Source organism: Pocillopora damicornis, chromosome 8, assembly GCF_964200805.1.
Source record: "Pocillopora damicornis chromosome 8, jaPocDami1.2, whole genome shotgun sequence".
Classification (NCBI taxonomy): Eukaryota; Metazoa; Cnidaria; class Anthozoa; order Scleractinia; family Pocilloporidae; genus Pocillopora; species Pocillopora damicornis.
This window is the reverse complement of record NC_142677.1, coordinates 23407095-23477553: the sequence shown is the minus strand read 5'-3', so window position 1 is coordinate 23477553 and position 70459 is coordinate 23407095. Positions and strand designations below refer to the sequence as shown.

Below are 70459 nucleotides of genomic sequence, written 5' to 3'. Positions count from 1 at the left end.
ACAGGGCAAAGTTCTATTCAATCTCGGATAATTTTTAAGGGAACGATAACGGGAGTCACGTTCCGTGAGGCAAATTTAACTTTTTGAACGTTTTTGTTAGTAAAAGATGAAACTTATCTGATCGGTCAGAACTCGCAAAACCTCATGCTTTATTGGGGCCTCGTGTCTCCTCTAACGAACCATTCTAACGCGCAAATTTTAATAGAAACCATTCGCACGCAGATATAAGCAATTATTGGATGAGGATAAACATGATATCATGAAGTATCAAAACCGAGGTTTGAGTTATCTGCCAAAGTCGAAGGTAAATTTTAAACTCGAAAACTTTATCTGGTAATATGTTTTTCTATTTTCTGTGTACTGAGCGTCTTAACATGTTGTCCTCGGTGAAAATATCACAAATAGACCCCCTTTAAACGAAACTTCCAAGTTCACTAAAGGAATAAAACCCATAACAAGATTAATTGGGCCATAATCTAAAGTATTAGTAATGCAGTTTTACTTCAGTTGTCTTATTTTGATTCAACTTTTCTTGTTAGTAGTTGTAATCTTAAAGTTCGGGAGCAGGTTAAACTTAATCCCGTTAATTTTTGTTTGGTTCTTTTATGTTATGTCACATGTGGCCAAACGAAAAGAAATAAGCTGTTCAGGGTTAACAGTGTGGTTTGGTCGGTGTACTACTTGCCCCCGATCCAAACTGAGTCGTGTCACCCGGATTTGAGGTACAACGGAATTTGGGATTTGTAGTGTAGGAACTTCGTCAGGTATAGCCGGATCCAGCTACTTCCATCAAAGTCGAAAGGTATAGCGGTGTGAGAAGAGTCGATATGCAAAGGATCAACCCTTTTCATGTACCACTTTGCTTCAGAACAATTCACACACTCATTTCCCCAGATATCGACATGTTCGTATGGCCGGGTGGCTATAGCCGGAGGCACGTCTACGATGATGTCAAAGTCTTCAAGGGATGCTCTCAGGCAATCTGTTTACACGGTACCACCTGTCTTGTATCGGCAAGAAGCTCTCCAGTGAGTCGAATGATCTCTGAGCCTAAGGAGGTGTGTTCGTTTGATAAAGTAGGCCTGCCAATTGGGGCATCACCGCTGATCGCTGGCTAGTCAACGTAGAACACGATTGTATGAAAACAGAGAAAGTTGATTTTAGTTGATTAAAACCATACCAAAATCAATTTAGGAAGATCATAATGACAAGAGTGATTTAGGAGCGATAATGAAGAGATAATATTCCTTTTAAGACAAACCCACCGTGAGTCCAGTTTAACAATTTAATTAAGTGGTGAGCTCTAAGGTAAGGTAAAGTCAAATATCCGAGAAAGATTTTTGTTCGAGAAATTAAATGACTTAATCAGGTTTGATTGCCGCCATCATCAACTGTATAAAATCCAGATGAATTGGACAAAGCAGGTTCTTCTGTTGAGCCTCACAGTGTTTGCCAACAATTGGTACAGGAGAGGAACAGTTGTACCGAATGCTTGTGGGCTCATAGATTTCAGTTCCCCCATTGAGACATGGATTGCTTCATCAGTACATGACATCAGTACATGACTTCTCTTGCTGCGAAAACCAAAAAAGGGGAAAGTTTATTGATTCTATCTCCGTAAATAGTAACAGATATTCCACCCGTATTAAGCTTGAGTAGCGAACAAATTCATCGTTACGTAAGAGCCTTCGACAGCTTCTCGGAATTTCCTCAAATGAAGAACGAAGAATTGGATCCGGCTGCTTTGTGGTCCTGACAGTTTTTTAGCGAATTCTGGCAGTGCCTCCCGCCATAGGCAACGCCACAGGAACAGCTGTACCGAATGCCTGTAGGATCACAGACCTCAGAGCAGGTTCCTCCATTGAGACACGGATTGTTTTTGCAGCAGCCGTTGGCAATGTGACGTCATCAGTACATGATTTCTCTTGCTGTAAAAACCAAAACAGATAAAGTGATGCGCAAGTATTTTGCTTATCGCTGTTTGGGCTACGTAACTAATTTTTTTAACGAATAGATATTTACGTAAAATAGAATAAGTCCTAGGAAATTTCTACGTTTCAGTAAAGAAAGATCATGACATACTAGTGTAATTATTCACCTTTCGCTGATATATCCTCCTAAGATTGTAGTAACGGGATCCTGACGAACGTTCAAGGGAACTGTTGTGGGTAAAATTGCTGGCATCGTTCAACTTGCAGTATCTGGCGTCTTTCTTTTCCTTGTAGTTAAAAGATAAACATCGAAAGTCGTGTATACACCACAAGTAGCACTGAACTGGGTTTGGAGTCACAGAATTGTAGAAAACATGAGCAACGAGCTCCTTTTCTTGCAAGGCATCCCCATAAATGTCGAAGGGACATGTTTGACAAAAACCTGTATCGCAGTTGCCTTTTGCTTCTGTAAATGTATAAGACATAAGAAGATTGGTAAGAAAATGAATCAAATGCTTAGCCATGATCATTCTAAATTGTATTTTTAGCATGTTATGTTGGGACGATGTCGAGCTTCATCGCACCTAAGCTGTTACGCAATGGAGACAGCGTGGAACTCACATTTGAAGTCCTCTTATTTTTCTTTTTTCACCTGTCTACGCTCCATGATTTAGCATACGTCTTGCTGGCTTCAGGTCAGAACTTTTAGTAAAAGAAAACAGACAGCACAATGAGTTAGTTAACTGGAATTTTCAATTTGTTATTTCGCGAATTTGGTAAAACAAGAAAGCTAGAGTGGAGTGTACTGCCTAAGAATTCTTTATTTGTTCAAAATGCTATTTACACTTGGTTGACCAAGTAAAAGCGTCAAAAAATTAATCATAACAGTCGCCATATGTTGGCATGCAATTACCATGGCCTTTGAAAATAAAATGTTAATGACAAATTCTCTTAATAACAGTCGCCATATGTTGGCATGCAATTACCATGGCCTTTACTGAAAATAAAATGTTAATGACAAATTCTCTTAAAAAATTTATGGTTTTCATAACTTGCATGAGCTCCATGAACAAAACCATTTAACCAAATTCTCTACAAGACAATTAACCATATGGTTCCTAATTAGCATCGGAGCATCAGGTATTGAGTTCAGTTAATTTTTAAATCAGCGGGAGTCACCTTCCTTGAGACAAATTAAAACGGTTGAGGGGTAATCAGCTTACTTCGACATTCAACTTTTTGAATGTTTGGCTGGGAAATTAATTAATTCCCTTTGATAGTAAGCTTGGGCGACCATAATCTTTTAGCCTAGATGTTATTTGCTGCATGTGTGTGACTTGTTAGAGGAACAATAAACACGCAAATTTGGATGTTTTCAGGTTTAAGAAATTAAGTTGAGTTTGATTTTATTCTCACAAACAATAAAATTTCTCGGTAGCAAAAGCCGGAGAGTAGTAAAGGAATATAAAGATTCGGGAGATAAAGATTTTCCAAGACAGCTTTCGCTGAAGAAAGTTGGCGGCGTAACATCCACGAATAATTGATAACCTTGAAAGCCTGTGCTATGAGCAATATTCATGCTGTATCGTGCAGTGGAGAAGAATTAGTTCTCAAGCACGAGTAACAGGAATTTAGATGGAGTACTTCTTATCTAAAGCCGTCAGGTGCTGTTCCATGTAAGACTTCAGCAGAGAGCTTACAAGGTGACAAATAAATAAGGACTGACTTAGCTAAATGCAGTCGATGTTTGGTTCTCTATGCCAACCGTTTACTGAGAAGAATAAAATTGGCAATGATTGGATGATCCATGGTTTCTTTTTTTAACTTTTTGATTAGTGTTTCTTTAATGTGATCACCGACTCCATTGACATTTCGTCGGGTAAAAGTGAAGGATGTCTTATTGAACTTAGGAACAGTTAAGACCCGGTTACCGTAAGATTACTCAAATCGTCCCGATCGGTAACATTCCTGAGAAGATTGGTTTGATTCGCGTGCTGTTTGTAAAGCAGGTGCAACTTGTTATACAAACATCATCTTCCTAAAATGTCTTATTTGCTCCCCAATCTTGACCAATGTTTTATTGATTCCATCCTTTATCAATGTCACTGACAATAAAGACCGCTGCTGGACGGATATTTTTAATCATTGGTTCTTCTCATAACTGCTCGAATTTAATTAAAATTTAGGAATTAAATTCATAATGTAACTGAGGTAAACTTGACTAGTATGTTAAAAACCTTACTCGTTAGCCTTTGCTTTTAAGAGATATCTCGCTGAAAGTTCAACATGCACTGACGGTTTGTTAAATTTTTCTGCCAGTGTTCACATACATAGTTGACCTTTCAATTTTAACAACATTACGTGAATAGCACTTTCTTTCTAAAAAAAATAAACATTGCTAGAGAGAGATAGATGGAGAGAAAGGAAGAGTAAAAGAAAGTGCTTGACATGATATCCCGAGCAAGCTAAGGAGATGATACCCGGAGTTAGCCAGTGTTTTACTATGTAGATGCTGTGAAGCCCCCTTTTAGTATCCATTTTTGAAATAAGTTTACTCTGGTAAATGTGAAATATTAGAGAGTTTGTTTATATTCTAAAGTGAAATAATCAAACATCTTATGAAGACGACAGCTGAAAATTCCAAGACAAACAAAAGATCGAATTTAATTTCCCATACAATTTATAAAATTTCGCAGCATGTGGAACAAACTCGCTTAAACTGTCTATAAAAGCACGCTCGACACTAGTTGAACGAAACAAACAGTAAAGTCAGTTCTAAACACAAGAAGGAACGTAACTATGTCTTTGATTCATTTCCTTATCCTTTTACAGATTTTTTGCACATTTACAGAAGCAAAAAGTAACTGCAATACGGGATTTTGTCAAACATATCCCTTCGATGTTTATGGAGATGCAGTGCAAGAAAAAGAGCTTGTTGGCCATGTTTTCCACAACTCTGTTACTTCAAGCCCAGTTCAGTGCTACTTGTTGTGTAAAGACGACTGTAGATGTTTGTCGTTCAACTACAAGGAAATGAACGACGCCAAATACTGCGAGTTGAACGATGCAAGCCATTTCACCCACGACAGCTTTCTTAAACGTTCTGCAGGATCCCGTTATTACAACATGCGAAGGTTTTTTCACCAAAAGGTAAGTGAAAATACACGTATTGTTGTAGCATTTCCAAATACATTCCTAAAATGTAATTTAAAGAATGTTAGTTGATGAATAAAATCGATTTCTTAAAAAATACCTCTCCGCGAACAAACAAAATATTACTTGCATTATTATCAATTTGTTGCGTAGTGTGCCAACCAATTCGAAGCTTCATCATCCCCTCGGGAAACCCTGGGCAACCTCTGGACTGGTTGAACCTTCCCTCGGTGGAGTGGGGGATTTGAACTGAAAGTGTCAAGTCTTTCCAGCGGAATACAAGTGTTATATTTTAGGTTATTACTTGGACGTGGATGTTTTACCAAGAAACAGAAACTATCGTAGAATCAACTAACAGCTGCACTGGCGGTGTAACTGATATAAACCTTTTATTTATGTGGGCACTGGGTAGTCTGTTTCTATTGGTATTCAGTGTATTCATTGTCTAGAAAATAAAAATAAAATTACACGTTCGCTCAAAGATATATAAATTTCGTGTTTTCGTAGCACGAATAACATCTCACTCCTTCGTTCCACTCACTCGTGAGATATTTTCCTTGCTACTCGAACATATAATTCATATCCTCTCGTCACCGTGTAATATCCCCTATGTTTATCCAACGTAACATCTTTTGAAAAGGGTTATCATGTGCTGTGGGAATGGAGTGTGTATGTGGTGCGATTCTTCTGATTTGGTTTCTACAGAGAGAAACGTCTTGCGTTGGTGACGTCACATGTACTAATGGCTGCTGCAGAAGCAGTCCGTGCCTCAATGGAGGAACCTGCACTGAGATCTGTGAGCCCACAAGTGTTCGGTACAACTGTTCCTGTCCAGTAGCGTTTTCTGGAAAACACTGTGAGACTCAGCTGAAGAGCTGTCAGGACCACAAAGCAGCCGGGTCCAACTCTTCTGGATTGTACACAGTCAGTGTTAACAACATACAAACCTTCCAAGTGTTCTGTGATTTCAATTCAGAGCCTGGGTTCGCTTGGAACCTGATTGAATCATTCAGTCTGTCAAACAAAGGTCAATTCCAGGTAATTTGGTATCTCTTTGTATTTTCACCGTTATTGCCACTCAGATTAAAATGATCGACATCGTTCTGTTAATTGATTCGCGGCAGGTTCATCGTGAAGCAGCATTCGTTCCCCCCTGAATAATTTATTGAAATAAGCAGATGAGATTGTAAATAGGTTGCGATTAAAAAGATAAGGAAGGATACTTTTGACTTTAATATGGTGGAAGATGCTGTAAGAATCCACAAAAAACTGTCAAGATTACATAGCAATGAGTCTAACTTGTTTGGATAGTACACAGTTATCAATGACAACAGTCGAAATTTCCAAGTGTTCCGTGATTCTGATTCAGAGCACGAGTTTGCTTTGAACCTGATCCCATCATGTAGTTTGTCTCAAAACCTCTCCGGGTAATTTTCCCAAAACATCCTTGTCAGAAGGCGTATCCCTTCGATTAATTCTTATTAAAGAAACGTAAAGGGGGTGGAGAATTTTCCTCGTAATGTGCACCGAGATTGGACATATTGTTGTTGCTTTTTTAATTAGTTTCCGTGATTTTCCCGCTAAATGTTCTCAAATGAAATTTCTTTTTGGCCTGTCTACCACCATGACACGACCTTCACTTTCTACTCTCTGTCTTCAGAAAGACATCGTGTTTTACGAGGACTACCCAGCCATCAGCGGTGATGCCCCAAATTGGCAGGCCTACCTCATCAAACGACCGTACCTCCTTTGGCTTAGAAATCACTCGACTCACTGGAGAGCTACCTGCCGATACAACACAGATGGCATCGTATATACAGATTACGCGAGAGCCTCGCTTGAAAATTTTGATTTCATCAGAGACGTACCCACGGTGAAAGATGTCTGTCGACCCTACGAATATGTGAACATCAGAGGAAATGAGTGTGTGAATTGCACAACGAAGACATGGTACAAAAAAGGAGATTATCCTCTCCATATTGATAGTTATTACCAGGATGGCTGTGATTTCGATGGAAGCAGAACAGACGCGGCTGTGAATAGCGAGGATAACTTTGGTCTTTATAATGATGATCATATAAATCCTAAATTCCGTTGTACTTCAAGCGAGAATGACACCACCCAGATTTGGATTGGAGGCAAGTAATTTCCTCATATAAGAATACACCTGTAGTTTTCGTTGAAAGAAGTTGGACATCTTAAAAATCATTTAGACATGGTTACCTTTAAAATGTGATCAGTTTTACTACACGCCTGATCACCAGCTGAGTAGTTTTGCAAGTAAGCAGTTTACAGGCTCGAAAAAACCTGAGTAATAATCCTCGTCTGATTTCTGATGCACGTAAATATAACAGTCCCTTTTCACTTTAAATATGAAAATTACATGGTTTCTGTATCTCCTTAAAGTATTATTACTTTACATCACAGCTAAATGAGCAGTTTGTAGGTTTGAAACATGTTTGCGAGATTTTTTAGCTCTGTTAATACATATGCAACTTTGTTTTGATCTAAATAAGAGCGAGGGGGTCTGTTGAGACGATGTCAATTTCCGTAACTGAACTGTTTACTAACGAATAACTACAATCAATTGTTGTATCATGAGAAACTGGTCACTATTTATCACCTGAGCGGGGGAGGGGAGGGGGGGGGAGTGTTGAGAGATCTAAATATTTCACAATAAAAGTTACCTGATCCTCCAAAGGCTCTGTAATATTCAAATGATCCCGCCTCATTGGCAATCAATTTTCTGTAGTCCCCACTCAATACTCTGTTAGCGACGACTGACCCCCTCCTCTGTAATACCCCCAAATAAATTCCTTCTGCCCTTCCACCCAGGCAATAAATAATGACTGATCTCTAATATATTCATTAATTCAGCCTTTAAAATTGAGTGCTTCGAGCGCACTTGAACATTTTCTTGAATTACGAATTTGTCTTACAATTGTTTTAATAAAAATAGCTTTTGGCTTTTAAGGGTGAGAAGAGGCCGTCTTTCTACGCTGCTTTACAAAAACAAACGTAAACCAGAAGGTAACTCGTTGAAACAAAAAAGGGAAGTATAGTATCATTGACTTTTTCGCGTTTTTGTAAATGAGATTTACAATAGATGATCTGAGAAATGCAAATGTTATACCTGAAAGGTTTGTCATTTCTTGATTATAATCAGTTGTCAATGTTGGCTTATTTAATAATGTTTAGTTGAAAATAATGTATCAAGGTATTACAGAAGTTGAATTCTGACAAAGAGTTCCATTATAATCTTCTTCCCTGCTGTAACTGTGAAGACTAACCTTAAAAGCTGCCAAAAAAGAATGAGAATAAAAATTCTTTTTTCGTTTTACGTAAAAGAAAGTTTTATGTTAGAATATCATTTAGTCTATCTTTGAGTGTCGACAAGTTACCGTTATTGATTCAACGCCAGTAAACACGTAATTCTCATCGCAGAGTATGGATGTGTTTAAAGCCTCTCCTTTACATAAACTATGTGCAAGATGTAGAGCTAGTTTATAGCTATACATCAACTGGTTTCAATCAAATAATCTTCTAAGTTGACCCAATACCTTACGCTTTATCTTTATCTTACACAATCCTTTTTTTTTTCTTACTTTTATGCCATAAATAAGAATCCTTTTTGAAGTTGTTATAAGAATTATTATAAATAGATTAAGAGAGATGGTAATCTTTGAGCTCGGTAAAGAAATAGAGAAACATGTTTTCCGTCTTGGCACGAGTGTGGAACAAAAAAATAATTCAACTGAATCGAACCTCAGACCTTTCGGATCCCTCGCTCCGATGCTTTACCAACTTAGCTACAGATACTCTATGATGAGCGAGGCCCATTACGGAGTTCATCTAAGAATTATCAACTTTTAGTTAAATAGCTTTTGCAATTGAAAAAGATGTTAGACACATCCAAGCATGTATGATAAATCAAAACTCTCCGTGATCTTTTCAAAGCGTGATTTATTTTACTACTTTCTTGAACATAAGCTTCCTTCTTCAAATTAATGATATAAAAATAGACTGCCCAGTTTCGGGTGGACACCAATTTTACCCTCCAATTAATATGCATCGCTTATTCATCCTTTATTGACTTAATATTCAATATTCTGTATAGTAAAACCAATTTCACATGTTAAGCACATTGTCTCATAAATGTTTCTTACTCTGCTGTTGTTTTTTTAATTCAAACATGATAACGTAAAATGTATAGTTATGATAATGTTATCATTGTAAATGCTTAGTTCCATTAAACTTCATTTGAAAAAGTAAAATGAGTTTGTTGAAAAAAGCATTTCAGCTCTTTAAGATGAAATAAAAAGAATTTCCTGCCGTTAATTATCACCCATCTGCAGGATCATTTCATCTCCTTTTTTTTTTATTTTAGCTTCAGTGGATATAACCACCTAAACAAGATATTTTTTTGCGCCATCCTTTGTGTATGATGAATAATTAACAAACAATAATTAATTATTTTATTACGTTTTCGAGCTCTACATGTCTGTTTGGCTCAGACATCTGGAATGAACTGATTGATTTAATTCTCGCACCTGAATTGGCGGCTTATAAAAGGAAAGCAACTTAAAGAAATAATTTGGTGGAGAGATACCTTTAAAAAAATGATCTGCTTAGGTGAGGTGTGAAAAACATAACAGTGTTCTCCAAAAAGTGTCTTTCTTTTGTCATGACATTTCTGAATGTAAAGGGTGATCTGAAATGTGGGGCAAGCCTAAGTTTTTAAATATCGGACCGTGACGACACGTTTTATGCCGACGTCATGGTATAGACAAAACTATCTACGGCTCGGACAGCTAATATCATTCGATTATGAATTAAAGTAATATGGATGACCAAATACTTTACACAAAGTATCTTAGAAAAGGAAATAATAATCAACGAAAAAGCATTTCTTATCTTGCTGCTAAACCGACAACAAGTCTCAAAACCGGGTGATATCACTGACCCAGTTCTTGATCGAAAGCAAATCACTGTGTTGACTGTAAACCTGATACAAAACGTCGGCTGAGCTAATTTTGATCCTGTACGTACAATTTCATTTTTCAATTGACCCAGAAGTTTCAGGGCTAAGATTTTAAGCCGCTTACGTCTGATCTGTAGAAGTATCTTCATGGCCGGGCTGCTGTAAACTAAAATTCAACTGCTGTGGATCTGTTTTGCGTTGTTAGGAAGGTTGGTCGGTGATTTATACAATCGCTGAAAATCCCCGGCAATAACATTATGATATCTACATAATCCTTCGCTATGACACTATCACACAGTACCCATCCGCCATCGACCATAAGATGCTGTATGTAATCCTGATAGGTAATTATTGTAAGTTGTGTTGCATTGTAAACTGCAGCTAACCAGCAAGCTAGCTCAGTTGGTAGAGCGTTGTACCGGTACCGTAGAGGTCATGGGGTCAAATCCCGTTCGGGCCTGAATTTTTTTCTCGTTTCAGTAGTGTTCTTAGCTGCGAGGATCTCTTAATTTCGCATGTATTATCACGTTTCACAGATTTATATTTTTTCCAACACCTGTCCTGGAAGGATTCATAATTTAAGGGTCTTTCAGGGAGGCTATGAAAAGGGTGACTAACTAAATTCTGATTAAAAACTTATTTACTACGCTAGAAGTCACTTTTCTTTCGATTGTTGACTTGCTAGAATAAATACCACGAAAGGGTACTTTGGCAATCAAAGTTTAATTGAAAACCGACGACGACGAAACAAAGAACAGGAGCGTGTACGGTATTGTGCCTTCTCCCATACAAGTCTCCGGTACAAAGCATCCAATACTACTCTTGCAAACCGTTTTGAAAAGACGCTGGCCAAACAAAGTAGCGTTGAAACTGCACCCGTCAATTCTTCCCCATTTCAATCTTAAATCGTCAGCACAACTGCAAATGCACATAAATTGTATAAATAAAAATGACAGAGCAGATGTAAAACTTATTATCTATCGCTGTTGTAATAGCCAGTAGTAGCCACAGAGATATCGTCAGTTTTCACGACAACAAGAAGCTACTTAAATTTCCCTTGGCGTCCCCAAAAGTAATACTATTAGAGAAGTGGCTTCAACCCGGAAGCCATCCAGTCTGGTTCATATTGTCAACATCACGATTTGCATAATCAAGTAATTAGCGCAATTATTAAAACATAAAACGATTGGCCCGGGGACGGCTTTTAATTTTAAAGTTGATGCCTCGGTTGCTTGAGTCTCTCAAGTTACGAAAGTCGATCTGTAGGCCGTGAAGACGAAATACAGAAAGCATTATTTTTTTATGCGTCCATGTCTGCACAAAATGTGGCTAAAAGATTGGTTTCCTAATGTTCCAGTCGGATTGATTATAAACAAAAGACTTCACATATATTTCTGGGACACACGTGAAAACTTTCGAACAGGTAGAAAAAAAGTGTCGAGGAAGTTCAAGTACCTGAAACTCCCTTCCCCGAAGTTTAAGCGAGGACGGCAAATGGCGAACGTGACCGCTGGAGTCTGGTTACGTGACTCCTAAGCGTTTGCAGTCACGCGTATTCAAAAGCCAAAGTGGATCCAAAACTCCCTAATAATCGGAATAAAACTGAAAATTTAGGTCGCTAATTTTGATAAGATGATGGAATTGATATTAGGACTTTAACTCACTCGAACACCGAGCTTGGGATACGATTAATTAACATCATTTCCCGTAACTAGAAGCATGACTGCGTGTACCCAGGTACCCGTTACACTGAGAAGCATTTTATTGCGGTTGCTCTAAATGTTTTGCATTCGAAGTCGTGCGATGTTGGAATCGAAAAATAGCTCATTACTCGTTTCAAGGCCATTAGGCCGTACATGGCGAGTTAAGGTCTCACTTTATTTCAATCTATAAATTTATCAGTCTATCTCCGAGAAAGTTGAGAAAGTTTCTCATAACAAAATTATTTTCATATCAGGATCACGATCTATAAAATCAACTTAAATTGTATAAAATATTCCTGCTCATTTCAATCTACTATAGAAGTAAGGATTTCTTAATTTGTGAGATGGCTAGTCTGACTTGCAAAAAGTATCCACTTACAGTACACTACCAAAGGAAACTAGGTTAATAAAGATCCGCAAGTAACAAGAAACATGCAAGGTACTCGTTAATTTTCTTTTCCCCTGGACGGCTGCACTATGACTGCAACGGACTTTGATAAATATACAGCCATAAGAAAGGGAAATAAGAAAACAGAACCCCACTGACTCGAATTCCCAAGAGAAACGAAAAATGGTTCGAATTAGCGGGTGTTCAAGTTCTACATCCATAAAAACGGCAAAGAAACTGGTAAATATTTTTGCACTCCATGAGGAAAAAACAATTATGGAAATGTAGTACACAAAGCTGATCCACACTGCTATCTTCTACACTTGAAAGATCTTTCACAACACTCTTGGTCTTTCCTCAGCATTTTATTATTTTTTTTGCCACAGTTCGAGACATCTGTTTAGAGAGTGTGAAAACATATTGCAAAATAATAACGAATATTTTTTTGTTGGCGGCGTAGATTAGCCAAGACTAAAGATAATTTCACCTCTTATATGATCATTTTTTGTTATCATTCTTAGTGCGAAATGTTAACACATCGAAGGATAAGTTTGATAAGCAGATAACCTGGAGAATATGTAAACATTCTTCCCTCTTTTTTGTAATGCATCAAAAAAGCTTCAAGCCTGAAGCAAGGCACAGTGCAAAGAACCTACCCTGGATCCAGCGTTAAATTAATAAAGGAAAATAAAAAATATGATTCAGTGGTAAAAGTACTTTCTAAAATATCACCTAACGAAAAATTTGATGGCGAAATTCCGCCTGGCAGCATGATTTAATTTTTTTGCCGTAATTTCTCTAACTTGAGTTTATCCTCTACTCTTCCAGTTTCGTTCTTTTGACTGTTTCAGTCCAGACGTAACTGATTGGTGAGTCTAGCTACAATTAAATTTCATATGCGTTAGCCGAATTGCGTATCAATACGTAGCAAGCGTTCTGCGATCTGTATTAACCTCTAATAAGCGGAAACTTTTCAGCAGATTTTATAGTAATCAAAAATATGCACAATTTCGACATTTTGAATAGTTTTGCAATCTTTCCCATAACGTGGGGGAAAAACAACTCAGTGGACGCTGTACATGATCATGAATTTCTGTCATGTATGTTTTTAATTCTCCAGGTGTTCCCTGGAAAATGTCTCTACGGATTATGAGCTGAGCTCCATGAAAAATTCATTCGTGACAACAAGATGAGGGAGAAGAGAAATTTGCATTTCAGTGCGCCCGAGGACGTCGTGTTGTGGGCATATTGGCGATTGTTGTTTTTGGTTTGTTTACTACCTTCTTTTGTTTTACCGACTCATATTCAAGAACTGATTAATACATTATGTTCCCATAGATTTTGATCAACCTTACTTGCCGATACAACACTGATGGCACCGTATAAACAGATAAGCTGAGAGCCTCGCTTGGAGATTTTAATATCATCAGAGAGGTACCCACGGCGATAGATGTCTGTTGACCTTACGAATATCTGAACATCCGGAAAATTTCGATTTCTAATAGACCTCGCTCACCCAAGGGTCTCTGTGGCTCAGTGGTAGAGCATCGGAGCGCGGAATCCGATTCCTCATGGGGAATCAGAATTTTTTTCTTTCTCCCACGCTCGTGACAAGACGAAAAACATCTTTCTCTATTTCTTTACCGAGCTCGATACTTACCATCTCTTTTACTGTATTTACAAACATGATTAGTTTTATTACACTTTATTATTTTTATTTATTGTTTTTATTACACTTGATCACCAGCTGAGTAGTTTTGGAAATAAGCAGTTTACAGGCTCGAAAAAGACTGTTAGAGATCCTCGTTTAATTTCTGTGCAACTAGATGCATGCAAGTATAACAGTCCGTTTTAACCGTGCGTAAAGATGAAAATTCCTTTTTTTATCGTATCTCCTAAAAGTATTATTATACAACGTCTTAGCTGTAGAAGCAGTTTGCAGGTTTGGAACATGTTTGCCAGATTTTTTAGTTATGCTTGTACATATGCAACTTTGTTTTGATTTACATAAGAGCGAGTATGTAAGGTCAATAACAAGGGTCTATGGAGATGATGTCAATTTGTTAGTTGTGTCAAAGTAAAGATTTATCTGATCCTCCTGTGGCTCTGTAATATTCTAATGATTCCGCCTCATTGGCAGTCAATTTCCTATAGTCACCCCTCAATACTCTGTTAGGGGCAAGTGTTCTCTGTTCTCCCTGAAAATCCACTCATGAAAAGGCCGGCCGTAAACTTTACACATGGAGTTTCAGTTGTAGCCATGGGTTCCTCTTTCTTCTTTTTAACATTTAATTTCTATTTTCTGTAAAATCTTTTCAAGGTGCTGGCTGCCATGGTAAGAAGAAATTGTCGAAGGAAATTGCAACAGTAACTTTATCAATTTTGCCTTAGATATTACCCTTGATTAGATTGGAGTTTATTTACCATAATATTTTTCTAAACGCAAAAAGAAATTCTCAACTCTAGGAACCGATTGAATATGATATTTTTTTTCTGTTCAACAAAATCGAGCAATCATGGATTGGTTGTCTCATACAGACATTCTGTCGACGCTGAATATTTCGTCAACTGCTATTTGTAATTTATTTTATCGCCTGTTTTTCTTTCTGCAGCTGTAGTTGGACAAAAATTGATGTCAAAAATCAACTTTTTTTTGTTGTAACTATGTGCACCTTAGTGCAACGTAATGAGTCGGCGTTACTTTTAAAGACCCGTCAAATTTTCCCTTTCGATTAATATCGTATAAACTGTGCACGATATTCCGATTACAAAGTGCAAAAAAACAAGGCTCTTTGGATTTTTTTCTATGAACCATTTTTTCTTCCTTACTTCTGTTCGTTCTCCGGAGGGGTTCCTTGCCAATAGCTTTCCCGCATTTTATCCTTTGTATTCTCAATGTCTTGCTGTCTTTAGATCTCTGCTAGTCCAAAGCAATGATTTCAAAAGAGTGATATTGTTCCGCAAATTCTTGCTAGTAGGCAGTGAGCGTAGCAAGTTTGCTTCTTGAATAAAACAGCTGAATTCTCCTCACACTTTAAACTGATATTGCAAGTGTGAACTCGTATGATAAAGGTTATCATTTATTTGACGTCAGGATATCAATAATTAATCATTCAAACTCATATGTAGATATTGTCTTTGCCAACATTGAAGGAAACCAAATTAAGCATTCAATAAAATCACCTTGTTTTGCTTTCTGCACGCAGATCTACCAGTGTGTTATTTTCAAAAGAATAAAGAAGCCTTGACTGTGCTCAGTACGTTCTCTAGTAAAGCACGTAGGAAGCGGCTTGAGCACGAAAGAAATGTAAGGAGAAACACGAGACCTCGAGTGTTTCTCACTTCTTCATGGGTCAAATTCATCACGCATAATTTTCTATTTTCAAAATAATATGCAATGTTTGATGCAAACAAGGTGTCGTCAGTATGTTTTAAATTCTCATAAAACATACTAAAATAAGCCAATCAGAATCCTTGTTAGAATGGTTCTAATTATCTGATTGGTTAAATAAGATCAACGCCAAATGTCAAACCATCAAAGTTCTGCAATAGCTCACAAACTGAAATAGTTCGGCAGGTCAAATTCAACTCTTATGCTTGAAGTTGTTTTTAGTTTTAATAGAGAATCTAAAATTGAAATATTCAGTGAAATCCAACCGAACTGTGGCTCATAAAAGCACGCAAGTTTTTTTTAGATGACAATAAGAGAAACTAATTGCTCAAGGCATGTGTTATATGAATAAGCGACAGCTGAATTCACAGGAACATGAAGATTGCTCCGGTTACCAGAGTGAGATCACCGTTAAACTCAGCTGTTGTGACTGATTTAGCCTTCCATTCAACAAATCGGAAAGGATATCAGAGCAAGCTCCTAGTTGTTCACTTAAAGGGCGGACGATGTAATTTCTGATGCTTGTTTCCCAACGATGACCAGATATCGCCATGATGAGCTAGCCGCGATGGACCTCAACATGATCTCAGTCACTCCGACACCATCATGATTTGAATAAAATTTAACAGTTATACCAGTTTGGGTATATGACCCTATATTTTTCATCATTAAATGTCTTACTAAAACGTCATGATTCTGTTTACGGAATACGGAAACAAGTGTTAGCAGTTGTGTTTCCGCAATGGAAACAAAGGTTTGAGCATGCCCCCTTCGTATCTGCCGATACTGTAGGTAATAGCTTGCGTCTCAGAGCTGGATAAAAATCAGAGTCAGAGAATCAGGCTAAAATCCCATTTCCATCAGCAAAGCGTGTTTCGTCAAATCAGGTTTAACTGGATGAAAATCAGAAACAGACACCTGAAAAACTGAATTTTACATGGGGTTTATCGATGTCTATATATGTTCTAGATTTAAGCGTAAGCACTAACTGCAAAACCCATAAAAACTAGCCTAGGTTATCCCACGTGTGTTTTAGACAACACGTTCGCAGTTTTGAAAGTAAGAAATTTAAAGTTATGTCCGTGTGAGGTGGTCTTATGTTGAACATCTGCATCAAGTTTTTTGCGCGCCATAATGGGAAAATATCACGCACGTCGATTTTAACACTTGTTTTTGTTACTTTTCCGAACCTTGAATATTCATCTTGTGAATTTATTTCTGTAAACTTATTTGATTGGTTTCTTACAAGTTGATTGACACATAGGGATGGGCGATATCTTAAATTAGTAATCTGCTCAAGAAGGACATTTTGAGAAACATCGCTTCCCCAGCTGGGGTGTGAAAACGATAAAAATGATGGTTGCAAAGTTTTTTTGTATACTTATTTCAGCTTTTAAAGTAAAGGGCTACTGCTCCACCGGAAAATGTGAAAAGATCTCTTTTAATGAGCAAAAAGACGCCGATCATGACAAAGAGTTTGTCGGCCATGTCTTCCACAAGTCTGTCACTTCAAACCCACAGCAGTGCTATCTGTGGTGTATCAACGACTGTCGGTGTCTGTCGATAAACTACAAGGTCAAGAACGACACCAAATACTGCGAGTTAAACGAAGGCAGCCATTTTACAAACAATATGTCTTTGATAAACGATCCAGGATCCATTTATTACAAACTTGGAAGGGAGGAATTTAATACGGTATTAAACTTTATTATGTCATATCATATTTTTACTATGAATGATTCCGGATCTTCATCTTAAGATATTAGGCATTCATTGTTTTTAAAACCGATGAAGCTTCTGCCTAACGATGAATTATAAAAATAAGTCTGCACTGCGTACGTGTCTAAAGTGCATAATGGAATAAATGTATTATTAGATAATTACATGCTTAGAGCTGTGCTCCCCTTTAGGTCTATTTGCAAAGTATGTTGAATAGATAATGGCTGAGTAGGTGTACCAAAGTGTGATAGGTTTCGAGGAAGTTGTTTGATAATCTATTTAACGATAAGATTAGGAGTTGATCCACAGAAGAGTTTCTCAACTAATCAAAAGCAATACTAAAACAATTTGTGACTACCTATCGTTGTGGATACTGAAGTCTTCCCTAAAAGTGTTTTAAAACAGTGAACATCGATTGTTTCGAGCTCGAGTTAACAGCTGCAAAAGATGTTGAGAGATAAATATTATTGTGCAAAACTAAAACATCCCAGTCCCTGTTTCAAGGTCCTCTTTTATTCGGGTCTGGAAATTAAACACATTCTTTTTTTCCTTTTATTTTTATGAAGAGATACGAATCTTTCGAATGATGAAATGCAAAAATAGAATCAGACAACTGACGAAGAAATATTCATATAAAGAACTTTTCCTGCAGGTGCAAGAGCGTCTCTCGAGAGAGGATAACTTAAATGGGTCTAAAATAAAATTGAATTTATTCCGTAGAGAAAATATGTTTTAAAAAAATTGTCACAAGAATGAAAAAATCGTTTTCCGATTCATTGGTAAAACATGCAATAGTTTTTACCAAACTAGATTGACCTGAGTGAAGTAGAGACATAAGAAAATCAAAGACTAGGTGATCTCGCTTGTTTAAATAGCAAATATTTGACATTGGATGATCTCGCTTGTTCAAATATTGAAAAAGGGGTAATTTCAAAGGACCACTATGGCACGATCGGTATAAAAAAGTTTCCTATCAGAGCAAGGCATTGGAGATTTCGGGGGCAACCGTGATTGCTTGCAAACTTGATAGAAAGAAAAAGCTTAGTCAATGCACAAACACAAAGTAGGATCATAACAATAAAAATGCTTTATTGTGTTATCAATTTTTGGATACAAGGCATCTAACCACATCGTTCCATGTACTGATGATGTCACGTGTACCAATGGCTGCTGCAGGAACAATCCGTGTCTCAATGGAGGAACCTGCACTGAGGTCTGTGAGCCCACAAGTGTTCGGTACAACTGTTCCTGTCCTTTACCGTTTGTTGGTAAACACTGCGAGATTCAGCTGAGAAGAAGCTGTCAGGATTATAAAGCAGCCAGGTTCACCGCCTCTGGATTGTACACTGTCACTGATGACAGAAACCAAACTTTTCAAGTATTCTGCGATTTTGATTCAGAGCCTGGGTTCGCATGGAACCTGATCGAATCGTTCTACCGGTCCAACAAACATCTTTTTCAGGTAATTTTCATAAGATTTTAAACCATGAAGACCTATATCCTGTTCGTTCTCGTCTACAGAAACAACGAAGATGTGAGAATTAAGAGCCCTCAAAAAGAAATGCCTTCATTTTGAATTTTTTTCTTTGTAAGTTAAGTTCGTCTCTCTTCCTTAGAATCGTCACTAATGAATGCTTCGAATAATTCTGTCAACAAAAGAAGTCTTGTTTATACATAATGACTATCGAGACTCAAGCGTCATCAGCATTGATGCTTCATATTGACAAGAGTACTTAATCAAAAGTTCAGCTTAACTGTCGAAAGTAGTAATGATCCTAAATTCTCGGATGTCAAAGTGATCTTTATCAACTGAAGTTGACATTTTCTGTCTACAGAAGAATATCCCGTTTTTACGATGATTACCAAGCCATCAGTGGTGATGCCCCAAATTGGCAGGCGTACCTCGTGAAACGACCCTACCTCCTTTGGCTCAGAGATCACTCAACTCACTGGAGAGCTACTTGCCGATACAACACAGATGGTATCGTATATACAGATTACCTGAGAGCCTCGCTTAAAGATTTTGATATCATCAGAGACGTACCCACGGTGAAAGATGTCTGTCGACCCTACGAATATGTGAACATCAGAGGAAACAAGTGTGTGATTTGTACCGCACGGACATGGTATAAGAAAGGAGATTATCCTCTCCATATCGATAGTTATTACCAGGATGGCTGTGATTTCGATGGAAGCAAAATAGATGCAGCTGTAAATTTCGAGGACAACTTTGGTTGGTACGATGAAATAAATCCTAAATTTCGTTGTACTTCAAGCGAGAATGAAACCACCCAGATTTGGATTGGAGGCAAGTAATTTCCTCATATAAGAATACACCTGTAGTTTTCGTTGAAATAAGTTGGTCATCTCAAAAATCATTTAGACATGGTTACCTTTAAAATGTGATCAGTTTTACTACACGCCTGATCACCAGCTGAGTAGTTTTGCAAGTAAGCAGTTTACAAGCTCAAAAAAACCTGAGTAATAATCCTCGTCTGAGGAAATGAGCGTGTGAATTGTACCGCACGGACATGGTATAAGAAAGGAGATTATCCTCTCCATATCGATAGTTATTACCAGGATGGCTGTGATTTCGATGGAAGCAAAATAGATGCAGCTTTAAATTTCGAGGACAACTTTGGTTGGTACGATGAAATAAATCCTAAATTTCGTTGTACTTCAAGCGAGAATGAAACCACCCAGATTTGGATTGGAGGCAAGTAATTTCCTCATATAAGAACACACCTGTAGTTTTCGCTCAAGGAGTTGGTCCAGCTTAAAAATTATTTAGACATGGCTACCTTTGAAATGTGATCAGTTTTACAACACACCAGTTGAGTAGTTTGCAAGTAAGCATTTTGCAGGCTTCAAAAAGAATGTTAAAAATCAACGTTTAATTTCGGTGTTACTAGATGCATGCAAATATAACAGCCTGTTTTAACAGTACGTGAAGATGATTATATGGTTTCTGTATCTCCTTAAAGTATTATTACACAACGTCTTCGCTGAATGAGCAGTTTGCAGGTTTGAAACATGTTTGCGAGATTTTTTAGTTATGCTTGTACATATGCAACTTTGTTTTGATTTAAATAAGAGCGAGTATGTAAGGTCAATAATATGGGTCTATTGAGACAATGTCAATTTGTTAGTTGTGTCACAATAAAGATTTATCTAATCCTCCAAAGTCTCTATAATATTCTAATGATCCCGCCTCATTGGCAGTCAATTTCCTATAGTCCCCCCTCAATACTCTGTTGGTGACGACTGACCCCCCCTCCCCCCCCCTCTGTTCTCCCTGAAAATCTATTCATATGAATACGCCGGCCGTAAACTTTACACAAAAAGTTGCAGCTGGAGCCATGGGTTCCTTTTTTTTTTATTAACACTTCATATCCATTTTCTGTAAAATCTATTCAAGGTGGTGGGTGCCACGGTGAGAATAAATTGTCGAAGGAAATTGCAACCGTAATTATTATCAATTTTACCTTAGTTATTGACCATGAATAGCTTAGAGATTATTTGCCACGTCCCTGTTTTTTTTCTTTCTAAACACTTAGCGAAAATCTCAACACTAGGAACCGATTAAGTATCATATTTTTTTTCTGTTCAACAAAATCGAGCAATCATGGACTGGTTGTCTAATACAGAAATTCTGTTGCTGAATATTTCGTCAAAATGCTATTTGTAATTAACTCTATCGCCTGCTTTTCATTTAGCAGCTGTTGTTGGACATTAACGTCAAAAATCAACCTATTTTTGTAATGATATGCACCCGTATGAAATGTAATGTCGTTACTTTTCAAAGCCCATTTACCTTTCCTTAATTTGAATTAAAAATGTAACTACCCATGATATCCCGATTACAAAAAGCGAAAAAACAAGAATCTTTGATTTTTTCTATAAACTAATTTTTAGCTCCTTCTGTTCGTTCTCCAGAGGGGTTCCCTGTTGATAGCATTCCCGCATTTTGTATTCTCAACGTCTTTCTGTATTTTAATCTCTGATATGAACAAAGAAATGATTTCAAAAGTGTGATGTCATTTCGCAACTTCTTGCTAGTGGACAGTGAGCGTAACAAGTTTGCTTCATGAATAAAACAGCTGAATTCTCCTCACACTTTAAACTGATATTGCATGTGGTGAACTTGTATGAAGAAGGTTATCATTTATTTGCCGTCAGGATATCAATAATGAATCATTCAAACTCATATGTAGATATTGTCTTGTTTTTTTTGCCAGCATTAAAGGGAAACCAAATTATGAAAGGTATTACGCAGTCAATAAAATTACCCTGTTTTGCATTCCGCACACAGTTCTACCAGTGTGTTCTTTTTAAACAAATAAAGAAGCCTCGGCTGTGTTCAGTAAGTTCTGGTAGAAAGCACCTGGGAAGTGGGTGAGCACGAATGAAGTGTAAGGAGAAACACGAGACCTAGTCGAGTGTTCCTCCCTTCTTCTTGAGTCAAATTCCTTTTGCAATTCTATTTTCAATACGAATAAAGTTTCGTCAGTATGTTTTAAACTCTCATAAAACATACTGAAATAAGCCAATCAGAATCCTTGTTAGAATGGTTCCAATTATCTGATTGGTTGACAAAGACCAAAGCTGTTGAAAATGTCAAACCGTCAAAGTTCTGCAACATTTCACAAACTGAAATAGTTCGGCAGTTCAAATTCAACACTTGTGCTTGAATTTTTTTAGTTTTAGTACAGAATCTAAAAATGAAATATTCAGTGAAATCCGGCCGAATTGTGGCTCATAAAATCACGCAGGTTTTTTTCACATGGCAGTTTGGAAACAAACTGCTCAAGGCGCGTGTTTATGTAAGAACGACAGCTGAATTCGCAGGAACATGAAGATTGCTCCATAAAACTCAGCCGCTGTGACTAATGTGGCCTTCCACTCAACGCATCGGAAAGGATATTAGAGCAAGCTCGTAGTTGTTCACTTATAAGGCGGACGATGTAATTCTGATGCTTGTTTCACTGCGATGACTAGATATTATTATGATGAGCTAGCCACGATGGACCTCAGCATGATCGCAGTCGCTCTGACATCATTACAATTTGAATAGAATTTAACAGTTATGCCAGTTTGGTTATATAACCTTATATTTTTCATCATTAAATGTCATCAGTAAAACGTCATGATTCTGTTTACAGAAACACGTGCTAGCCGTTACGTTTCCGCAATGGAAACAAAGGTTTGAGCGCGCCCCTTCGTATCTACCGATACTGTAGGTAAAAGCATCCGTTTCAGAGTTAGTAACCAGAGTCAGAGAATCAGGCTAAAATCCCATTCACACCAGCAAAGCGTGTTCAGTTAAATCAGGTTTAACTGGATGAAAATCAGAAATAGACAACTGAAAAACTGAATTTCATATGGGGCTTATTTAATAACTATCAATATGCTAGATTTAAGCGTAAACACTACCTGCAAAAACCCCAGAAAAACTAGCCCAGGTTATCCCACATGTGTTTTAAATAACACGTTCGCAGTTTTGGAAGGAAGAAATTTGAAGTTATGCCTGTGTGTTTGGGAGTTGGTCTTAAGTAGAACATTTGCATCAAGTTTTTTGTGCACCATAATCGAAAAATATTACGCACGTCGATTTTACCCCTTGTTTTTGTTACTTTTCTGAACCTTGAATATACATATTGAGAAGTTATTTCCTGTGAACCCATTTGCCTGGTTTCTTACGCGTTGATTGACACATAGGGATGGGCGATGTCTTAAATAGGTAATCTGCTCAGGAAGGACATTATGAGAAACAAGCGGGGTGTGAAAACGATAAAAATGATGGTTGCAAGGTTTTTTTGGATACTCATTTCAGCTTTTCAAGTGAAAGGCTTCTGCTTCACTGGAAAACGTAAAAAGATCTCTTTGAATTCGTTGAGCAACAAAACGCCGAACATGACGGCCATATCGGCCATGTCTTCCACAAGTCTGTCACTGCTAACCCACAGCAGTGCTATCTGCGTTGTATAAACGACTGTCGATGTCTATCGATAAACTACAAAGTCAAGAACGACACCAAATACTGCGAGTTGAACAAAGGCAGCCATTTTACGAACAAGATGTCTTTGATAAATAATTCAGATCCATTTATTTCAAACTTGGAAGAAAATAATTTACTAAGGTATTAAACCTTATTATGTCATAAGGTATTTTTGCCATGAATGATTTCAGGTCTTCTTCTTAAGATATTAGTCATTTATTTGTTGTTTTTAAAACCGATGAAGCTTCTGCCTGACGATAAATTATAAAAATAAGTCTGCATTGCGTACATGTTGTAGGCGCAAGAATTTGTACTATCATTTTTTGTTAGTGTTGGTGTTTCATACTTTCGTGTTAGGTGTTTATTTTCTCGTCTTCCATTAGTGTCCTTTGTCAGTTACCAGTTTTGTACTTGTTATATTTATTTGCATATCGTATATATATTGGTTGCGCGTAATTTATTTGGTTAGTTGTCTAGTTTGTGAAAATTACCGTTACATATCTAGCTCTGGGTTTCATGTTTTCGTCTTTGGGTTGGTCACATTCGTCTTGTAAGTATCCTTGTTTATCTCGCTTTGTCGTTTTCCAGTACTTTCACTCATACGATGTAAGTTATTTTATGCTCATTCGCGTGTTTGTAATTTTGTCATTTTCAGTTACCGTATTCAACAATGTGTCAAGTTTGTTCTAGTAAAGTTTGAAATACGTGTGATTAGCGTTTGCGGCTATACATGTCAATAGAAATAATTGCATTTAATAGTGTAGTTTGATCGTCCGGGTGAGTGTAGTCCTGAGAAGGACTGTTGTCGGTAGTGGTGACTGACGTTTCGACAACCTGAGCGGAAGTCATCATCAGAGTCAAGAGAGAGTCAACTAACTGAGAAATAAATGCATTATTAGATAACTACATGATTTTTAAATTTTTACGAAAAGAGATGAATCTTTCGAATAATGAAATACAAAAATAGAATCAGACAACTAACTGAGAAACATTCAAATAAAGAGTACTGTTCCTGGCATGTGCGAGAGCTGCTCAATAACGAGGATAGCTTGAATATCATTCGCAGGTCAGAAATCTAATAGGATTTATTTCGTAGAGACACTATAAAACATGTGTCACGAAAATGGAAAAAAAAAAACGTCTTTTCCCGATTTCGTGGTAAAACGTGATTGTTTTCACCAAACGAAATTGATCAAACTAAAGAAGAGATATAAGAAAATCTAAGACTCACTGATCAATTTTAGCAAATATTTGACATTGGGTGATCTCGCTTCTTTAAATATTGAAAAAGGGGCAATTTTAATGGACCATTATGGCATGGTCGGTATAAAAAATAGCCTGTCAGAGCGAGGCATTAGAGATTTCGGGAGCAACCGTGATTGCTTGCAAACTTATAAAAGAAAAAGCTAAGTTAATGCAACACTTCTCTGTTAAACTCAAATTAGGATCATGATTATAAGATTCCTAACCACACCGATCCATGTGCTGATGACGTCGCGTGTACCAATGCCTGCTGCAGGAACAACCCGTATCTCAATGGAGGAACCTGTAATAAGTTCTGTGAGCCAACAAGTGTTCGGCACAACTGTTCCTACCCTGTACCGTTTGTTGGTAAACACTGCGAGATTCAGCTGAGAAGAAGCTGTCAGGATTACAAAGCAGCCAGGTTCACCGCCTCTGGATTGTACACCGTCACTGATGACAGAAACCAAACTTTCCAAGTATTCTGTGAATTTGACTATGAGCCTGGGTTCGCATGGAACCTGATATAATTGTTCTCAGTTTGTCCGACAAACATCTTTTTCAAGTCATGTTTCTAAGATTTTAAAGCCATAAAGAACTATGTCCTGTTCTTTCTCGTCTACAGAAAATAACGAGGATGTGAAAATTAAGTGCCCTCAAATAGGAAATGCCTTTATCATTTTGAATTTTTGCTTCGTATGTTAAGTTCATCTCTCTTCATAGAAGCTTTCGTTACTAATGAATGCTTCGAATAATTCTGTCAACAAAAAAATCTTGTTTTTATACATGACTATCCAGACTCAAGCGCCATCAGCAGTAATGCTTCAATTTGTCAATAGTACTCAGGTTAATTTCTGTCTCAAGCTGCAGTGATCTTAAGTTCACGAATATGATAGTGATCTTTGCCAACTGATGATATATATATATATATATATATATATATATATCAAAATATGCAATTTTGTTTTGACTTAGAGCGAGTGTGTACGGTCAATGATATGGGTCTATTGAGACAATGTCAGTTTGTTAGTCGAATGTGTCACAATAAAATTTACCATATTCTCTTTTTTTCGAACACTTAGCGAAAATCTCAACTCTAAGATCCGATTGAATATTAAATTTCTTTTCTGTACAACAAAATCGAGCAATTGTGGATTGGTTGTGTAATACAGAAAAATTCTGTTTCTGAATATTTCGTCAAAATGCTATTTGTAACTAACTCTATCGCCTGCTTTTTATTTAGTAGATGTAGTCAGACATTACTCGATGTCAAAATCAACCGCATTTTATCGTTTTGTTTTCTCAATGTCTTGCTGTATTTTAATCTCTGACATGAGCAAAACAATTACTTTAAAAGTGATATTATTCCGCAGGTCCCTGCTGGCAGACTGAATAAAACAACTGAATTCTCCTCACACTGTGAAGGTTATCATTAATTTGGCGTCAAGATATCAATAGTTAATCATTCAAATTCATATGTAGATATTGTCTTGTTTGTTTTGCCAACATTGAAGTGAAAATAAATTATATAAGGTATTAAACATTCAACGTAATCACCCTGTTTTGCATTCCGCACGCAGTTCTACCTGTGTGTTATTTAAAACAAATAAAGAAGCCTTTTCTGTGATCAGCACGTTGTGTTGTAAAGCACGTAGGAAGCGGCTTGAGCATGAACGAAGGTTAGGTGTGAAAACGATAGAAATGATGGTTGCAAAGTTTTTTTGTATTCTCATTTCAGCTTTTCAAGTGAAAGGCTTCTGCTCCACTGGAAAATGTGAAAAGATCTCTTTTGATGAGCAACAAGACGCCGAACATGATAAAGAGCTTGTCGGCCATGTCTTCCACAACTCCGTCACTTTAAACCCACAGCAGTGTTATCTGTGGTGTATCAACGACTGTCGATGTTTGTCGATAAACTACAAGGTCAAGAACAACACCAAATACTGCGAGTTGAACGAAGGCAGCCATTTTACAAACTGGAACTCTCTGAAAAACATCCACAGAAGCGTTTACTACGTACTGCGGAGAAAGTATTCCACCAAGGTACTAAATTTCTCAATGTCATAGAATATTTTTACAACCCATCTTTGTAGCCTTCATCTTGAGATAAGAGGTGTTTCATAGATAATAATACATAGGCGGGCAGACGAGTGAGCACAGAGAAGAATAGAGGAATTTACTAAGATGTTAAACTTTGTTATGTCATGAGGTATTTTTACCATGAATGATACCAGGTCTTCATCTTGAGATATCAGCCACTCATTTGTTATATTTAAAACCGAAGAAGCTGCTGCTGCGTGGCGATAAACTACAAAAATAGGTCCATACTGCGAACAAAGTGATTGCAAAATGTAAAAAATGTATAAATATATATACATGCTTACAGCTGTGCTGCACTTTAATTCTATTTGGGAAAGTATGTTGAATAGATATAAATGGTTGCGTATGTATATTAAAGTGCAGTAGTAGGAAGTTGTTTGATAATCTATTTCACAAAAAGATTACGATTTCCGAGTTTTCTAAGCAAGGTGACCCATAAAATAGTTTCTCAAATAGTCAGAAGCAATACTAAAACAAATTATGACTACCTATCCTCGTAGATGCTGATGTCTTCCCCAGAAGTTTTTCAAAACAGAGAACATTTATTGTTTTGAGCTCGAGGTAACAGCTGCAAAAGATATTGGAAGATTTAAATTACTGTGCAACACTGACGGCTTCGAAAAAAAAAATACTATTTTCCCAGTCTGTACTGTAAGGTCCTTCAGGTCTTGAGAGTAAACACATCTTTCTTAAATTTTTAATTAAAAGAGATGAATCTTTCGAATGATGAAATACAAAAATGGAATCAGAAAACTAAAGGAGAACAATTCAAATAAGCAACTGTTCCTGCAGGTGCAAGAGCTGCTCAACAGCGAGGATAACTTAAACATCATTCTCAGGTCAAAATATAATAGAATTTATTTCATAGAGAATTTATTAAAAAGAAATTGTCATGAAAATGGAAAAATCCGTCTTTTTCCCCGGCACGGTCGGTATGAAAAATAGCCTATCAGAGCGAGGCATTAGAGATTTCGGGAGCAACCGTGATTGCTTGCAAACTTGATGAAAGAAAAAGCTAGGTTTATGCAACATAATTCTGTAAAACACAAATTAGGATAATAATAATAATAATATAATAATAATGAAAAGTTGTTTTATTGTTTTACCAATTTTTGCACATAAGGCTCCTAACCACATTGCTTCGTGTTCTGATGACGTCACATGTAGCAATGGCTGCTGCAGGAACAATTCGTGCCTCAATGGAGGAACCTGCATTGAGCTCTGCGAACCTACAAGTGTTCGATTCAACTGCTCTTGTCCGGTGGCGTTTGCTGGGAAATATTGCGAAATTCAAGTGGAAAGAAATCAAACCAATCAAGACTTCTCAGCAGCCGGATCCAACTCGTCTGGATTGTTTACAGCTAAAAATGACTCAAATCACACCGAGACTCAACAGAGGAGAAGCTGTCAGGATTACAAAGAGGCTGGATCCAACTCTTCTGGGTTGTTTACTGTTATTGATGGCAGCAATAAAGAATTCCAAGTATTCTGTGATTTCCATTCAGAGCCTGGGTTTTCTTGGAACCTGATTGAGTCATTCAGTTTGTCCAACAAACACCTTTTCCAGGTAGTCTTCCTAACACTCATTGACTAGAGTTTTCTGTTTATTATTTTCCAATGAAAACAACGGGCTTGGGTGGAAGTGGAAGCAGTCGGTTAAAATGTGGATATTACCTAAGATCTTCTTTATCGGCTTAAACTCTCCTATTCTGTCTGCAGAATCACATCGTGTTTTATGATGACTACCAAGCCATCAGCGGTGACGTCCCAAATTGGCAGGCGTACCTCATCGAACGACCTTCCCTTCTTTGGCTTACAGATCACTCGACTCACTGGAGAGCTACTTGTCAATACAACGTAGACGGCACCGTGTATACGGATTACCTGAGAGCCTCACTTGAAGACTTTGACATCATCAGAGACGTACCCACGGTGGGAGAAACCTGTCGGCCATATGATTACGTCAACATCCGGGAAAATAAGTGTGTGAATTGTACCGCACGGACATGGTATTTTAAAGGAGTTTGGCCTTTACATATCGACAGTGACCTTACCGGATCTTGCGATTTTGATGGAAGCGACACAGACGCGGCCATAGCATCGGAGGATAACTTTGGGTTATACGCTATAATAAACACCAAATTCCGTTGTACTTCAAGTTCAGATGCAACGACGCAGTTCTGGATTGGAGGGACTGAGTGATCTCCTGACCACTGTTTCAACTATAATCTGAACTGACTTGAAATTTTACTTTTTTACCTGAAAACAAAGTGCAGACATTATTTAATATACCTCAAGAAATTTTGTCTTTATAACACGCCAAAATATTCGAATAAGCTTAAATCTCGATGACTAGAGCGTTTTAAAATGTAGGATATCTTTGGATGTGCCTTAATCACATCTTTGTCCTCAGACCTTCGGATTCCTTGCTCTGATACTCTACCGCTTAGCCACTGCTCTGTGATGAGCGTAGCTCATTACGAAGTTCAAATAAGAATTATTAACTTTCACTTAAAGAGTTTTTGCAATTGAAAAAGATGTTAGACACAACGAAGCATGTATGATAAATCAAAATGTTTCGTGATCTTTTCAAAGCCTGATTTGAAAACTCTCCAGTTTTGGGTGAGCACCAACTTTACCTTCCAATTAATATTCATAGCTTATTTATCCTTTATTAACTTAATATTCAATATCTTGTATAGTACAGCCAGTTTCACGTGTTAATCACATCAATGTCCCATTAATGTTTCTTATTCTGTTGTTATTTTTTCAATTCAAACATGATGACGTGAAATGTATATGGTTATGATCATGTTATCATGTGATCATTTTAACTGCTTAGTTTTATTAAACTTCATTTGAAAAAGTGAAATGTGAGTTCGTTGAAAAAAGCATTTCAGTTCTTTAAGTTGAAATAAAAAAAAACTTCCTGTCGCTAATTGACACCTATCTGCAAGAGTCATTTCCCCACCTGTGTTGTTTGTCTGTTTTTTTACTTTTTAAGCTTCAGTGGATATAATCACCTAAACAAGTCGTAATCAAGATATTTTTTGCGCCATCTTTTGTGTATGATGGACAATTAACAAAAAGTACTTAATAATTATTTTATTCCGTTTCCCAGCTCTACATGCTTGTTTGGCTCAGAATGAACTGATTGATTGGATTCTCGCACCTGAATTGGCGACTTATAAAAGGAAAGCAACTTAAAGAAATGATCTGGTCTAGAGATACTTTAAAAACATGGTCTGCTTAGGTGGGGAGTGAAAAACATAATAATGTTCTCCACAAAAAAATCTTCTTTTTTATGACATTACTGAATGTAAAGGGTGATCTAAAATGTGGGGCTAGATTAAGTTTTTGAAGCGTAGGCATACGTGGCATGCAAGATTTTTTTTTCCGCTGGGTGGGATGAGGTCGGAAAATGTTCTCATTTTTGTAGCAGATTAAGAGCATAACTTTCCAAAGAACGACAATATCGCATTACTTCACCTTAAAAGAAAAACAAAACAAGAAGTAATTTATCTGAACTCACACAGGTATTTTGTGGTCTATTGTCTCTATTGTTTAAGTACTTCTATGCAAAAATATAATGCATCGGTGCCACGCTTACTGTTATCTCCTAATCGCAGACGTTGTTTGGTCTCGTCATACAACGCCATCTAGCTATAGTACCCGTTGGAGAGAGAGCGTTGCGTGGCGATACCAAACAACGGTTGCGGAAGGGATTATGCTTATCGCCGTTCCTCTAACAGAGAGAAAATCAAAATTATTTGTATACGGTAAATTGCCTAAAAAATACAATTCCACGTAATTTTACTACGAAAAGCAGAGTGAAACTCTGTTGGAAACTCTGTTGTATCTCCGAGAGACCCTAACCATGACTACGATGACTACCAGGCCATCAGCGGTGATACCCCAAATTGGCAGGCCTACCTCATCAAACGACCCTACCTCCTTTGGCTCAGAGATCACTCGACTCACTGGAGAGCTACTTGCCGGTACAACACAGATGGCACCGTCTATACAGATTACCTGAGAGCCTCGCTTGAAGATTTTGATATCATCAGAGACGTACCCACGGTGTCAGGTGTCTGTCGACCTTACGAATATGTGAACATCCGAGGAAATAAGTGCGTGAATTGTACCGCAATGACATGGTATAAGAAAGGAAGTTATCCTTTCCACATGGACAGTTCCGGGCGCGGATCTTGCGAATTTTACGGAAGCGAGGTAGACCCATCCAAATATAGCGAGGACAACTTTGGACAGTACGCTACTACAAATCCCAAATTCTGTTGTACCTCAAACCTGGTTGATACGACTCAGTTTTGGATCGGAGGTAAATAGTTCACTGACCAAACAACACAGCAGATCTAACCGACAGTTTGTCCTTCCTCATTTGGCAGCACATCGAGAAATATTGAATTATGATTTTCAGTTGAATTTTTGCACCAATTTTTAGAATAAAACTCACTTAAGAAATAGTAGCGACTGGTCATTATTAAAGTCTAGTGGGGGGGGGAGGGGAGGCGGGGATTTTGGTTGTATCAAGAAAACATTTACCTGATCCCCCATCAGGCTCTGCTCATTCTTATTCTTATGATTCCCCCCTTCATTGGCACTCAATTTGACAGTAAATTTTTTATAGGCCCCTCATTTATACCCTGCTGGTGACAACTGATCCCCCCCCCCACCCTCCGTTCCCCCTTGAAAACCATGTGATTCCCCAAAATCCTCTCCATCCCCTCCTTACATGGCCCCTAACTTTCATTTGATTACAAACTAAAGTGAGATAAATGCCCAGATACTTTGCAACTAGCATCTTAGCAAAGGGAAAATTAATGCATGAAAAAACTTTCATTATCTCGCTATTGAACCAGAACAATGTGCAATTAAATATTATTCATCCAAGCGGTTATGTCAGTGTCTACGGCGCAGCTATGCCACACGCCTCGCACAATACAACAGATGATATATGTCATCGTAAGTAGGGGGTATGTTCCAAGATTGTCCAGAGAGAAAATTCTCATCGTTTTTTAGAGCCGGTGTTGACAGTTCAAATTCAAGCAGTGCCATCCGTGCGAATTCTGTGGTCGTGTTCAACGAAACTCCACGTTGAATACTTATTGAATTACACGTGTTAGACTTAGTACTGGAAATTTTCAAAAGCGCCACCGCCAGAAACGTCGACTTTACCTCCTGTACAAATCTCAGCTGTTTCAAAATTAATCTTACGGACATATTTTTTAAATTTCCCAGAAAGACTCTGCAAAAATACCTGGGTCAAAAGGAAGCTGTGAATAAAAAATCTCGACAAAGGGCGGAAGCTGTGGATACGTTTTGCGTCCCAGGAAGGCTGAGCGGTAGTCATACCACCACTGTAAAATAACTATAAGGTCTCAGTTTGCAAATGGAGGGGAGGGGGGAGGGCAGGCTTGATTAAGTAGACTAACTAGAATCTGATTAAAAGCTCATTCAGAAATGCAATTAAGATCTTTGAATTTTATAGAATGATTTTTATAGAAGATTTATAAAATACTGAGGTAATGTGACCACTGTATTAACTGCAATTTTTTGATAGGAGGGGTTCGTGTCATCATATTCGAGGGTCTCAACGGGGCTAACTTGAATCGTTAGGCGTAAAAATTGACCTTCTAGACGAGTAGCGTGCAATAAAGATTACTATATAGATGTGGTGAGGTTGTACGGCTATGACTTAAGGTCTTTTATTCAAACTAAGTTAAAATAAATATAAACAACACGATAAGGTTTGAGTCGAAAATCATCTCATCGTCCCATTTCAATTTAAGGCCGTTGAATGTGAATCGTTGGCTCAATTGCAAATGTACGTAAAGATCGATCTGTAAATGGTTATGGCAGAGAAAGTACAAAACTTACCGTCGACAGTTTTAAAGAAGGTAACCAGACAAATGGAGCCAAATGTGAAGACAAATGATAAGTCTCTCAATTTCCCCAACTGCCCCCGAAAGTAATATTGTTGGCGAGTGTCTTGAAACGTAATCACGCAGATCGAGCCAGTTTTCAAGAAAACTAAAAATTCTTTAAATTTCTCCGGGTGTCCCCCTAAAGTAATATTAATGGCGAAGTAGCCATATATCTTGAGTCTATTAAGCAGATGACCTAAGGAATAAACATTACTTTCTCTCTTTCTTACTGTTCATCGCAAAAGCTTCAGGCCTGACAGGGTACAGAGCGAAGAACGTAGCCTAGGATACGTTTAACGAAAGTTCCGGTAACTTAACGGACCCAAGGCAATATTTAAAATCAAAATTTTAAGATTAGAGAAGCAGGTTATGGCACCCTAACCAGTCCATTTTGTTTCTATAGCTGATAGTTTTATTGTAAAATTTTCAAAACTTTTGGAACCCCTATCTTGAAGGAAAACACAACAGCTCCATTTTTGGTTAGGAAAACCTTCGAGAAATAGGCCCTTGGATCCTCCGCTGAATTATTAATAGCCAATGAAAATATTATACAGTCGTAAAATCATAGTTCATTACCTCGGCTAACAAAAAACATAATGGTGGAACTCTGCCTGACATTTTGTTTCTGCTGTAATTTCTGTAATTTTCATTTATTTTACTTTTCTCTTACGTTCTTTCGTCTTTTTCAGTCCAAACATAACTGAAAAGCGAGTCTGATTAATAAGAAATGCTTCAATAAATTTGCATATCAAAAGGCTAAACATCAATAGAGCTCTCTCGAGTGATCTGTGTTCAACTTCATTAGCACAAGATATTTTCAACAATTGTAGTAACGATAAAAAATATGCACATGCTAGAATAGAAACCACAAAATTGTCTACAAATCCACAACCACTTTACTCTAACCACGGGCTTTCAGAAATATGTTTTGATTTGTAGACGCTCGGAGTTTTGCAGAATAAAATATCGAGTTATGGTTCATGGGAGGTGATCTTTATAAAAACAATTAAAGGAGTTGTTTGGTCGCCATGATAGCGAGAAGATATTAATTTAATTAGTTTGTTCGAGTTGTAAAGCATGATAATCTTTTCACTAACCTTATTGGCTTAGTTTCTCACATCCCGATTGATCTATAAAATAAAGGCAATGTCTAAATTATTCATCCATCTGTTCGAGAAAGTCATCACGAGAAACATTGTTTGCTCGAGTGGGGTGTTAACACGTTAACAATGTTGGATGTAAAGTTTGTTTTTATATTAACCCTTTGCGTACCAAGTGGCCATATATGGCCACTTAAATACAGACCCCATTCGGGCGGCCTGAAAAGAGCACTTTGAGGGGCTGGAAACTAATACTACATTTCAATGTAAATTACATAAAGTCGTTAATTAGTTTTTTCGAGGATTTCTTCCATCGAGCTTGTTTTTGGGCGAATTTTGAGGCTTTTTGTCATTTTTGTGACAAATAAATACCACCCCCCTTGGTATACAAAGGGTTAATGTTAGTTTTGCAAGTTAAAGGAGACTGCCTTACAGGAAAATGTGAAAAGATCCATTTTAATGTGCAACAACATGCCAAACAGGACCAAGAGCTCGTCGGCCATGTTTTTCACAGGTCTGTCACTTCAAACCCAGCACAGTGCTACTTGTGGTGTATAAACGACTGTCAATGTTTGTCGATAAACTACAAAGTCAAAAACGAAACCAAATATTGCGAGTTGAACAAATACAGCCATTTAAACAGCAAGAACTCTCTGAAAAACATCCTTGGAAGCATCTACTACGTACTGCTGAGAGAATACTCCACGAAGGTACTAAATTTTATTTTGTCATGTAGTATTTTACAAAGCATCTTTGTAGCCTTCATCTTGATCGAGATAAAAAGTGTTTATATATATGTATATGTATATATAGAGAGAGTTAAAAAAAATGTGAGGATGGACAACTTCTGAGGTAAAAAAAGGTAAAAAATTTAAAAACGTTTCGGTCAAAGACCTTCTTCAGTTATTTGTTACTTTTGAATAAAAAAGAGCTTTAAATAAGATCGAGGTGCTAGTGATTACGTAATTACAGGTGACAACTAATGAATAAGATACAAAATCGCGTGAAAGAGCAGAAAGTGGTGTTAATAAAAAGATGACAAAAAACAAAATCAACAAAGCGAAAAATATCGAAAAAAAACAATCTACAAATAAAATAATGGACAAAATACGAGAGATACAAACTAAAAAAATTAACTTGCTTAAACGAATAGAGCAACTGAAGAATGGAGCAACTTAGAAAAGGATAGAGCCACTCTTACCTACTACTGTAAACCGTACCGAAATCCCAAAACAAGGCCTTTGGAGCCTGAAAGGGCAAATTAGCAACAAAATCCCTGAAGGGGCCCTTTGAGTCCAATCAACACCTAAAAGGCTGACAAAATCCAAGAAAAGGGCCTTTGAACGAGTAATCAGTAACGAATAGTATAGGATGGAAAATTAATTATAGCAAATTCTGTTTTTCGAATGAAATTCCTTTCTTTTATTTAAACTATGGAGGCCAAAGAGAAACCATTATATATATATATATATATATATATATATATATATACATATAATTTTTAAGATTTTTACCTGACGATAGATTGTTGAAATAATCGGTGCAAGATTATAACATTAAGGCAAAAAATTACATTGTAATTACTTTCTTTACCCCTCAAAATGTTTCTTTATGTGAGTGCTAAATTTCTATTAAAAAAAAAAAAAAGAAATAAAACTTTTCCGTTTTTGAAAATATCAAAATGTCATCAAAAAGAATTAAAACTCCAACGAATTTCAAGGAGAAAGAGAACAATTGCATAGAGAGTGGGTAAATCTGAGCTTCCATGAGATTCCGGTTACCCAATTCCAATTGTGCAGTCAGATACTTGGAAAGCATTGAACTGATACTGATTGACTCGACCAAGGTAGAATGTAACTAACTCTTGGCCCTTTGCTTCACTGACATCAGATATTATTCGCCATTGGGTGATCTCGCTGGTTCATAATATTGAAAAAGGATAGTTTTCATGGACCAACGCGGAATGCATTAAACCAAAAGACTTCTTGAAAATTAAGAGGACATGCTTTTATAAATTGGTGAGAAAAGACACGTTCATGCCAATTGGCAACTCACATTCAAATTAAAATCACAAGAATAACATAGCGATAAAAACATATTCTTTTTTAATCAATTTTGTATATAAGGGTCATAATAATATCGTTCCTTGTACTGGTGACGTCAATTGTGGCAATGGCTGCTGCAGAAACAGTCCGTGTCTTAATGGAGGAACCTGCACTGAGGTCTGCGAGTCCACAAGTGTTCGATACCGCTGTTCCTGTCCACTGCCGTTTGTTGGAAAACACTGCGAGAGTCGGCTGAGAAGAAGCTGTCAGGAGTACCAATTAGCCGGGTTCCGCTGGTCGCGACTGTTCACACTCATTGATGACAGCCACCAAACTTTCCGAGTGTTCTGTGATTTTGATTCAGAGCCTCGTTTCGCTTGGAACCTGATTGAGTCCTTTAATTTATCCAGCAAAGATCTTTTCCAGGTAATTCTCCTGAGATTTTATCACCAGTGAAGACCATTTATCATTAGTAATTTATGCAGAGAAGGTGATGAGGATGTGATTATTATTTTAGTACCTCCAAAATAGATTACATGTATTTTTTCATTTTTACATTGGTCCCTTTATTTGCTTGCTTCGTCAGCTACGTTAGTTTCTTTTGGAAGTTATGATAACTAATATTGACAACAACCGATTCTGTCAACAGGAGGAATCGTATTTTTATTATTATCATCCAGATGCAAGGCCATCAGCGGTAATGCTCCAAATTGTCAAGCCTATCTTAGCCGGTTTAATTTTTGTTTCTAGTTGCGATGATCTTAATGTAATTAATAAATATAATTATGATCTTCATCAACTGAAGTCGATCCTATCTGTCTGCAGAAAAATGTCACGTTTTATGATGACTACCAAGCTATAAGCGGTGATGATCCAAACTGGCAGGCCTACCTCATCAAACGACCCAACCTGCTTTGGCTCAGAAATCACTCGACTCACTGGAGAGCTACTTGCCGATACGACACAGATGGCACCGTATATACAGATTACCTGAGAGCCTCGCTTGAACACTTTGACATCATCAGTGACATACCCTCAAATGATGTACCTGAATGTCGACCGTTCGAATTTGTGAACATCCGGGGAAATGAGTGTCGGAATTGCACAATGAAAATCTGGTATAAAAAAGGGCATTTTCCTCTGCATACCGACAGTTCTAAACAAGCAGACTGTGATTTCGACGGAAACACGACAAACGCAGCCGTACAAAACGAGGACAACTTTGGATTGTATTCGGAGGTGAATCCCAAATTTCGTTGTACTTCAAGCTCAAATGCAACGACTCAGTTCTGGATTGGAGGTACTTTATGACTTTCCCGCCTGTTGGGTTCCTGGTGCCTGTTAAAATGCAGATGTCGGCGAGACGTAGGCAGAGACCATTTTATCCACCTCAAGATATTACATTTTCTCAGTTTAAGTCCTTGGAAGTTCCACCTATTTCCTTTCTTACCTGTTCCAGACATTTAGCAAGTAAAACAAAGCGCGATAGTAAATGCGCGATAGTAACGGTACTGAAAAAAACGAGAGAGGCTTTGGTCGAGTCGCGTAATAAACCCAAACCTTTCTCGTCACGACCGTAAAAATATTTCGCTCCGTTTTACAAACTAAACGTAGGGAAGACGCAAAATTTTTTTCCATATGTTCAGATGGGATACCAAAATCTATTGATTTGAAATGTCATCTCACAATGAGTTGACTTATTACTGATATTATTCGAAAATCAGCAAATGTCGCAATTCATCGAACTCAAAACAAGACCAGGAAACCATTAGGGTCAATTACTGCACTCTGCATGAGAAAGTGTATTCAATTTGATTCAAGAAGGCGGCAGATAACAAGACTAAAATGTTTATGTTTTTCGAAGGGTAAAATTACCGCTTTTCTTCTTGTACTCGGTTTGAATTCTCTCGAAGAAATTCAATGCAGAACTGCATTCACAGATAATAATTTTTCGCACCGTTAGTTATGAATGGAAGTTCTATAGGTCCACGATTTGTAGAGTTATACAACAACTACTGTAGAATATATCAGTGAGTTTTGTCGAAAAGCTATGATACTGGTAGTAAGCGAAACTCTAATTTTTACATCTGGAATTCTTTATAATTGTAAAGATAGAAATGGACATGCGTGTCTATATTTCTTTACGAGAGAATTGCCTATAATCGTTTTCTTGGTAAATATAGATTCTTTGTGAAGTAATTATTAACTGGCATAGTTAATTAATATTTGGAATATTTATTGGATGCCGTCATTATAGACTCTCCTCTGATCCACTGCAAATAGTGCACCGTGACATGACTCTCGCTGTATCTTTCTTCATCAGAACTTGTAGGACACTTTCGTACTAATAAACAACTTTAGTAACTCAAAGATAGAGTATCGCCTATAAAGGTGGACGACGAATTACTCTAGTTATGCATTTCTCCTCCGACTTTCAAAACTGCATTTTACGGACACCTTTTATTTAAAGTTCTTTTCTAGAGTGTCTTTTTTTTTCCTTTTTTTTTCTTTCATCCAAATTGTGCAACTGCATTTTATCCATCACTCCTTTATCATTTAGTTGAAATTTTTTTGTCAGGAAATTGAAAAGTATGAGTCTTTAATGTTTCTAATGAGCGGAGGAATATTTCATATGGCGTAAAATGAAACACTTGCTCACCCACTTTCTCGTCAAAACGCTGGCCGCAAACTCGATGTGCAGACTTCTGTTTCCCTCTCATAACTGCGTGAGATGCTGGCACCAAAATTTTCGTAATCGGTGAAGCTCTTATTTTTCTATCAAATGACAAAGTTAGTTGAAGTTTTCCTATTCTCGTTTATTTCTCTGCGCGTTTAGGGCGATTGCCCCCGGTCACAGACATATGTCACTTGATGTGCAAATTATGAGACCTTCTTTCCGCCATACAGTCGTTCCTTCCCCTTCGCCATGGTGATTTCGAAAATGATCTCTTTGATGACAACTTCCTCTGTCAACATTGATTGAGAGAGGGATGGGAGTAGGACAATCACATTTTAAACAAAAGGAATCAGTTAGGCCCCACTCTATTACTTTCTTTGAACAGAAACGGCAACTGAAAAAAGGTTTCAGAGGCAGGTTGATTTAACTTCAACGGGTGAAGAATATTTTTAAGATTTTTATTTATTTTGACAGAATAATTTCTGTGTCAATGGCATCATCAGTGATCTAATATTTTCTATGTTTTATACATGTTATGATCACAGGCGTTTTCTCAATTGTTTTCCCAAGTGATTAACACAGTACTACTCATAAGCAAATTAATTCACTTTTTATTTGTAGCCTCAAAAGCTCTATCTCGATCAAGAACGGGAAAAAATATTTAGCTCGTAATAGGTTTGAACTCATGACATTTGCGATACCGGGGCAACGCTCTACCAATTGAGCTAACAAGCCAAATGGGAGCTGGTCATTGTGTTGGTTCCAAATAAACCCTCGTAGTGGTGAATAAATAATATATATACATATATATATGTATATATATATATATATATTAATTTATATATATAAATTATATGTATATATATATATATATATATATATATATATATATATATATATATAACTAACTGCAGACAGTACTGTTTCGGCCTTCTGGGCCTCATCAGTGCAGTGCTGATGCTAGGATGGAGGTAAGGCTATATAGCCACCCCAAGTGATCTCACACGTGTGGTATCATCTAAGCCATGCCAGAGTGCTCAAACTAGATAAACTAGTGAGCATGCATATATATATATATAGCTCTTTGGCATACAAAGCTTTGCTTTCATGTCCAAATTGAGCACTCTACTAGGATGAGTCATTGCTGCTAGCATTATGCATGCTCACTAGTTTTTCTAGTTTGAGCACTCTGGCATGGCTTAGATGATCCCACATATGTGAGATCACTTGAGGTGGCTATACAGTCTCTCCTCCATCCTAGCATCAGCACTGCACTGATGAGGCCCAGAAGGCCGAAACAGTACTGTCTGCAGTTAGTTATATATATATATATATATATATATATATATATATATATATATATATATATATATATATATATATATAAATCAGTTAAAGAGGACGCATCGATTCTCTGACGTGCGCTTAGGCGCGAAACTCAGATGCGTCCTCTTTAATTCTTTAAGTTATATGTATACTTAGCTCTGCTACCACAGCATTGAGCATTTTATGCTAAGGTAGACTCTACCCCCACATTCATTTATATACATATATATCATATATGTGAACTGCGGTTGAAGAAACGAATATGGGAGCGATCCTCGCAGTTATGAACACTACTTAAAAAGTAGTGGAAATAAGGCCCGTACGGAATTTGAACGCATGACCTCTGCGATACCGTCCGGGTTCAAATCTCGTGCGAGCCAAATTTTTTTTAGACCTTATTTTCACTGTTTCTCAAGAAGTATTCATAACTGCGAGGATTGCTTTCATATACGATCAGAGATGTTTAGTCATTTTCATTTCGTGTCGTATTAAACGGCTAATGTTGCCATGATCAGATTCGTAACCTACCAACTTCAAGGACGCCGGCTCCATTATCATTCTGGACTAAATGCGGACTTGAATACAAATTCCCTGCAACAAGGTGAATTTTACTTTCTTATGAGATACGGTACAACTATTTCTGTTATGAAGTGATTATTTAACGAATATGGACTGCCTTATTTTTCATCTGATAACTTTGGGTCTGGCGATTTAAATTCCTCTTAAGGACAAAAACAGATAACAAACAATAAAAAGAGTTAAACTCATTTGGTCTCATTTCACTTCGCTCTCCGAATGATCGAAAAAAAACAATCGGATACTACAACAGAACCCACTAAGACAAATTCTCATTTATCTCCCGTTGCATTTTTTGATCCAGTAGTTTATCGAACAAATTGACTGCGAAAGTTGTAAGAGTTTAGTCATCGTGTCATCTTGCGTAAAACAAGACAAAAACATATGTGTTAAATTAGTGGCATATTAGCCACCCCTCCCAGTCACTGGAAAAGAACCTACATAGGCATATGACTCCGAAACCCGAAAGCCATACCCTCATTGGATTCACGTAACTTTTTGGGCGAAATCTAGGGAGTGCCCAGGTAGTGGTTGGAGGGGAAGACAAAACACTGTTTAAAAAGAAAAGGGACTTATCACATTTTGTCTCTCTTCAGAAAGTGATATCGAAACAAGGAATGCTTGTGAGCAATACCAGAAGCAGCGGAGAGGAGTTTTTTTGGCCAAAAGGTACTGTGAATACAACGGTTGTACCGGTTGCATTGTTACTCAGAACATGTTAGTGAGGAGCTGGACCAAGTTTGCAAGAAGCATTATAAAAACCTCGACTACGTTTGGAGAACCTACGAATGCTGTGTACACACGCCTTTGGTGTGTAATGTAAGTTGGCTAATTAAGGAGCGTGGGGCGTTACTGTAAGTCAAAAGAGAGGATGTGGTAATCGCAAAAAGGAACGACCAACAAAAAAAAATACACTTTCGAGACTTTTGAAAAAACGCAAATCACAAATATTTTATTGTATCCTGGAAATGGCCCATCTAAAGCCTTTTAATCCGGCTGATTCTCTCCCAGTAGATTTCTTATGTTGGTAGTTTGTTCTTCAGTAAAGGCAATCTTACTTCCCTTTAAATTCTTTGTTATCCCTGAATGACGATGCGTTCAATTGTGTTTTGTCGTGACTTAAATGTTTCACGTTAATAAAGATCTTTTTGTTCTTTCCGTCGACCACTCAAAATTATTTTCTTCTTTTGATCACTTTATGTTAATCTTTTTTTTTTTCATTTCCTATAAACAGGACACTTGGAGCCATTATCTCCTCCTAATGAGAGCTCATTAGACGCGGAAGATAAGATAAGGGTTTGAAATATCTTCATCGCAGGCAGTTGATTTAATGCAATTCACTCGAAGAACTGTACGATTTAACACTTGTAAGGGTGATAGGATTTAAGAGACAAAGACTGGAGAAGAAAATAAAGTTTGGTTTTTCTTTATTTCTGTTTTTCCTTTCTCCTCTAAATTTAATGCACTTTGTAACTCGACAATCGATCTTGACAGAGCTGACAACAAAATACAGCTAATCTGCTCTTTTTTAATTACTGGAATAATAAAATAAGAGAGAAGGTAATAGTTTGCACTTTCTCATTTCACTGAAGACATTCTGATCTGACGTTCGGTCATGTATTCGATGCCCTCCCTTCGGTTTCCGTGTGCTTCAAGACTTTAATACTTACTAAGTAATTCATGATCACTAGGCATCACGTGGTGTGATCAGTATGGGTTAAGATAACAGCTCATTCTTTATCACTCAGAGATTTTGATTGTTTACCTGGCTCTGCCCCCCCCCCTCCCCCCCTTTATGGCAGTTCCTCCTCCCTTGGTAGTAGAAAAAATGGGAGTAAAAATCCTTTAACCTTATCAGAAAACGGTTTTCTGCGTAGCGAGACTTCTAAAGAAGGGAAAACGGGAGGGGAGAGAGGGGAAACGAATAAACCCTATGAATGATACCATAAATTCAATCACGTCAAACTCTGCCAAGTATTGTATCTGCTGCATCTATGACTGTCGATATTTGTTAATAAACTACAAGTGAAAAAAACGCAGCAATACAGCGAGTTGAACGAAATCAGTAATTCGGTCAACAGCAATTCCCCCAGGCGTTCTCCAGCATAATTTTACTTCAACCCTAATTCTTTATTTAGCGTCAGTCTTTTATCGCTCACCAAGCAAGTTATAAAACGGCTTGATTTTTTTAATCCTACCTATAACCAAAGGCTATTGTATGTAAAATCGTTATCACACTGCAAATATTCTTAATACATAGAAAAAAAGGTTATTTCTTAGGTTGGTCGAAAAACTCCCTTCACAATTTGAACTAAACACATCAAAAATTAATTGACAACGGAAGGAGGGCCGGCGTTTCATGAAATTTGCATTTAGTAATCTGGTAAGAATTCGTGTGCTTATTTTCACCTCATTTGTCGCCTATGTTTTATTGTGCCAAAATTGATTCCCTTTTCTGTTCAGCTTAATCAACTTTATCCGTTTACCTCTAAGGGTAAGCGGTTAGTGAAAATACAGGAATAAAATTTAAACCTGTTTTGGGTTTCTCTGCTGTATAAAATCGTACATTATGCTGACGGTCTCAATGTAAGACAAAACTAAGCGTAATAGACAGCACGCTGCAAGATTCTTTACAAAGCTTCAGAAATTTCACTAAACCTTGGCTAGCCTTAAGCGTTTTGTACAACCTGCTCAGAGTTTAGGTAAGGTGAAACATGAAGTTCGGGTTTCAGCAGAGGTGATCTTCATTTGAATAATTAGAGCATATTGTTTATGTAACATGACAATCAAGTATAAAACACATTAATTTTTTCAATTGCTTTTAGCACTTTCCAAACACTCAATATTCGCATTTTCATAACGTTTTTGATAAATTTATTTGATATTATCGTAAACATGGTTTGTTAATCAAATTGAAAATTAATGAAGAAATTTACGCAAGGAAGTTATCATGAGAAACATCGTTTTCTCGAGTTGGGTCCCGAAAAGGTAACAATAGGGAAAACCGCGACAGCAACGAAGATGTGACAAAGAAAAAGATCTATAGTGGGCAGAACAATAGCTAAGCATATGCGTTTTAAAACTGTGTGCATTTCGTAGCCGTCCTCTGCAAAATAACAAATTGAAATCACTTGACTCTGCGTGATCTGAGAACCGAGACGCCGACGGCAAATTATTGCAGTTTCCATTTGGAACTCAACACTACTCACATTCGTTACGCTGAAGTTGAGGTGTGGCACCTTTAGAGACCGTACACCGCATCCGGCCTTCGCGAAATTCGAACGAAAACTATAAATTAATTGTTAGATCGACGTCGTCCTCAGCGTTACCGTGCTCAAGGTCCCTAATGTTTCTATCAGGGATCTCTTTTCTCATGTCAGTTTTGCAAGTTAAGTGCAACTGTCTCACAGGTAAATGTGAGAAGATGTCTTTTGATGTGCATCAAGATGCTGATCGAGACAAAGAGCTTGTAGGCCATGTTTTTCACAACTCCGTTCAAACCCAGTACAGTGCTACTTGTGGTGTATAAAAGACTGTCGATGTTTGTCGATAAACTACAAAATCAAGAACGAAACCAAATATTGTGAGTTGAACGAAGGCAGCCATTTTACGGACAAAAATTCTCTGACAAACACTTCAGGATCCACTTATCACAAACTGCGAAGAAAATATCTTCCTAAGGTAATAATTCTTAAGATTTTGTAAGGTCCTTTTATCACACAAAATTGCGCAGCAGACTTCTTGAAATAGCATATGTTTATTTTTCATATTAAATATTAAGAAATTTTTTTAAAGGGCAGTAAATCAGATCATAACATACTTCAATGAACAAACGTCATCATTCTTCTTCGTCTTGGATGCTTATTTCTCCCCCAAGACTCGTACATTGTTTCCTATAAACTCGAGCAAACAGCTGCAGAAATTATTGATGAAATTCATATGCTGTGCAAAACTGAAAGCTCAAACTCGAAAAAATAACATTTCTTTTACCATTTCTATATTGAAAGTTCCTTTTTCATAAGGGTCCTAAATTACGATAAAAAAAGAGATGAATTTTTGCGTAAATGAAATTTCAAAATGGGATCAAAATAATGAAAACTCAAAAAGAAAAAAAATACCAAGAAAAAGAAAAAATCAAGTAAAGAGGTGATCCCCTCGGGTGCATGAGCTGTAATTAGAGAAACCACATTAAAATTTAACATTTTACTTGCCGCTCACTTGCGACCATCTTTTCTTTACTGGAATATCGGTCATCCGCAGTTTACAATATTATTTCATGGATAGAGTGTTTAACGCTGAGGATGGGGAATCCATTTCTTACGATTTTGTGGTCAGAGGCATTAATTAAAAGGCAGTTGACGCCAAACATAACTAACTCCGAGACTATTGCTTTGCTGATTTTAGCGATTATTTGACATTCAGTTATCTCGCTTGTCAATACAATTGAAAAAAATAGTGTCATGGAGCGTTATGGTTTGAAACATGGGAGATTTCTCAGAAATGGAGAGAAAGAGTGACTTGTTATGAATTTGATTAAATAAGTTAGGTCAATATGACATTTATAAGTCACATTCAAATGAAGGTCATGATATACCACAATAATAAAATCAAAGTGCTCTGTGAGCAAACTCGTGAATTGACACATAATTTTTTAGATTATGTTTAATGTTATCTGGTTTAGGGAATTTTGTGGTTGATTGTCATATCTAGAGTACGAGCAGTAGTTCAGTGTTCGCTAATGTAGCAGAGAAACAAAGTAACGTTGGGATAAGAAGGCATTACAATTGAAATGATCATGCTATTACATTTGACAAGGTGGATGATGTCATGTGTTTTAAACGTCTATCATTTTTGTTTCTGGTTCAAAAGAAAAGGTTGAAAGTAAATGTGGGTGAAAAGTGAAATTTACTGTCTTTCGTTGTAAATATTAGAAAATCAAGGCAATACTGTCTTAATGAAAACATTAACGATTCCCTCTTTATCAAATGAGACAAACGGGAACGAGTTTTGAGTGATATAACTAAGCCAAGCCTGCCACCGTCATTTTGGATCTCCGCCTGGGTAGATTTAGGTCACGTGCTAGGCAACGTATGATCAATAACAAGATAGAATTTCATTTCAGGCCTATTTATCAATTTTGTGGTGTGTAACTTTCGCATTTTAGTACGTTGTTTGTATGTTGAATCTTCAAATTGTCTTGAAACTTAAAAGAAAATTGTTCTTTAAAAATTCACTGAAAATCGGTAGCTAAAATTGTTTGTTTAGGTGTTATCTGATTTTTGTGTTAACTTGTTATTTCGTCAGTCGCCGGCATCTTTTGTTGCTTCTCACAGGAAAAACACACGCGACGAAACGTAATGATCAATTTTGTCCTCAATCTCACGCTATAACAGAAAAAGCTTTTGAACATCTGTAAACTCCGAGCGCTTCGCAGTAAGTGATATTTTCAATGAATCTTCGGATTGTTTTCAAGTTCAAGGACTGTAAATTACAATTTTATGAAAAACGAAGGTTGTTCTGTTATTTCAGTGTGAATCCTTGCATGCCTGCCAGTCGCTGGCGCCGCTTGTTGAAACTAAAACGAAAAAAAAAACTCTTTTAAGATTATCATTGGCTTCTTTTTCACCCCACCACTATTCTTAGCAACAAAGGTCGCCATTTCGTCTGTTTATTGCTCGCCAAAAACTATAAAATGCACTCAAAAGCCTAAAATCTAAAAAAAGTTTACAGGAATCGACCAATCGAGCGAGCGTATGCTATTCCCCACATCGTATCTATAACTCGCTCTTGCGCATGCGCGCAATTCACGAGTTAAAAATCATATTAATTTGTTTTATTAATTTTTTATATAAGGTTCTTACCCACATCGCTCCATGTGCCAGTGACATCACGTGTGGCAATGGCTGCTGCAGAAACAATCCGTGTCTCAATGGAGGAAGCTGCACTGAAATCTGTGAGCCCACGAGTGTTAGGTACAATTGTTCCTGTCCAGAGTCGTTTGTTGGGAGAAATTGCGAAACTTGACTGGGAAGTTGTCAGGATTACAAAGCAGCCGGGTATCACTCATCTGGATTGTACACAGTCACTGATGGTAGCAATCAAGCTTTCCGAGTGTTCTGCGATTTTGATTTAGAAGCTGAGTTCGCTTGGAACCTGATGGAATCTTTCGCTTTGTCCAAAAAACATCTTTTCAAGGTAATTTTATCCTTAGATTTTACCATTAGTAAGGCCTCCTCCCTTTTTTTCAAGGGAGGGTCTAAATCAAGTGCTCCCAAAGAAGAAAGGTGTTCATTTTCATATTTCTTCCTTAAGGAGGGTATTACACCTCTCTTTGTGGTTTGTTGATGCCGGCGGGAATGTTCTTTATGGTGATAGGCGGGTGGTTTCTCTCGCGGTGAACATATCGCAGTGAAGTATTCGGCTTTGTGAATGGCGGATAAGTGCTTTGGTTAAGGTTAAATGTGACGTCTAGGAAGTTGATTATTTGTTTGTTAGCTTCTATGGTGATACGTAGACCGTTATTAGCGGTCGTGTTTATCAATTTTTCAACTACCTCCTCTACACAACTGCCGAAGAGAATGCAGTGGGAAGTGGCGAATTTACATCCGCTGCAGTTGCGGAGAAAATCATACAACAAACGGGCATTAGAGGCATCGTCGTCGACAATCAAATAACAAATGTCTTTAGTAAAATATTGGAACCATGTGTGCAAAGCTAAAGCGAGCAAAGAGGAAAAGTGGAGGTTTCGGTGTCAAGATCGAGGCTCACTGACAAATGGCGCGACCAAACTTATTCTGTCAAGCTATTTTATCACGAGATTGATAATTACCTTAATGAAAACGAGCGCTCGAGGAATCTTTGGAGAATGAAATTACCAAGCGACAGAAACTTGAGGAAGAGCTCGAAGACCCAGAGAGAAGCTGCAAGTATCACAAAAAAAGATTCCAAAGATTCCAACGTTGTGAATTTTCCCTCGCTTTGGGACTTTGTCTACGGCTGTCACAACAACAGGATGAAAGTTTAAGGTCGTTATTTTTCTTGTCTTCTTTCTGAATGAAAGCTGCGTTGAAAAGACCTCGTCGGAGTATCGTTTAGGACTCTCCTTTCCCTAGCAGCCGCCACATTGTCTCTAATGCGATGAATACTCTAATCCGTAAGCGCAGTAGGGAAAGCGTTGTCCGCGCCAGCCTGGACGCCAATTAGGGCAAATGTTCGCGCTTAAGGGAAATAAGTTTGATATGTGAGGCAAAGGGGATTCAATAAAATAAGCCCCCGTGCTCATTCACCTTCTTATGAAAACGCTGGGTGTAAACTCTATGGGCAGTTTGTCTGTTTCCTCCTAAAACTGCGTCGGATACCGGCTAAAAATTTCGTAATCAATGGAGCTCTAATTTTTTATCAAATGACGAAGTAAGTTGAAGTTTTCTTATTCACGTTTATTTCCCTGAAAGTTCAGGGCACATTGTCCGAAAGAAATTAAAAATTTCACTTGATGAGAAAATAACCCCCTTTTTCGTTGTGCAATCGTTCCTTCCCTTTCGCCGAGGTGATTTCGATCTATTTGATCAAAACTATCAACTCCAGAGAGGAATGTGGACTGACTCGGTCACACAAGATCATTCCGTATGGAATCAAGAACTTAAGTCAAACTTATGCACTGACAGGATTTTGAAACCAAACCCTTGTATGATAAACAAAATAATAAATGAACAAAGGGGGTAAGATTCTGAAGAAACTGTAATGCTGCGTCGCTGAGAGAGTGTAGCGCGTAATTTACTTAGTCGAACACTCGAAGAGAAATTCCATATCTACGTGCGCCCATGTATTAATCTCTACATATCATATATTTTGTAACTTTTGTAATTGTTCGTTATTTTAGTTTCAACCAACTTTATTTCACCGCTGAGGAGTTAAAGTAATATGTTTTGTTTCTAGACGACGTGGAGTTGTGCAGTTTCACTACTCTTTTAAACGGTTTTGAAAAGGCACAGTCCACAACAAAGTAGCGTTGACCACACTCATCAATACTTTCCCATTTCAATTAAGGGCCATTGAATTTCAATAGTCAGCACAACTGCAAATGCACATAAATTGTGTTAATACAAATGACAGAGCAGATATAAAACTTATATCTATTGCTTTAGAGTAGCCGGTAGTAGCTTCACAGATATAGTCAGTTTCACGACAATTAAAAATTCTTTGAATTTCTCTAGGCGCCCCCAAAGGTAATACTATTAGCGAGGTGGCTCAATGAGTTTGATAAGCAGATAACCTAGAGAATATATAATCAGTCTTCCCTCTTTCTTGCAGTTCATCTCCAAGCCTGAAGCAGATCGAGCAAAGAACTTACCATGCATCCAGCGTTAAATTAATAAAAGAAAATAAAAATATGATTCAGTCGTAAAATCCCTTTCTAAAATACCAGCCTACGAAAACTTTGATGGCGAAAGTCCGCCTGACAAACGTGATTTAATTTTTTGCGCTAATTTCTCTAACTTGAATTTTTCTATATTCTTTTCGTTTCGTTGTTTTGTTTCAGTCCAAACGTAACTGATTGGTGAGTCTAGTTGCACTGAAATTTCATATGCTTCAGCCGATCTAGCGTATTAATACTACCAATACGTTTAGCGATCTGTTATGACATCTAATCAGCGGAAACTTTTCAGCAGTTTTTATAGTAGTCAAATATGTCCATTTCCTACATTTTGGATTGCTTTGCAAACTTTTCCTATAACATGGGGAAAAACTGCTCAGTGGCAGCTGTATATGATCATGAATTTCTGTCGTGTATGTTTTTATTTCTCCAGGTGTTTGTGTTCCCCGGAAAATATCTCTACGGATAACTTGAAGTTCACATAGCAACCAGGTAGACAATCAGACGTGATCACCAGAGTAGCATCAAACCATGTCTGGTCTCAACGGATTATGAGCTGAGCTCCATGAAAAATTAATTTGTGACAAAAAGATGATGGTAAAGAGAATTTTGCATATCAGTGCGCCCGAGGAAATCGTGTTGTGGGCAAATTGGCGATTGTTTTTTGGTTTATCTATTATCTTTTTTTGTTTTACTGACCCATATATATTCAGCAACATTAATACATTAAGTTCTCATCAAATTTTAGTCAACCTTGAACCTAATTTAATTCTTCATTTATAATGAAGAACCTCTAACCTTTTTTTGGGGCCTCTTACTGTAAGGCAAAACCAAGAGAATATCAGGTGTTGATATTCTCTTTGCAAGACTTAACGTCCTAAAAATTTTGCAGAAATACTTTTGAATTACCCTTGGGTGAGATATGCAGTAAAGCGAGGTGGTCTTAATAAAAACAATTGGAAAAATAATTGCATGCTTTGATGGGCAAACTTCCTGAGAATTGTTTGTTCCTATTGTGATGTCTTTTCCATGAACTAATTTGATTGGTTCCTCACACCTGAATTGACTTCTAAAGGAAAGGCGATGTCTAAATTAGTAATCTGCTCAAGAAAAACATCACGAGAGACATCGTTTTCTCGAGTGGTGTGTGAAAGGTAAAATGTTGGATACGAAGTTTGTGTTTTTATTCATTTCAGTTTGGCAAGTTAAGGGAGACTGCATCACAGGAAAATGTGAAAAGATCTCTTTCAATGAGCAACAACATGTCAAGCTGAACCAAGAGCTTGTTGGCCATGTTTTCCACAATTCTGTTACATCAAACCCAGCTCAGTGCTACTTTTGGTGTATAAACGACTGTCGATGTTTGTCGATAAACTACAAAGTCAAGAACGAAACCAAATATTGCGAGTTGAACGAAGGCAACCATTTTACTGGAAAGAACTCTCTGGTAAACAATACAGGATCTATTTATTACATACTGCGAAGGGAAACCTTCACTAAGGTAATAAATTTTATAGTTTTAAGAGTTGTTTTCACGAATCATGATCGCCAGTCTTCGTCCAGCTGGGATATGAGACATATCTTTTTTTTGATATATTTTTTTAATTTTTAAATTCTTTAAATTGACGATAGACTGCAAAAAATCATCGCAATTATAAACAATGTGTCATGATAAACTTCTTGACGTTGACAAAATTGTTCCTCCGCGTGGCTGCTGATCCTATCTGCAAAATTATTTGTATGTTCGGTACATTGTTTATCTTAGACCCGAGATAACAGCTACAGAAAAAGACGTTAAATTTTTAATGTATTTGGAGAAACAGAAAACTCAAAATTTGAAAAATTACCTCAGTATTTGTCTTTAGTTACAAGATACGTACCTCTTTTTTTCGACTCTAAGGGATGATGAAATTTCCTATTGAAAAAAGTAATTTTTTTTCGGTTTTCAAAATATCAAAGTGGGATCAAAACAATTATCTTAAGGTTCAACAAATAAGAAAGATATGGGAAAATCTGAGTTCTCCGAGAAAATTCGAACGTCACCTAGTTCCGATCTCGCGGTGAAATGCTTAAAAATATTTGAGATAAAACTTATTGACTCTTGCAAGATAAAATGTAACTCACTCCTAAAACTCTTGCTTCGCTGATTTTAGAGATTATTTCTCATTCGGTGATCTCTCTTGGTAGTTTGAGTATAACACTGAAGAAAAATAGTGCAATGAAATATTAAAAAAAACCATCTAGTGTGGGAGATTTCTGGGAAATTAAGAGGTAATCTGCTTGCAAGTTTGATGATTTTATGTTACATTAAAAATAAAAGAATAATTTGTATTTTAATAAATTTTTGTACATAAGGCTCCTAACGTTCTATGTGCCACTGACGTCACATGTAGCAACGGCTGCTGCGGGAACAATCCGTGTCTCAATGGAGGAACCTGCACTGAGATCTGTCAGCCCACAAATGTTCGGTACAACTGTTCCTGTCCTGTACCGTTTGTTGGTAAACACTGCGAGATTCAGCTGAGAAGAAGCTGTCAGGATTATAAAGCAGCCAGTTTCACTGCGTCTGGATTGTACACCGTCACTGATGACACAAACCAAACTTTCCAAGTATTCTGTGATTTTGATTCAGAGCCTGGGTTCGCATGGAACCTGATTGAGTCATTCAATTTGTCCAACAACCACCTTTTTAAGGTAATTTTCATAAGATTTTAAAGCCATAAAGAAATATATCTTGTACATTCTCGTCTACAGAAATAACGAGGATGCGAAGTGCCCGCAAAAATGAAATGCCCTCATTTTGAATATTTTTCTTCGTAAGTTAAATTCGTCTGTCTTTTTAAAAGCTTTCGTCACCAATTATGTCTTTGAATAATTCTGTCAACAAAAGAAATCTTGTTTTATACACAATGACTATCCAGACTCAAGTGCCATCAGCAGTAATGCTTCAAATTGACAATAGTACGTTATAAAACGCTCAGCCTAATTTTTGTTTCAAGCTGCTAGAATTTTAACTTCATGGATGTGATAGTGATCTTTACCAACTGACGGTCACATTTTCTGTCTGCAGCTGATCGTATTTTACGATGACTACCAAGCCATCAGCGGTGATGCCCCAAATTGGCAGGCATACCTCATGAAACGACCCTACCTCCTTTGGCTCAGAGATCACTCGACTCACTGGCGAGCTACTTGCCGATACGACACAGATGGTACCGTACATACAGATTACTTGAGAGCCTCGCTTGAAGACTTCGACATCATTAGACAGGTACCCATAGTGACCAAGGACTGTCGACCTTACGAATATGTGAACATCCGGGGAAATGAGTGTGTGAATTGCACAGCGAGAACCTGGTATATAAAAGGGTCTTTCCATCTGGCTATCGACAGTTCCATACAGAATGGCTGTGATTTCGATGGAAGCATTTCAGACCAAGCCGTACACAGCGAGGACAACTTTGGTTTCTATGAAGTGGTCAATCCCAAATTTCGATGCACTTCAAGCCAAAATGCAACGACTCAGTTCTGGATTGGAGGCACTTTATGACTTTCTAATACCTGATCCAGTTCCTATTAAAAAGCAGGAAGTTCACTTGACCCAGGCAGACATCTGTTGACCTTAAAAATGTTATTACACTTATAAAGTTAGAGCTCTATAAAATATTTATCTTTGTGGGTACCTTAGCGGTTAGATATATGGGGGTCAGTAACCTCTCAGACACTGCACAGGATGAAATAGCTCAATTAAGTTACCTTAAAGTAACTTAAAGGCTAGCATAAGAAACATGAGGTCTCACAGCTATTTGCGCTAGAGGTTTAGTAACCTTATAAGTTTTGGTAGGAAATGCAACGGCATTTAGCAGTTAAAGCTCTGTTTTATTGTTAAGATGTGTTCTTCATTCTAGCTTTTCTTCCCACGCTAGAAATTGTGCCATAAACAATAAATTCAAGGTTAAACTGCAGAGCACAATAGGCACACTTTCGCACCACCAACCACAGTCGAGAGTTAGTTCATTATTTGAAACAATTTTAGCAATTACTGTAGAATGTGTGAGCTTTGTTGAAAAGCAATGTAACTTTTAATAAGTTAATTGTTGGATTCTCAGTCTGAAAGTTGTAACTTTGTGTGGAACTGTAAGGAAGAAATGTACATGTCTGCTCTTCTAATATAAGTGTGCCAAACAATTGTTCATAATTCTTTATTGTAGAGAGTTTAATTTTTTGTGAAGTAATCATTAATTGGTTTTAATTTTCATAGTTAATGAAAATACAGTCAAAATACGCTTCCCTCCGATTGTTGTGCAAATGGTGCACAGTGACATGATGTGTGACAAACTGTATGACACTTTCCTGCATAGACGATTAGGGTAACCCAAAGATTGAATCTTGCCTGTATGAGTGAAGGCAAATTATGATGTGCATTACTCCTCAGACTTTCAAATTACATTTCACGGAGACCTTTAGATTTTTCCAGATATATATATATATATATATATATCTCTGAAGGTTGAACTAATCAATAAGACATAACATTTCTGTGACTCCGAGTTTCTCGCTTACGCGATCATCAGAGAGATTTTAATCTTATTGATTAGTTCAACCTTCATATATACCACGCTCTGCGAACGCATCGAGCACTATACCGCAAAGATAGACTATAATCAAGATATATATATATATATATATATATATATGTTCTTTCATCAAAATTGTTCAACTGAGTTTCAACCATCATTCTTTTACCATTTCGTTGAGCCATAAATGTTTCTTTTTTGCCAGGGATTGGTCCGGGGAATATTTCATATGTGGCTTGTTTTATTTCAGCACTTTATATATTTGCAAAAGAGACACGAGCTCTAATACAAAGCAATTGAGGCGGGGAGGGGAAGTTCATTAAAACGCTAGATAAAAACTCTATGAGCAGTTTGTCTGTTTACCTCCTAAAACTGCGTCAGATACCAGCTTAGAATTTCGAAATCAGTGAAACTCTTATTTGTCCATCAAATGACGAAGTAAGTTGAAGTTTTGTTACTCACGTTTATTTTCCTGAAAGTTCAGGGCACATTACCCGAAAGAAATAAAACTTTCACTTGATGTGCGAAACCCTTTTTCGCGTTGCAATCGTTCCTTCCCCTTTGCAGTGGTGATTTCGATCACCCTGATTTAAAACCTCCGCTATTAACATTGATTGGAGGGATGTGGACTGACTCGATCACATAAAATACACAAGATCATTCCATATGAAATCAAGAACTTAAGTCAAACCTAAGCACTGACAGGATTTGGAAACCAAACCCTTATCGGTACTTTCTGTGAACATCAGTAAAAAATAGATGAGCTCCAAGCCACTGGAATACTGAATTGAAAGAGTTAGTTAGACCCCATTCAAACTGCTATTTCTTTACTTGGACAGAAACAGTACCTAAAAAAATTACTATTTGAGACAGGTATGGCCGGGGAAGGTAAACTTAACTGCAGTAGGTTAAGAATACTTTTAAGATCTTTATTCACACAGGCTTCGACGTTTTGGCAGAAAAAAAATCTGTTGTATACTCACTGGCATCAAGAGTGATCCACTATTTTTCAAGTGAGGTAGATTACTGACTTATCAAATTTACCTTCACAACGACAATATTTCATGCGGTAAAGTAGCGATTGTCGTTTACTGTAGCGTTAAATTTTGTGACAGTGTCAAAAAATACCATAGCCAGCGGACCGTGCGAGTTTTACGATGGCCGGAGGTTGCAGGATAACGTGCTTTACCAATATAAATCTCATTAGCATGACAAGACGATCCCGAAAAATGACGATTGAATGTCACAGACGTTAATTGCAGCACAAAAATAGAATAATAAACACAATAGTTGCTAATAGAATTAGAAAGAAAGGACTAGTAAACTTTAAGTTCCGTCGACGGATGGGGACTGGTAATCAACTCTCAGACCTTCCGATTTTGCCGTAAGATACTCTACCATTAAACTTAAAAAAACTGATCAGCAAAGGCATGATTTAGATGCAATAAGCTTAAGTGTCCTCTCTACAACTAAGATCAGTACTGTCCTATTTATTTGCACAGTCACTTTCCATTTGTAGCCAGAAAAGCCTTATCACGATCAAGAACGGGAAAATAACTCACATATCTTGCCAAACCATCAGAGACTCTAGAACTTACTCTCTCGCGGCCACAGCGCATATATATATTTGACAAGGAGCGTGACTTACCAATTACGCTGTCCTTTTCATTCCTGTCACTTTAAGATTTGAGTGGCCCATTCCCGCCTCATTTGTAGCCTACATTCAATTGTACCAACATTGATTCCTTTTTTGTCCAGGGTTAAATATTAGTGAACTAGTGACTTGAAGGTAATGCACCTCTTATCTCAACTACTGCTGTACTTCTCTCTTTTAAAATTTAATAATTTCCTCATATCTTGATTTTATATCATTGATTTAAGAAGAAAGTTGGACTTCTCTAGTTAATGGACTTTGAAAATGATACTTCAGAGTCGAACTTGGAAAAATATTGAGCTTTTGAGTCGAAAGTCTTCATATGACAATTGATGAATTAAAGTCGGACTTTAAAAGTTCTCAGTCAGAGATTAGGACGAAGAAGGCTTAGAAGTTGTAGGTAGACAATTAGAGGTCCAACGCCGGAAGTCAGAAAATCATACGTCAATAGCCGACAAAACAACTCCGAAATCAAATTTCCAAAATGCGAAGTCTGAGGTCGGAAATAGAACTCAGAACTCCGAACTGGAATGTCCGAAATCTTAAGTCTGAGGTCCGAAATGGAAAAATTTTAAATCGATAGCCGCAAATAGAAATCGAACGTAAAAGCAGAAGTCAGAATTACTGTTGTGACGACTAATCCCCCTCTCCGTTGCCCCTGAAAACCATGCGGTCCCTCCTCCCCCCGCCCCTTCAAGGGCCCAAGAGCCTGTTTCTCGAAGTTTCTGCTAATTAAAAATAAAGCTGTTCTGTTTTCCTTCAAGTTGGGGGTTCCAGAAGAAAATGAAAATTATGGGCCACGGATGACTACCAAGCCATCAGCGGTGACGACCCAAATTGGCAGGCATACCTCTTGAAACGACCTTACCTCCTTCGGCTCAGAGATTACTCGACTTACTGGAGAGCTACTTGACGATACGACACAGATGGCACAGTATATACAGATTACCTGAGAGCCTCGATTAAGACTTTAATATCATAAGAGACGTACCCTTGGTGGAAGAAACTTGTCGTCCGCACGCATATGTGAACAATCGGGGAAATGAGTGTGTGAATTGCACGACAAGGACGTGGTATAAAAAAGGAGATTTTCCTCTCCATATTGATAGTTATTACCAGGATGGTTGTGATTTCAATGGAAGCAGAACAGACGCGGCTGTGTATAGCGAGGACAACTTTGGTCTTTATTATGATGGTTGTATAAATCCTAAATTCCGTTGTACTCCAAGTGAGAATGACACCACCCAGATTTGGATTGGAGGCAAGTAATTTTCTTACATATCAACACACCTGTAGTTTCACTCAAGGAAGTTGGTCCAGCTTAAAAATCATTTAGACATGGTTACCTTTAAAATGTGATCAGTTTTACTACACGCCTGATCACCAGCTGAGTAGTTTTGCAAGTAAGCAGTTTACAGGCTCGAAAAAGACTAAAAAATCCTCGTTTAATTCCTGTGTTACCAGATGCATGTAAATATAACAGTCCGTTTTAACAGTACGTGAAGATGAAAATTACATGGTTTCTGTATTATTACACTACATCACAGCTGTATGAGCAGTTTGCAGGTTTGAAACATGTCTGCGAGATTTTTTAGTTATGCTTGTAAATATGCAATTTTGCTTTGATTTAAATAAGAGCGAGTATGTAAGGTCAATAATATGGATGTTTCGAGACAATGTCAATTTGTTAGTTGTGTCACAATAAAATTTACCAGATCCTCCAAAGGCTCTGTAATATTCTAATGATCCCGCTTCATTGCCAGGCAATTTCCTATAGTCCCCCCTTAGTGCTCTGTTAGTGACGACTGACCCTCCCCGCCCTCTCTGTTCTCCCTGAAAATCCACCCATATGAAAACGCCGGCTAAACACTTAATATCTATTTTCTGTAAAATCTATTCAAGGTGGTGGCTTCCACAGAAAGTGAAATTGTCGAAGGAAATTGTAAAAGTAATTATTACCAATTTTTCCTCAGTTATTGACCTTGTACAGATTGGGGATTATTTGCTATATCTATCAGTTTTTTCAAACTCTTAGTGAAAATCTCAACTCTAGAAACTGATTGAATATTGCATTCCTCTTTTTTACAACAAAATCGAGAAATATTTCGTCAAAACGCCGTTCATAATAAACTATATCGCCTGCTTTTCATTCAGCAGCTGTAGTTGGACATTAATCGATGTCAAAACTCAACTTTATTTTGGAATTATACGCACCCTTATGAAATGTAATGAGTTGCCGTTACTTTTGAAAACCCGTTTTTCTTTGGCTTTGGAGTAATATCGCAAGAACTGCGCACAATATCCTCATTACAAAGTGAGAAAAGACAAGGCTCTGTGAACGTTTTCTAAGAACCATCTTCTAAACGTTTACCGGAGTGGTTCCTTGTCGATAGTTTTCTATATTTTAATCTCTGGTATGAACAAAGCAATGATTTCAAAAGCGTGATATTATTACGCAAGTCCTTGCCGGTAGACAGTGAGCGTAACAAGTTTGCTTCATGAATAAAACAACTGAATTCTCCTCACACTGTAAACTGACATTGCATCTGATGAACTTGTATGGTGAAGGTTATCACTTATTTGGCGTCAGGATATCAATAGTTAATCGTTCAAATTCATATATAGATATTGTCTTGTTTGTTTTGCCGGCATTGAAGGAAAACCAAATGATAAAAGGTATTAAGTATTCAATATAATCACCCAGTTTTGCATTCCGCACGCAATTCTACCAGTGTGTTATTTTAAAAGAATAAAGAAGCCTTGAATGTGCTCAGTACGTTCTGTTATAGAGCACGTAGTAAGCGACTTGAGCACGAAAGAAGTGTAAGGAGAAACACGAGACTTAAGCGAGTGTTTCTTCCTCCTTCTTAAGTCAAATTTCTCTGGCATTACTCTCTACTTTCCAAACAATATGCAATATTTGATATGAAAAAAGTGTCGTAATGTGTTAGCCGATACGTTTCTGGGATGGAAACAAAGGTTTCAGCGTGCCCCTTCGTATCTACCGATACTATAGGTAAAAGCGTCCGTTTCAGAGTTAGTTATCAGAGTCAAAAATTCAGGCTAAAATCCCATTCACACCAGCAAAGTGTGCTTGGTTAAATCAGCTTTAACTGGATGAAAATCAGAAACAGAGAACTGAAGAACTGAATTTTACATGGGTTTCATAAAGTCACTATCACTGTGCTAGATTTAAGCATAAACAATATCTGCAAAAACCCACAAAACTAGCATAGGTTATCCAACATGTGTTTTAAACAACACATTCGCAGTTTTGGAAGGAAGAAATTTGAAGTTATGTCTTTATGCGTGGGAAGTGGTTTTAAGTAAACATCGTTCTATAGTGCAAAATGGAATAAATGTATAAATGTATATGCATTCTTACAGCTGTGCTGCACTTTAAGTCTATTTGGAAAGTATATTGCATAAATATGAATGGTTGCGTAGGTTTACCAAAGTGTAGTAGTTTTCAAGCTGTTTGATAACAACGATGGTTCAAAAGTTTTTTTGAATACTCATTTCAGCTTTTCAAATAAAGAGCTACTACTCCACTGGAAAATGTGAAATGAACTCTTCCGAGTTTTCTGAGCAAATTGATCCACGAGAGAGTTTCTCAACAAATCAGAAGCAAAACTAAAACAAATTATGACCACTTATCCTCGTGGATGCTGATGTCTTCCCCAAAAGTATTTCAAAACAGAGAACATCAATTGTTTTGAGCTCGAGGTAACAGCTGCAAAAAGATGTTGGGAGATTTAAATTTTTGTGCAAAGCTGAAAACTTAAAAAAAAAACCTACCATTTCTTCCAGTATATTTTTAAAGGTCCTCTTTTATTCGGATCTTGAAAGTAAACATATTTCCTTTTTTAAATTTTTATGAAAATAGGTGAATCTTTCGAATAAGGAAATACAAAAATGGAATCAGACAACTAACGGAGAAACATTCAATAAAGAACTGTTCCCGGCTAAAGGATAATTTGAATATCATTCGCAGGTCAAAAATATGATAGAATTTAATTCGTAGAGAAACTATTGGAAACAAATCGTCACAAAAATGGAAAAATCCGTCGTTTTCCCGATTCCGTGATAAAACATGCAGTTGTTTTTACAAAACGAGATCGACTTGAGTAAAGTAGAGACATAAAAAATCAAAGACTCGTCAGTTTTAGCAAATATTTGACATTATGTGATCTCGCTTGTTTGAATATTCAAAAAAGGGATAATTTTTCGTTTCGTTGTATTGTTTGTTGCAGTCCAAACGTAACTGATTGGTGAGTCTAGCTGCAATTAAATTTCATATGCGTCAGCCGAATTTGCGTATCAACACGTATCAATACGTCTAGCGATTTGTATTGACCTCCAACAAGCGGAAACATTTTCGCAGCTTTAATAGTAGTCAAAAATATGCACAATTTCGAAATTTTGGATAGCTTTGCAATTTTCCCATAACATAGGGAAAAAAATTGCTTAGTGGACGCTGTACATGATCATTAATTTCTGTCATGGATGTTTTTATTTCTCCAATTCTTTGTGATCACCGAAAAATATCTCTACAGATATATTAAAGTTTACGAGGCAAGCAGGTAGATAATCAGACATGATCACCTAAGTAGCATCAAACCATGCCTTGTCTCTTATGAGCTGAGCTCCATGAAAAATTAATTTGTGGCAATAAGATGATGGTGAAGAGAAATTTGCATTTTAGTGCACCCGAGGACCTCGTGTTGTGGGTAAATTGGCGATTGTTTTTTTGGTTTGTTTATTATCTTTTTTGTTTTACTGACTCATATTATTCAACAGCATTAGTACATTAAGCTCCCATCAAATTTTAACCAACCTCAGACTGAATTTAATTTTTGGGGCCGGTATTGGAGTTTAAGTTCGGCTTTGATTCTTCATCGATAATGAAGAGTGTACGTTTTCTAACGTTTTGTTGGGTCTCTCTTACTGTAGGGCAAAACCAGGAGGATATCAGGTGTTGATATTGCTTTTCCAAAACTTATTGTTCCAAAAATTAGCAGAAATACTTTTGAATTCCCCACGGGTGATATATGCAGCAAAGCGTAGTGATCTTGATAAAAACAATTGGAAAAAGGTTAATTGCATGCCATGGTGGGCAAACTTCCTGAGAATTGTTTGTTCCTGTTGTGATGTCTATTCTAGAAACTGATTCTTAGAAAGTTTTGCCGAAATACTTTTGAGTTACCCTTGGGTGATATATACAGCAAAGCGTAGTGATCTCAATAAAAACAATTGGAAAAATTAATTGCATTCCATGATGGGCAAACTTCCTGAAAATTGTTTGTTCCTATTGTGATGTCTTTTCCATAAACTGATTTGATTGGTTCCTCACACCTGAATTGACTTCTAAAGGAAAGGCGATGTCTAAATTAGTAATCTGCTCAAGAAAGACATCACGAGAGACATCGTTTGCTCGAGTGGTGTGTGAAAGGTAAAATGTTGGAAACGAAGTTTGTGTTTTTATTCATTTCAGTTTGGCAAGTTAAGGGAGACTGCCTCACAGAAAAATGTCAAAAGATCTCTTTTAATGAGCAACAACATGCCAAGCAGAACCAAGAGCTTGTTGGCCGTGTTTTCCATAATTCTGTTACGTCAAACCCAGCTCAGTGCTACTTGTGGTGTATAAACGACTGTCGATGTTTGTCGATAAACTACAAAGTCAAGAACGAAACCAAATATTGCGAGTTGAACGAAGGCAACCATTTTACTGGAAAGAACTCTCTGATAAACAATACAGGATCTATTTATTACGTACTGCGAAGGGAAACCTTCAATAAGGTAATAAATTTTACAATTTTAAAAGCTGTTTTTACGGTGCATGATCGTTAGTCCAGCTGGGATATGTGACATCTATATCTTTTTTGGATATATTTTCAATTGTCTTAGTTCTATTAAAATTCTTTTAAATAGAAATTGACGATAGATTGCAAAAAATCACCACAATAAAAAACCAATGTATTATGATAAACTTCTTGTTGCTGTCAAAATTGTTCTTCCGCGTGGATGCTGATCCTATCTACGAAATTATTTTTATGTTAAGCTCATTGTTTACCTTAAACCCGAGATAACAGCTGCAGAAAAAGACGTTAAATTTTTAACGTAGTTTTCAAAACAGGAAACTCAAAATTTGAAAAATAACCTTTGTATTGGTCCTTAGTTGCAAGATACGTACGTCTTTTATTAGAGTCTAAAGGATGATGAAATTTTCTATTGAAAACATTACTGATTTATTCGGTTTACAACATATCAAAGTGGGATCAAAACAATTATCTTGAGATTCGAAAAATTAGAAGGATATATAAGAAAATCTGTGTTCTCCGTGAAAATTCGAACGTCACCTACTTCGCGGTGAAATGCTGAAAATCTTTGAAATAAAACTTATTGGCTCTTGCAAGATAAAATGTAATTCACTCCTAAAACTCTTGCTTCGCTGATTTTAGAGATTATTTCTTATTCGGTGATCTCTCTTGGTAGTCTGAGTATAACGTTGAACTAAGATAGTGCGATGAAATACAAAAAACTCTCCTAGTATGGGAGATTTCTGGGAAATTAAAAGGTAATCTGCTTGCAAGTTTGATGATTTTTATGTAACATTAAAAAAAAAAGATGATAATGATAAAGAATATTTTGTATTTTAATAGATTTTTGTACATAAGGCTCCTAACGTTCCATGTGCCACTGACGTCACATGTAGCAACGGCTGCTGCGGGAACAATCCGTGTCTCAAAGGAGGAACCTGCACTGAGGCCTGTGAGCCCACAAGTGTTCGGTACAACTGTTCCTGTCCTGTACCGTTTGTTGGTAAACACTGCGAGATTCAGCTGAGAAGAAGCTGTCAGGATTATAAAGCAGCCAGGTTCACCGCCTCTGGATTGTACACCGTCATTGATGACAGAAACCAAACTTTCCAAGTATTCTGTGATTTTGATTCTGAGCTTGGGTTCGCATGGAACCTGATTGAGTCATTCAATTTGTCCAATAACCACCTTTTTAAGGTAATTTTCTTAAGATTTTAAAGCCATAACGAAATATACCTTGTACGTTCTCGTCTACAGAAAATAACGAGGATGAGAAAATTAAGAGCCCTCAAAAATGAAATGCCTTCATTTTGAATATTTTTCTTCGTAAGTTAAGTTCGTCTGTCTTTTTAGAAGCTTTCGTCACTAATGATATCTTCGAACTATTCTGTGAACAAAATAAATCTTGTTTTATACACAATGACTATCCAGACTCAAGTACCATCAGCAGTAATGCTTCAAATTGACAATAGTACGTTATAAAAAGTTCAGCCTAATTTTTGTTTCAAGCTGCTAGAATAATGACAATCTTTAATGAGGAAACTTTTTCACTAAAAAGTGGTTTACAAAAAGGACCTCGAAAATTAAAAATTAAAAATTTACAATGAATAAAAATGCTAAAAGATGCTACTAAAAACTAATGTATCTTATGTGTAATACAAAACTTAAATCAATGAATTAAAAATCTGACGCTTCAAAATATTTACATTATCAGAGGCTCAACAAAAGAAATCGTGTTTATATATAATGACTATCCAGACTCAAGTACCATCAGCAGTAATACTTCAAATTGAGAAGGGTACGTTATAAAAATTCAGCCTAACTTTTGTTTCAAGCTGCAAGAATCTTAAGTTCAGGAATATGATAGTGATCTTTACCAACTGAAGTTCACATTTTCTGTCTGCAGCTGACCGTATTTTACGGTGACTATCAAGCCATCAGCGGTGATGCCCCAAATTGGCAGGCCTACCTCATGGAACGACCCTACCTCCTTTGGCTCAGAAATCACTCGACTCACTGGAGAGCTACTTGCCGATACGAGACAGATGGCACCGTACGTACAGATTACCTGAGAGCCTCGCTTAAAGACTTCGACATCATTAGAGAGGTACCCAAAAAGAACGGTGGCTGTCGACCTTATGAATATGTGAACATCCGGGGAAACGAGTGTGTGAATTGCACAACAAGGACCTGGTATAAAAAAGGAGCTCATCCTCTCCATATCGATAGTTCCAAACAGAATGGCTGTGATTTCAGTGGAAGCATTTCAGACCATGCCGTAAACAACGAGGACAACTTTGGTTTCTATGAAGTGGTCAATCCCAAATTTCGATGTACTTCAAGCCAAAATGCAACGACTCAGTTCTGGATTGGAGGCACTTTATGACTTTCTAATCCCTGACCCAGTTCTTGTTAAAAAGCAGGAAGTTCACTCAACCCAGGAAGACATTTATCCACCTTAAAAATGTTATTACACTCATAAAGTTAGAGCGCTATAAGATATTTATCTTTGAGGGTACCTTGGCGGTTAGATTATGGGGGATGGTAACTTCCAAGACACTACACAGGATGAAATAGCTCATTTAAGTTGTCTTAAAGTAACGTAAAGACTAGCATAAGAAACATGAGGTCTCACAGTTATTTGCGCTAGAGGCTGAGTAACCTTGTTAGCTTTGGTAGGAAAGTCCACGGCCAGAGGAGTTTAAGCTCTGTTTTATCTTTAAGATGTGTTTTTTATTCTAACTCTTCTTCTGACGCTAGAAATTATGCCATAAACAATAAATTCAATGCAAAACTGCAGAGCACAATAGGTAAACGTTCGTACCATCAACTACGGTCGGAAGTTAGTACATGATTTGAAGCAATTTTAGCAATCACTGCAGAATTTGTGAGTGAGCTTTATTGAAAAGCAGTGTAACTTTTAATAAGTTAATTGTTGGGTTCTCAGTCTGAAAGCTGCAACTTTGTATTGAACTATAAGGAAAAAATGTAAATGTGCGCTCTTCTATATGTGCCAAAGAACTGTTCATAATTCTTTATTGTAGAGAGTTGAATTTTTTGTGAAGAAATCATTAATTGGTCTTAATTTTCATAGTGAAAACACAGTCAAAATACACTTTCCTACGATTGTTGTGCAAATGGTACACAGTGACATGTGTGACAAGCTGTATGACACTTTCCTGTATTTTCCTGTTGTTCTTTCATCAAAATCGTTCAACTGAATTTCACCCATCATTCTTTTACCATTTTGTTGAGCCATAAATGTTTCTTTTTTGCCAGGGATTAGTCCGAGGAATATTTCGTATGTGGCTTGTTTTATTTCAGTACTTCATATATTTGCAAAAGAGACACGAGCTCTAATACAAAGCAATTGAGGCGGGGGAGTTCATTAAAACGCTGGATGCAACTCTATGAGCAGTTTGTCTGTTTACCTCCTAAAACTGCGTCGGATACCAGCTAAGAATTTCGAAACCAATGCAACGCTTATTTTCCCATCAAATGACGAAGTAAGTTGAAGTTTTGTTACTCACGTTTATTTTCCTGAAAGTTCAGGGCACATTGCCCGAAAGTAAGAAAAATTTCACTTGATGTGCAAATAAAACCCTTTTTCGCAGTGCAATCGTCCCTTCCCCTTCACCGTGGTGATTTCGATCACTCTGATCAAAACCTCCGCTATCAACATTGATTGGAGGGATGTGGACGGACTCGACCACATAAAATACACAAGATCATTCCGTATGGAATCAAGAACTTAAGTTAAACCTATGCAATGACAGGATTTGGAAACCAAACCCTTATCAGTACTTTCTGTGAACATCAGTAAAAAATAGATGAGCTCCAAGCCACTGGAATACTGAATTGAAAGAGTTAGTTAGACCCCATTCAAACTGCTATTTCTTTATTTGGACAGAAACAGTACCTAAAAAATTACCATTTGAGACAGTTTATGGGAAGGTAAACTTAACTGCAGTAGGTTAAGAATACTTTTAAGATCTTTATTCACACAGGCTAGACGTTTTGGCAGAATAAAAATTGGCATCAAGAGTGATCTAGTATTTCTCAAGTGGGGTAGATTATTGACGTATCAAATTTACCTTCACAACGACAATATTTCATGCGGTAAAGTAGCGATTGTCGTTTACTGTAGCGTTAAATTTTGTGACAGTGTCAAAAAATACCATAGCCAGCGGACCGTGCGAGTTTTACGATGGTCGGAGGTTGCAGGATAACGTGCTTTACCAATATAAATCTTATTAGCATGACAAGACGGTCCTGAAAAATGATGACTGAATGTCACAGATGTTAATTGCAGCACAATAATAGAATAATAAACACAATAGTTGCTAATCGAATTAAAAAGAAAGGACCGGTAAATTTTAAGTTCCGTCGACGGATGGGGACTGGTAATCCACTCTCAGACCTCCCGATTTTGCGGTGAGATGCTCTTCCATTGAACTTGAAAAAACTGATCAGCAAAGGCATGATTTAGATGCAATAAGCTTAAGTGTCCTCTCTACAACTAAGATCAGTACTGTCCTATTTATTTGCACGTTCACTTTCCATTTGTAGCCAGAAAAGCCTTATCACGATCAAGAACAAGAAAATAACTCACATATCTTGCCAAACCATCAGAGACTCAAGAACTTATAATCGAGCGGCCACAGCGCATATATATATTTGACAAGGAGCGTGACTTACCAATTACGCTGTCCTTTTCATCCCTGTCACTTTAAGATTTGAGTGGCCCATTCCCGCCTCATTTGTAGCCTACATTCAATTGTACCAACATTGATTCCCTTTTTGTCCAGGGTTAAACATTAGTGAACTTGTAACTTGAAGGTAATGCACCTCTTATCTAAATTACTGCTGTACCTCTCTTTTTTAAAATTTCAATTGAAGGCAACGGCTTATGTACTAGTGTTTACTACAAACCTACAGATTCACATATTTACTTGTTGTATTCATCTTCACATCCATCACACGTCAAGAACTCCATACCTTTTTCACAGTTTCTCAGACTTCGTCGTTTACAATGTGCCAGTTTTTCGGTAAACGTGGCTATTCTGTTTCTGTCGTTCAAGCGGGCTACCACCGTGCCCAACAAATCGATCGACAGTCAGCACTACAAACGGCTGAGAAGAAAAACACTGACCGCATTCCATTTACTCTAACATTTCACCCTCACAACCACGCATTTAAATCTATCATTCTTAAAAATTTTATATTACTCCAAAACGATTTAGAGACTGGCACTATCTTTTCGCAACCCCCACTTATTTCATTCAAACGTGACAAAAACATAGGCAACTTTTTAGTCAGGAGTTCATTTCAAACCAATGACCAATCTGGAACTTTTATATGCGCTCGCTCACGATGCAAAACTTGTCCTTTCATTCATAACGTAGAGAAAATATCGGGACCCAAGAGATCCATTAAGATCATTGATCACTTTACGTGTACCTCCGCCAATGTTATTTACTGCATAACTTGCACTTATTGCAATAAGTTATACATCGGCGAAACAGGAAGACGACTAGGTGACCGATTCCGAGAACACCTTCGCGACGTGGAAAGAAATGACAAGGAAGCATCCAAACCAGTCGCTAGACACTTTAATCTTCCTAATCATTCTAAACAGCATATGGCAGTTTGCGGCCTTTCCTTGCATCTAGGCAGTTCGGAAAGCCGTAAAACACTAGAACAGAAATTTATCTTCCAAATCGGCACCCTTTATCCCCACGGAATAAATGAGCGCTTTTCATTCAACTGATTTATTCCTGTTTTCTCGTCACCATATTCCCACCAATGGCGTAGCTCCTCTTTCTGCATATAAACCCACACACAACACACAATTCCTCCAATCGCTCTGACGAAGGGCTAATGCTCGAAACGTCAGCTTTTTTACTCTTTACGGTGGCTAATTTACGTTTTCAACCGAGTTGTTAACACTAAATTACCTGATGATTTTCAAGTTTAGTTCATGGTTCAGTCTAGGTTGAACTTTGCCATGTCTTTGGGGAGGAAGGTTACCGCAATACTGAGTCGTTCGTCATCTATAGGACAGGGCACACCGGAATTAAAGCTTGCGTCTTTCCCATGCAGTTCCCGCTTAAAGCCGCTTTTACACGCAACCAAAATGGCGTTGAAGAGAAACCTGTCACAAACATCGTGCATTTTGACATAATTATTAAGTCACCGCATCTAGTCCGGAATTGAGTTGTCTTATCGCTTAACATCTATGTAACTCAAAAAAGGTTTTAAAATGCTTTAAAAATACGTAATTTACACTTGTTTTGTATTTCTTTTTTTTGAAAGCATATTTTAAGAAAATGAAGTATAATTTTAAAAAACGACTTGAGCATAATTTGGAATAATAATAATAATTACAACTTTATTTATGGAGGGTAACACACAACTGTAATTCAACTGATGAACTAGTAGCCATCGATCCTAAAAGTACCGTAGTAGAATTAAAATGTATTCGAGGATTATAAAAACAGGTCAACAGATCTATAAGGATGCAAGCTAAAAATAAACAGATAAAATAAAATATGCCGCTTGGATCAGGTTAAATCACATTCGGACTGAAATGTTCTACTTCATCGTAGCTCGTTAGAAGATGTCTGTGAAAGGCCTTTCTGAAAGAAGCAACTGTTGTCGCCCATTTTTTCAGTTTAATGGGTATTTGGTTCCACAGCCTAGTCGCAGATACGCTAGAGGTCCTTCCTCCCACCCTCGGTTTCGCGATTGAAACGAGGGCAGGCGAAATTTAATTTACCATAACGACCAGTTCGTGTGTGTAGGTCTGCATTCAATTTGAGTGGATCGTACATATATGCAGGACAGCTTCCTTGTAAACGTTAAAAAAAAAACTAAAATACTCTTATTTAACTTGACTTTACCAACTCAGCTGATAATGCTAAATTACCCTGTTATACTCTCCCAACAACACAGCATCACAGGTTCTGTAGAAACTTACCCCCTTTATCCATGTCCAAGCTTTCCTTAAAAGGGAGCTCTCTTCACAAAGGCCTGGGCTGTCGGGGCATTCTGAATCCATCAATGCGGATGATGAGGTCTTCATACCGGCCACCGTGAAGAACTGTAGCCGGTGAAGAACCTTCTGGAGATCGGCGCGGTTAAACGACATTAACAACTCCATTAGTTTAAGTACCGCTTATAGTTACATTCTCACTGCCAAAGGGTAGGTTAAGAGAACCACGCGAAGTTTCCAAGCGAAGTTCTCACGCGACGACTGAAAATACTTCCACTCTACTTGGCCATGACGAACTTTGATACTGACTTGATTACGCATATGACAAAAAACGGGAGCTAGCAGGGGACCCCATGGGTTATTTTTGCCCAGGAGCATGATGGGATAGCCGCACTTTAAGTTCCGCCATGTTGGTTTACTTCTGCCCGACAATGGAGTCAAATTATTGGGCAATTCCTGTGTAGTTTCTAAATTACCGACCGAAGCAAAAATGGGGGACATGGAAATTGTAAGGCAGTTCAATAGTGAAGTAAGTATGATGTCATGTCGGAGGGTTTTCAATGAAAATCACTTTTGCTGCGCGGCTTCGAGAGTTCTCTTCTGCTCCTCGATAAACTTGTAAGCTTCGATTTATACTTTCAGCTGTCGACAATCTATGAAACCAAGCCACCTATCTCTAAAGCAAAGGTTGCATCTGTAACCAGGCTTGCTGTTAAAGCCATCAAGGTATGCGTTGTGTTCATATATAATACAAACAACCGAAAAGAGACGTTATGAAATTCCAGCGATTTACCTCAGTAACTTAACTATCATCTCATTGCAGTATTATAAACACGTGGTACAGAGCATCGAGAAGTTTGCTCAAAAGGTTCGTCCAGATTCCTTGTCCTTCTCCAGTTGTCAATGATATTGTGGAATCATTAATTTTTTGTTAATGACAGTTTCAGAATCAAGTGAACTTTATTTCTCAAATTTCCTCCGTTGTTGCAGTGTCGGCAGGAGTATAAAGTTCCAGCTCTGTATGTAATGGATTCTGTTATACGGCAATCGCGACACCAGGTGAATCTTTGTGTTAATTTTTTTGTAATATGACATGTGCATTTATTTGCGATCTAATATGTGTTGGGGCTGTATGATGTTTGACGTTTGCATACTGTAACTCATTTGCATTTACTTGTTGGAAAGTCGATATCACTGTTAATATGATCATCGCTTTGAAAGTCTACTTAAACAGCTGAATTATGAAACAAATTTCAAGAATATAGAAGTTTCTATGAGAATGGAAGTTGTCTAATATTTAGATTTTTGTATTTCCCAATGAACTAAACTAATTATTGAAAAAATGTTTAGGTGAATGAACTAAAATGGGAGATTTCATTGCCTATTCTGCATCTCCTAGAATGCTGAAAGAAACAAATTGAACAGCCAATTAATCTAACTAGGCCAGACATAAACTTGATCTAATGATTGGACACAATTCAGTCAAGCAATCAAACCACAAACAATTATAGTAGTTATTCAGATCTGAAATCTTAATTTTTTCTATTTGATTCTGTGAGGGTAAGTGGCATTATACTGTGACAATTTATTTATCCCAAGATCTTAATAGTAACTGTCCTTACTGTCTGCCATACAATTCTTATCATGTTAGTTCAGAGAATGTGGTATGGGCTTAACAAACAATTAACTAATTGATATTTTATTCTCATCCCTTGTCTGTGTAATATTGTATTGATATGGTATGGAGAAATTCTGTCTTGGGCACTCGTGGGAGTTCAATGGTTGTCATTCCCTATTTTTATAGTTTTCTGACCTTATTTCAAATTTTTTTTTTATAATCATTCATTGATTGTTCTCTTATTAAATGTAGTTTGGTGCTGAGAAAGATGTGTATGGACCACGCTTTGCAAAAAATATAAAACCAACCTTTCAGCATATTTTTAGATGTACTCCAGAGGAGCAGGTAATAATAATAGTATTGATGATGATGATAATGATGATGATAATAATGATAATAATAATAGTAATAATAATAATAACGATAATGATAATTAATAAGCTAGCAAAGGTCATTACACGAGAAGGCTATTCCTGTGTCTTGTGGATGGAGGAAAACCAGAGGACCTAGAGAAAAACCCTCAGAGCAAAGACGGAAACCAAAAACAAACTCAACTAACATGTGATGCCAGGTTGGGGAATTGGAACCCAGGCCACAGCAGTGTAATACGAGCACTCTTGGCATTGTGCCATCCCTGTGCCATCCTGTCCCCTTCCCATCCCTTTCAGGTCAGGGAAAGATATCATAATCACTGATATACTGGAGAACAAATACTTTTTCTTGAACTGTAGTGTTCCCTGTTAATTTTGCTTGTCTTTTGCAAACTCGTGACTTATAAAAGTTATATGATCAGTGGAAAGGGTTTCTATGTGCTTTTAGTCCAAGTCCAAAATTGTTACTTCATTTTTGTGTTCTAATTTTCAGGGAAAAGTAATTAAGGTCTTGAACTTATGGCAAAAGAATGGTATATATGCACCTGAAGTAATTCAACCTCTTCTGAACTTACCATCAACATTAGTGGAGGGCAAGTAACTATTTTTGTTACTTACATGTATATAGTAGTGGAGCACTTTAGTAACAATTTGCTAGATGCTTGCTTGCATTTAATAGGTTGGTTTCTTGACAAGAAACTTTGACATAATGAAAGCATACTAAAATAACAATTGTCTAGAGATTTGTCAAGCAATGCTTTCTCCTACAATAATGGT

At 37.3% G+C, this 70459-nt stretch overlaps 8 protein-coding genes and 3 pseudogenes across 12 annotated transcripts in view; 10 read left to right on the top strand and 1 right to left on the bottom strand.

Annotated features, from left to right (window-relative positions):
- Positions 1–132: 132 nt before the first annotated feature.
- On the bottom strand, positions 133–2461 carry LOC113671766 (uncharacterized). The gene is given in 3 exon segments (XM_027188021.2): positions 133–1898; positions 1901–1928; positions 2099–2461. Coding segments are annotated over 3 exon segments (579 nt in total). The 3' UTR covers positions 133–1710.
- Positions 2462–4614: 2153 nt separating this feature from the next.
- On the top strand, positions 4615–9352 carry LOC113671879 (uncharacterized). Its single transcript, XM_027188139.2, has 3 exons — positions 4615–5081; positions 5790–6122; positions 6745–9352. The coding sequence occupies exons 1-3, from the start codon at positions 4731–4733 to the stop codon at positions 7228–7230; spliced, it is 1170 nt and encodes a 389-aa protein (XP_027043940.2). The 5' UTR covers positions 4615–4730; the 3' UTR covers positions 7231–9352.
- A 7548-nt stretch (positions 9353–16900) lies between these two features.
- Positions 16901–20441, top strand: LOC113671815 (uncharacterized). The gene is made up of 3 exons (XM_089180806.1): positions 16901–17230; positions 18372–18728; positions 19082–20441. The coding sequence occupies exons 1-3, from the start codon at positions 16901–16903 to the stop codon at positions 19580–19582; spliced, it is 1188 nt and encodes a 395-aa protein (XP_089036932.1). The 3' UTR covers positions 19583–20441.
- A 2016-nt stretch (positions 20442–22457) lies between these two features.
- LOC149041862 (uncharacterized) lies at positions 22458–25084 on the top strand (annotated as a pseudogene).
- A 947-nt stretch (positions 25085–26031) lies between these two features.
- LOC113671776 (uncharacterized) lies at positions 26032–30953 on the top strand. 5 transcript variants are annotated; one of them, XM_089180804.1, is made up of 5 exons: positions 26032–26549; positions 27730–27900; positions 28003–28173; positions 29932–29944; positions 30475–30953. In XM_089180804.1, exons 1-5 carry the CDS (start codon positions 26208–26210, stop codon positions 30951–30953), a joined length of 1176 nt encoding a protein of 391 aa, XP_089036930.1. In that variant the 5' UTR covers positions 26032–26207. The 5 variants fall into 5 exon arrangements, with proteins under 5 accessions (XP_089036930.1, XP_089036931.1, XP_089036929.1 ...); XM_089180805.1 differs by lacking the exon at positions 29932–29944 and adding an exon at positions 29639–29640 and having other exon boundaries at positions 30473–30953; XM_089180803.1 differs by lacking the exon at positions 29932–29944 and adding an exon at positions 28326–28355 and having other exon boundaries at positions 30504–30953.
- Positions 30954–34019: 3066 nt separating this feature from the next.
- Positions 34020–38066, top strand: LOC113671797 (uncharacterized; the record flags this gene model as incomplete). Its single annotated transcript, XM_027188054.2, has 3 exons — positions 34020–34361; positions 35778–36122; positions 36522–38066. Coding segments are annotated over 3 exons (1173 nt in total), but the record flags the coding sequence as incomplete, so codon positions are not given.
- A 5555-nt stretch (positions 38067–43621) lies between these two features.
- On the top strand, positions 43622–46620 carry LOC149041861 (uncharacterized; annotated as a pseudogene).
- Positions 46621–49763: 3143 nt separating this feature from the next.
- Positions 49764–52944, top strand: LOC113671836 (uncharacterized). The gene is made up of 3 exons (XM_089180800.1): positions 49764–50150; positions 51005–51343; positions 51720–52944. The coding sequence occupies exons 1-3, from the start codon at positions 49809–49811 to the stop codon at positions 52197–52199; spliced, it is 1161 nt and encodes a 386-aa protein (XP_089036926.1). The 5' UTR covers positions 49764–49808; the 3' UTR covers positions 52200–52944.
- Positions 52945–55670: 2726 nt separating this feature from the next.
- Positions 55671–56149, top strand: LOC149041860 (uncharacterized; annotated as a pseudogene).
- A 4129-nt stretch (positions 56150–60278) lies between these two features.
- LOC149041859 (uncharacterized) lies at positions 60279–63837 on the top strand. The gene is made up of 3 exons (XM_089180799.1): positions 60279–60679; positions 61543–61896; positions 62606–63837. The coding sequence occupies exons 1-3, from the start codon at positions 60338–60340 to the stop codon at positions 63083–63085; spliced, it is 1176 nt and encodes a 391-aa protein (XP_089036925.1). The 5' UTR covers positions 60279–60337; the 3' UTR covers positions 63086–63837.
- Positions 63838–68065: 4228 nt separating this feature from the next.
- Positions 68066–70459, top strand: part of LOC113671508 (uncharacterized) — an 11758-nt gene continuing 9364 nt past the window's right edge. The window contains exons 1-6 of the mRNA XM_027187724.2: positions 68066–68222; positions 68336–68419; positions 68517–68561; positions 68684–68752; positions 69564–69656; positions 70176–70275. Of these exons, the coding sequence (XP_027043525.2) occupies positions 68184–68222; positions 68336–68419; positions 68517–68561; positions 68684–68752; positions 69564–69656; positions 70176–70275 (430 nt within the window). The 5' untranslated portion in view covers positions 68066–68183. The remainder of the gene's footprint in view (positions 68223–68335; positions 68420–68516; positions 68562–68683; positions 68753–69563; positions 69657–70175; positions 70276–70459) is intronic.

Bases quoted from the DNA above. Each gene is read 5' to 3' on its own strand.
- LOC113671776 (XM_089180801.1), top strand. From the start codon at position 26,208: ATGATGGTTGCAAAGTTTTTTTGTATTCTCATTTCAGCTTTTCAAGTG. The intron at 26,550-27,729 runs GTACTAAATTTC...TTTGCACATAAG, and splicing joins GGAGAAAGTATTCCACCAAG to GCTCCTAACCACATTGCTTC. The intron at 28,174-28,325 runs GTAGTCTTCCTA...TTCTGTCTGCAG, and splicing joins CCAACAAACACCTTTTCCAG to AATCACATCGTGTTTTATGA.
- LOC113671879 (XM_027188139.2), top strand. From the start codon at position 4,731: ATGTCTTTGATTCATTTCCTTATCCTTTTACAGATTTTTTGCACATTT. The intron at 5,082-5,789 runs GTAAGTGAAAAT...TGGTTTCTACAG, and splicing joins GAAGGTTTTTTCACCAAAAG to AGAGAAACGTCTTGCGTTGG. The intron at 6,123-6,744 runs GTAATTTGGTAT...CTCTGTCTTCAG, and splicing joins CAAACAAAGGTCAATTCCAG to AAAGACATCGTGTTTTACGA.
- LOC113671815 (XM_089180806.1), top strand. From the start codon at position 16,901: ATGATGGTTGCAAAGTTTTTTTGTATACTTATTTCAGCTTTTAAAGTA. The intron at 17,231-18,371 runs GAATTTAATACG...GTGTTATCAATT, and splicing joins ATTACAAACTTGGAAGGGAG to TTTGGATACAAGGCATCTAA. The intron at 18,729-19,081 runs GTAATTTTCATA...TATCAACTGAAG, and splicing joins CCAACAAACATCTTTTTCAG to TTGACATTTTCTGTCTACAG.
- LOC113671836 (XM_089180800.1), top strand. From the start codon at position 49,809: ATGTTGGATACGAAGTTTGTGTTTTTATTCATTTCAGTTTGGCAAGTT. The intron at 50,151-51,004 runs GTAATAAATTTT...TTTGTACATAAG, and splicing joins GAAGGGAAACCTTCACTAAG to GCTCCTAACGTTCTATGTGC. The intron at 51,344-51,719 runs GTAATTTTCATA...TTCTGTCTGCAG, and splicing joins CCAACAACCACCTTTTTAAG to CTGATCGTATTTTACGATGA.
- LOC149041859 (XM_089180799.1), top strand. From the start codon at position 60,338: ATGTTGGAAACGAAGTTTGTGTTTTTATTCATTTCAGTTTGGCAAGTT. The intron at 60,680-61,542 runs GTAATAAATTTT...GTATTTTAATAG, and splicing joins GAAGGGAAACCTTCAATAAG to ATTTTTGTACATAAGGCTCC. The intron at 61,897-62,605 runs GTAATTTTCTTA...TTCTGTCTGCAG, and splicing joins CCAATAACCACCTTTTTAAG to CTGACCGTATTTTACGGTGA.